This window comes from Platalea leucorodia, assembly GCF_965183815.1.
Source record: "Platalea leucorodia genome assembly, chromosome: 7".
NCBI lineage: Eukaryota > Metazoa > Chordata > Aves > Pelecaniformes > Threskiornithidae > Platalea > Platalea leucorodia.
In genome coordinates, this window is record NC_138829.1 from 65,492,259 (window position 1) to 65,564,347 (window position 72,089).

A 72,089-nucleotide genomic window follows, 5' to 3' on the forward strand; every position below is an offset into this window, starting at 1 on the left:
GTTACCGTTCTGTTATGGTTGAATATTCTTCACAGTTAACATCTGCTCAAGTTTTCCAAGCGTGGTGGTGGAAACCAACTGATTATGGAGAAGCAATCTGGGCTGCTGCGGGTCCTGGCATAAGGTCTAGTGGAGAGGAGATGTGAGAAGAAAGAAGGCTTTGGGGTCTTGTCTTTTCCTGTGGTGGTTAAATACCAAGGCTTTCAACAGCTTCAGTTCCAGCTGGGTCATTGGGATTCTGAACTGTGTACTTCAGCATAGCTTATGGATTTTAAACCTGTCACATTGTACTTTTATTATAGATATGGTTCTGCACTTGCAAGCTGTTTTCTTGATCTTTTGCCAGCAAGGCTTTTGTATCGGTCCTTAGATATACTGTAGCAGTTCCCTTTTATAATATCTATCATTAACACTTCTTTGGCATCTGTAAGAGTTTCTTCTTTGCTGGAGATTGGAGCAGTTGATTAAGCAGCCTTTTGCTGTCCACAGGCAATTTCTCAGGTTTCCACCTTGTTTCAAATCTACCTTTCTAGCAAAGGTCCTGGAAAAAGGTTGTGGCAGGGCAACTGCAGCCCTCAACTTCATGGTAATAATAAACTGTTTGAAAAATTTCAATCAGGCCAAAGCAGTGAGACAGCTTTAATGAGGATTTGTAGTGACCTTCTGTTTTATAGTAGGTGGATTCTGGCACATTGTCAATTTTAATTCTTACTGATCTTCCTGTGGCTTTTGATACCAGAGATCATAGGTTTCTCTTAAAATACCTATAGGAGATCCTGAGCCCTGTGGGCACTGTTCTGACACTGCTTCATTAGTATTTGCCTCAGTGGTGCCAGTTTGTCACTGTAAATATCTCATCTTCTGATATTGCCCCTGTGAACTGCCAAGTTCCCCAGGGCTATGAATTGGGCGGGTCCCTGGGGTTCCTCTATGTATATGTGAGCTGCAGCTTGCATCTTCAGAACTTATACGCATTATAATGGCATGCAGAAAGTGCTTGGACATATTTATTTCTTGCAGGTATTTCTGTATATATGGCAGCAGTGCTTGCCTGCCAAAGTTTAGACTGTAAAATGTTGCAAAAGTAAATGCAAACAAAATGGGGTTATGACTGCCTGTTAGCACCTTTTGATTGAATCACATTGTTTTAGTCTTGATTCAGTATCTTAAATCACAGAAATAGTCCAGGCATGGGGGTGAATTTTAATCTGTTTCTGGTTAGTCATGTAATGCTGGAGAAGTATTTCTGGATGTCAAAAGGCAGCAGAGACTGACTACTGTTACTGTTTGAGGTAGTAATGACAGTAAGGCTTGCTTTTGGAAAAAGTCTGCTAAATCCTGAGCTTTTCTGTCTAGCAGAACTTTACTGATGGGACATCTGTTAGAGGCTTCTGCCTAATTCTTAAAAAAAAAAAAAAAAGAAAAAAAATCCAAGATGTGGCACCTTTATTTTATGTATAGAATGAACTTTTTTTTAGAATTAATCCGATATACTCTTTTTTCCTTTACTCCTAGTTATTCTTCTGATGACTTGAGGTAGAGTTAATCTCATATTGAAGGTATCAGTAGTTAGATAAATAGCTGCCACGGGGCTAGATATCTTGACTGCGGGCTTCTGTCTGTGGAAAGACAGAATAAATGTGTCCCATGATTCATTTCATCCATAAGAAGGCTTGTACAGTGAGACATTTAAATCCTTGGCCTCAGCCAAGGAACCGAACCATCATAGTTTGGAGGGTGGGTGTACGTAGAGGATTATGGTCTGAACAGATGTAGGCTTGGGGAGCAAAGGCCCAGAAAGGCAAAATGTCAAGGGACTGGCCTAGTGAAGTGGTTGGGCTCACTTCTGGGGGAATCCTTTTTTGGGGTGAGGGAAGAGACTTGGGGAGAATTAGTTCCCTGAAGGGCTGCTGTGTTGCAATGCAGAGTGTCCAAAACATGGAAGGTGCTCGTATTGCTGCCACCTGCCACGGCTTCATTTCACCCCTGCCACTCAGGCAGTGGTTCCATAACACAGTGTGTCTGAGCACCTGGTTCGTTGTGGTATCCATTCAATTAAACTGTCTCTGTCCGTCTTAGTAGAAGAACTAGTTGATAATTTACCTTGTGATTCAGTGTATATATCCTCAAATTGTACTTGCCTATTTGGATCATATTTCACTTTGAAATGATTTCTAAGGTGTCTTATTCACAACCTCTGTGGATTTAGCTGTGGCAGCTAAATCTGACAGGGATTATGAATTGGAGCCCTCCACCACCACAGTTCACAGTCCAGGGTATTAAAGTGAACTGAAATCAATAGTGGTTTACATTATAATGTGCCTGGCTCTGAACTGGAAACTGAAGAATGGACACATCACCTCTTTTTGCCTCTTCAGGTTTCAGCAGAAGGTAAGGTGGCCAACACCAAGAAAGTACTTGAACTTTGCTTAATAGGACTTGGAAGAGCTCACAAGGAAATGTTCTTCTTTGATAGTTAGTTTGCTTTCTGTGTTGCTTGTTTACTTCTTCCCTCTGTGCTTCTGATTATATTTGCCACGTATTAACTTTGCATGTGTTTCTAATTTACCTAGTTTCTTCAAATTTTGTAATCTCATGCATTTTTGCCATTTATCTTAAATTGCTACCAGCTGTAAATACCACGAGTACTTTTTTTCACAGTTTTCCTAATTACAAATGAAAATGCTAACTAAAACCAAAATAACAACCCTCCTATTCCACATGAGACAGCTTCTATATTTAATATCCTGCTTCAAGTCAGTTGTTATATGGTGCTAGAGCTGTTGTGTAATTCACTGTTCTGTCTCCACCAGTGGTCATCAGTAGAAAGGACAAGGCAGCAGGCTGCTTAAATACACATCTAGAAATTGTGAAAAGATTTCAAGTTCTTTTTACTGTTTCTAGTTTTATCTAGCTGGCTTTTAATTCCTTATTGCCTAATTAAATGTAAAAGAGATGCTAGTATTAGATGCTTCACTTAAAAAAAGTTACATTCACCTAATTGAACATTATCAGATGAAAAGAATGGATTAGTCATTTAATTAGATTTGAAATAGTCTCTGTAAACCGATGGTATTTAGCAGATGCTATCCTGCTTCTTCTCTGAGTTCTTTTAAAGCTTGAAAGTCCATAAATGTTGTTCCTACATAATGACACTTTCATAATAGAAATTATTAGGAGCACGCTTGTCTTTCTAGTTCTGCCAAACAATGCTGTATTTTCTTTTTTCTAGATTCTCAGTCTCTCCCAGCTGGGTACGAGTTTTCAAAAATCCTTGTCAGTGCTGTGGTAAGAGTGGCAGTGAATTCCCTCCGAGCCCTAGGATGTGGATGCCTGAACCAATGGGTATGCTTATGCTCTGTTTTGAAGAGCTGCCTTACCTGCTCTTTTCTGTAGTTGTTTTTGATGAATCGAAGATGCTGTGACCATCAGATAGCATTGTTGAGCAGTAATGTTAGGGTCCTATTTATTTCCATGAAGCAGAAAGACAGCAGCAAACCTTATCACCCGAACTAAATATTCACAGCACAGCCCCCCCCTCCCCCAGGGGCTGCACTGGCTTTGTGTTAAATAGCATATTGATTACAAGATTACAGCATTTTGTGTATAAAAAGTGTATGGTCCTGGGCCTTTAGATTTCAATTGCCTATTTATCTCTGTGGAAAATTGTATATATTCACAGAGGAACTGCTTGGGGTGGTTCAGAACAATGTGGGGGGAAATGAGCTGGGACAAAGAAGATGATGCATGCTCTTCTGGGGACTCTGTTCTTCAGTACCTGTGCCTTAGTGCATGAACATCAGTGTAATTCACTGCGGCAGCAGAAGAGGTGTCAAGGCTTTGCCTATGTTATCGCTGATGCACAATGTGGTGTCTCCTTGTTCCTTCCTCTCCCCACCTAGCCAGTAAGGTGATGCATAAGACACAAAGCATTTCGTCATCCAAAATGCTATATATGCAGTTGTGAAACATTTCTACTCTCCTAGGTAGGGAAAGTGCCATTATTTTTCCAGTGGCTACACCCACTTCTATAGAAGGAATCAAGTGTTGGGTTAAAGTTACCTCTAACATAGTGTGTTTTATGAATGACTGGGTAAAGCAATTTCCTGTGGAACTTGGGAATGCCCAGGATGTGGAGCGTCTTGCGTGTGGATCGGCGCTGGTACAAGTAATGTACGTATGCATAATTTGCAATAGACCATGGTCCACTTCATCTTATAGTTGTAATCTAGTCCATTTGACTGGTCAATTTATGGATGAGTTAAGTATGGCTGCTTCCCGCATAGTATAATATTTCACACTGTGGTGAATTAACTTAAAATCCCATTGCTGTTCTGTAAAGTGGCCTGTCTCACTTTCTTTAAAGTGTTCTGAGGTCTGTTTAGCTGCAGCAGTATATCTACTTTAATAAAAAAATAATAATTTAATTCAATATTATGTGAGCATATTTGGTCATTCAGGGCAAGTAATAATAATGTAATTTCTCATTCTAGTTCTCAGGTTTTAACTGGTTGCTTAATTTTCACTCTATTCCTCCAAATTTTCATTAAAACTTTGAAAGGCTAACCTAATATTAAGAACTGGATGCTAGTATAAGTGTTAGAAATAGTGATGAGAAACTTGAATCTGTACAGCTGTATGCAAAACTGTGTTGCTAACGAAAAGTGGAGAATGGCAGATATTGAGAATTTCCTGGTGAACTGGATGCATTTAAAGTATTCTCTTGACACTTGTACACCATCCATGTAAAGAATATTTATTTGGTCATACAAAGGTCAAGTACAATTCAGTTGCCATGAGGAGTGCAGAATAGGCCTGTATATGCTAGAAGAAATATATATATTTTGAGACTGTTTGCACCAGGAGATGCTGATCCATTACGATCCCAGTAGGAAAGGCACTCAGACTCTGTAAAGTGTCATTTAAAATGGTACTTATAAAAGCTAACACTAAAAAGAGAACGAGAATAGTAAAATCTTACATCCCTTTAGATGCTGGGAACCCTGAACTGTGCAGCATCAAAATGGGCCTCTGATCCACGTACTCTGCTCATCATTCCTACTGTCAAACAGAAAGGATGTTCTCATGAGAACTTGTTGCTGCACTTATTAGATAAAGGCAAGGCCAGGCAGGTGGCATAATCACCGGTACCAAGTAGGAGCTGCCCACAGGCTCCTCCATTACAAATAGCGCTAAGTTTATCCTAAGTTTACCCTGCAGCCAAGGGATATGTGCAGCACATCACAGACCTGAAGGCCAGGCACAGCACAAGCCCGGGGCTGCTCAGGTTAACTGTTAGGTGGATCACTAACTCCTCGATGTATGGTGGTCTTCTGGTCAGGATCACTGCAGAGCCCATGTCCCTTTCGTTCACAACTCAAAACTGTAGTATCAAAATAGGAAAGATAAATTACTGGTCAGATGATGTCCAATGGTGCTCACCTTTTGAAAGCTCCAGTGTTAGTCTCGCACAAATGCTTGCTGTATCCCTTTGAATGAAATTTGGTATCCCAACAGTGTGTGCAACTAGTCTGCAAAATTGATTTCCAGTGTTCTGAAATCAACGCCAGGGATTATTAAAAAACAGTTACTGGTCTTGGATGCAGCTCTAGAGTTTTATATGCATTATGGTAGCAATACTTCTTCAAAGAAATGCAAGAAAGTCACCAGCTATTGATATACTAGAAAGAAAAGCTTCATTAATGTATTTTATGAGTGGGAAGAATTCAAAGAATGTCCCAATATGATCAGTCTCAATGTTACTGCATCGCCACAGCTTGAAATGTGGAGAATATAGAATTAATTGAGTCTGAACCAAGTCTTTGGACAAAGTCACAAAAAGAATTGTGCACATTAAATCCTGATGCTGACCTTACTCAGGAACTCCACCTGCTAAGTCCACACTGCCTCTTCACTGTATAACCTGAACTCCTTCCTTATGCAGAATTTCCTTTAATGCATACAGAGTGAGTTTATAAAATAAAACAGTGAGAAATGCATCTCCTAGTTATGCTCAAAATACAAAAGTCTATTTAAAGTATTTTGAAATATTTGAAATTTATAACACTACATCTTTCCAGACATCATCTGCTGACTTACAGATCAGTTACTGAGCAGTATTAGTAGCAGAATATTTTTAAATATTTCAGATTACCAATTCCAATCAGACTAATTGTGAAATATATAATTTACAAGAACATAACAGGAGTCAGCTCTGAAGTTATGAAAGTAGGGAAACTTGAATTTGCTTAACAGATACCGTACCAAAATCTTGATTGTGTTTACACCTATTACCAAAAAGGCTGATTTAAAAAAAAAAATTAGTTGAAGATGTATAATTATTGTTGTGGTTTTGGATGCATAATCCATATAATCGGGTAACTTGTGCAAAAATCAAGGCAGAGGCAAAGGAGATATTAGAAAATTTGAACCTGGGAACCATTGGAGAAGTATGACTCTTGGTTAAACTTTTGAATAACCTGCACTGATGTTTATTATGAGCGATTGTGGGGAAGCATTTTGTTTTGTCACTTAAAATAATCTGCAGGTTATATGTATGAAAATATAATAATTGTGACTACTGCACTGAGTGTCCTTCAGCTACAAACCTTAAGTCATTGTGCATACGCGCGCGCACACACACACACACACATGTATATTTGCCATATGCAGCTGTTTGGTTTGCATTCTCAAATGGGTTTTGTAGCCATGCTTGTTGCCAGATTTTACTTTGCCCGTATTGCTGTTCATCATGCTCCGTTGCCCCGTGTAACATCAAACGCAGTGTGCTATCTAGCCTGTAAATGCCAATGTGTACTCAGTGTTTTAAGGATCGAGTCTTTTGTGATAAGAACTACAGTGCCCTAAGCTGTGTCAGGTCTCAGAGTGGCAGGTAGAACAAATAGGCTGAACCGTAAGGGAAAGAGCTGTATCCTTCTGATTACACTGAATTACCTGGATTTCAAAACTTAAAGATTTGGGCTTTTTAAAATACAGTATGTTAAAACAGATGGAATCTTTTTTTCTGCTTCAAGGTGGTTAAGGATATTTTACTTTGGAAGGATTCCACAAAGTAATTATTACCCAGTTGTATTTACAGAATGCAGGAAACTCAGAGAAACTAATAATTAAAATCCTAAATGAGTGTGGTTTTGGGGCTAGTTTATTTTTCTTCTTGCCTCCTAGAAAATTCAATTGTACAAATGTCTGCTAATTAGAGTAGGGATGGTCTAGATTAGATTACCTACTCTCCTCCCCCTTTCTGGTGTATTTGGAGAGGTATGTTTCAAATTATTTACAGTCTTGAACTTGTGAGATATTCCCAAATGTTTCACTGATTTTTTTTTTTTTTTTTCCTGCTGTTGCCTTAGATTTAATGTAATTAGTTCTCTCCTTTTTATTAGGTCACTCAGGCTGATGTATATCCTGAATGAAATCTTCTTATTTTATAGTTAACTAGTAGTTATAACATACTTAACCCAATAGAATCTGATATTTCTATTGCTGTTTTACATCCCTATCTTCTGCATTTCAAAAATATGGGGTTAAATTGGTAATGATACCTTAATTATTTGTTTTGATTTTTATCAAATATGTTGCTTTGTGGCATTATACAGTATTTTAATATCCTCTTAAACTGTTGTGGGGGTTTTTTTGCCATCTGGACCATATTTTTTTAAACTTACTCTGAACTTACACCCAAGCCGTGCACAGTGCTGTTGAATCGGTTGTTTTCATGAGATGTATGAGGCTTTGATTCCTGATTTTTGTTTGGTTGGTTGGTTTTTATGAAGATTCCCTCTCTTCCTCCATTCTTCGTCAGTCTGGTCCTTCTCACTCCTTGTGGGGAGCAGGGAATAATCCTACTATTAAGACAGGGATATACAATCTATTTTTTGACCTGCCACGTTCACAGCAGTCTCCCTGCAGTTGCTAAATGTTTTGTCCTGTCGGCTCTTTTGCAGACTAGGTTATTAGGAAGTAGAATATTGATTATTTAGGATGAGATTTTCAAAGCTTGCCTAGAGGGTTGGGGTGTCCAATTAGAAATTAATGACCTAGAGGCAGCTTTGAAAATCCCACCTGTAGAGTTGAAGCTTTTAAATGAGTCTGAAGTTAAGAGTGCAGCCATAATGAGTGCACAAATGGTGTGATATTTTCCTGTGATTGGAAGGAGTGTTAAATAGCAGCTTTCTATCTTCATGTCAAATAATTAAGGAAGTTACCAGAAGTAGACTTCAGATCAGTAAACTGATCCTCTTTTCTTTAGAACAGGCTAACAGGCAGCTATTTAAAAATACTAAGGCACAGTACAGCCCTGGTAATGACAAGTTTTGTCTAGGAAGTCATGTTGTATCTATTTTGTGAAGATAGTTAATCAGAAACTTTTAAATAAGCCTAGAGCAAGAATAAAAGCATGAAATGTAGATGTAGATTTTTTTTTTCCAATTGAGTGAGTGAAAAATATTTTTTAGTTATTTTTAAGAAGTAAAAGTAATAGTGCACCAGCTATAAGAATAAAACTGAAACAAGGCTCTTGTGTGCCAAAGATTTTTTTTTTTCTTTTTTTAATGATTCCAAGGGTATGGCAGGTGAATCCATTTAGCAAGTCTAATGACTGGAAAGTGGAATGTTTTTCAAATAGCATGGATGAAACGATCTGTAGCCCATCAGCGTACAGCTGGAATGATGTCATACATGGTTATGCTTTAATTCTTCCTGCATTGCTAAAGGGGGAATGGGGTCTGTAATATCCTCAGACTGCCTTGTTGAATGCAAATCCTCAAGCTGGAAATGGAGAGTCTTCTCTTTCTCCACATGACTAATGTTAATTTCTTTAGCAGAAAAAAATTTAATATGTCTCTCTAATGGTAAATTACCATTTATTGTAAATGTGCCACATAAAGGAAGTAATAAGTCATTATTATTGACCTATTACTGTTCTTTCTGTTTTACCTTTAATTAAATAAAAATGTGCACTTTGAGTTAATATGCTTTTTGTTTGAATATTCTTTTATTAGTCCAGAACTAGTGCTGATACTCCAGCACACTGTAGTCAGTAAAACTTCCTCTTAGATTTTGCTTAAGCTGGGGGTGTAGTTTTCATCTCAGTTGTTCTCCTTTAATTGGATTCCCCCACACCATTTCTCTTTTTCTGAGACTTCTAGTCCCAATATCGTATTGTTAGGTGGTGTTTCTAGTTACTCGTTTGCTCTTCAAGCACAAAGGTGGGAGTTTTTCTGTGGGGAGACAGTGCCCTACTGACCAAATGGTAACCTGAAGTATGTTAGTGCTTAAAAGAGTGGATTATAATATAGAAAAATAAATGAGAGTAATTATAAAGGAAAGAGAAATTTGCAGGGTGTGAGTGATGTTACAGTGCAGCTGGTGGAACAGCTGAATGATTGAGGTGGTGGAGGAGTGTGTGTGCCGGGCAGCGTTAGAAAAGAGCCTCAATTCTCTCTTCTCAGGATAATTTACGCGTTTACAGAAAACTGCCATAGGGTAGAAGCTATCCCAAAATAGGCTCAGGAACTGAGATCATAATCCGGGAACCTAGAGGCAAAGTACCCTATCTATAAAACCAGCTATGCTCATTCTTTCTCATGTTTTTGGTTTGTTAGGTTTTTTGGTTGTTTTTTTTTTTTTTCACCCCCCCTTGGGTCAGTATTTCTTTCTGCATAATAGCACAGGGTTAGAAGGAGGAATCACAGGAATCACTTTGTAGCTTGATATACACCCTGGGGGAAAGGCACTTTCCTTGGAGCTGGAAAACATAGACTTGAACCTCGTTAGGTAAGGAAGGCATTGAGCCTGACCTCTTACACCCTAAGCAAAGGTATGAGTGTTGTGATAGTATATGAAGGTGAACAGTGCAATCACCACCTTGTTAACAGTCACATTTAGAAAACCTCCAAAATAAAACAGGAAACCCTGGTCAGACCTGATAAAGAATAGATGCAAAAGCCTACCCTCAGAAGAAGGTCCGGTACTCTGTGTGCTAGCACTTGTCTACATCTCTGAATAAATGTATTTGCTCTGGCATTTAAGATGCTCTGTGCATTCAGATTTTTCTCTGGACTTCAGTGCACTGGTTGTTTTGAATCCCACTCTGAAATGCCAAGCTCCTCCATGCATTGCAGACATCAGACTCTGAAATCTGAATTCCCTCCTTGGGATCAGAAGCCTAGAAGCTAAAGGTCATTGCTCGTTCTTTATGGAGCCATGTGTCTTTTATTAGACATATCTAATCCCAAGTGTGTAGGCAGAGTGCAAAGACAATATGTTACCTCATGTCTCTTTAGTGATCCTGTTGCAGTAATTGTCGCTAGGGGTGCTCCAGGGTCACCCTTGTTCAACTAAATGTTGGCAACAATACTGTAACTATAGCGGGGCCAAATCTTTGCTTTGTAGCTCTGTTAACTCTAATTAAAATACGCTGGTGTAAAAGTAACAGTGCACCAAAATTATTGTAGTATGATGGAAATGCAACCACTGAAAATTTATCTTCAGCTGATGATAACAAGCATGTTAATAAATGTTGGTCCTTTCTAAGTCAAAATTTAAAACTGAGCCCAGTCTTTGTTCTCCAACGTACATGACTAATCCCAATTAAATTTGACTCGGTACTAGCTCTCTAGCTCCTTGGCATTTGTTAAGAAAAGATATTACAAAGTTTGGAAGTCAAAGAATTGCTGCTATTACTTGAAAGAGATGCTAAAGAGCATTGCTAACTGAGGCCCATAGACCGTTATGACTGTTGAGAAGTATGGCAGGCTGTGGATGTTTCTGAAGGAGTAAGAAAACCTGTTGAACCACCTGTCATTTTGAGCTTCTCCTTGCAAGTAGATATTTTTCTGAGCTGTGAAGTCTTCTGAAGTGCCAAATCTATTTAAATTTTGCTTCCTGGTAGCCATAGTTCCCTTTGTCACCTCCTCTCCAGCCTTTCTGTTGCTTCCCCAGTCTTCCTAGACATTCTCTGCTCCTTCCTTTGCCTCTGAAACACACCTCTGACCTTGATCTCTTTTCCCAGAGTTCAGCCTCTTCTCTCCACCAGTCCCCTGGTACCCTTCGCTCTGTGCTTTTGTTCTTTCTTTCCTTCATGGCGCCCTCGCTTACCTTTATGTGAGGAATACTTCGAGGAACACAGGTAACGGAGGTCAGATAGAAATGGAATAATGCATTTTCAGATAGAAATGGAATAATGCATTTTAGCTAATTGTCTCTATCCAAGGAAAAAAACCCCATCCTTTCTGGCAGAAGTGGCATTGCCCCATAGTAAGAACTCTTGAAAAATTTCCTAGAATTCCTAAATGTTGATCTAGTCAGCTCAAACTTTTAAATTTTTGGTGACTGTATTGTTAGTCTTCAGCAATGGTCCTTAATAAGATTGAGAAAAAATAGGAAGTATAATTTCTCTTTTAATGCTCTTCGTATAAGAGTTCTGATGTACAAAATCAATACTTGCTATTCAAAGGAAAGCTATTGAACCAAATAATATTACTGGTTGGCAGGCTCAGCAGGCTGTTTCCTTTGATTACATTCTTGCTGACATAGGACTGCACTGGTGTTTAGAAAACCCAAAAAACAATTTTAAGTACTTATGCTATGAAACAATTTAAGCAATTTAGTGTTGGGATATGGTTGAAATAAACCTCAAGACCAGATGAGAATATGTTCTTGTTTGCGCTAAAAAAAAACTTGTATTAATGAGCAAATAGATTCTGTATGTTAACTGAATAACAGCTACTGTCCCACAAACCCTTTATTTTGGTTGTTCATGTTTCCTTTTTTTTTTTTTTAAAGTTTGTTCTTTGTTGAATTCTTAAGTGAAAAGTATGATACTTGGATTTTTTTTTTAAGATATCTTTTAGCCCATACTTAAGCACAGGCATTTTCGTCATTGTATCTGGAACACAGATTACTCAACAGTCTTTCTTTGTCTGTGCCAGCTCATATAATTCACATTTTTATTACCCTGATCAATTGAAACATTTTATTAAAGGTCAAAAGAAAAGAAAAATTGTAAAATTAGAAATGGAAATGGATTTGATTAACGATTGAAAGCATAAATATGGAAGCAAATGATCCAATTTATTACCTTTTTCTGTTTAATAAGTAACTTTGTCTTTGATTCTAGTTCTACATTTTACTCCAGCTGCTTTGACTATACAACTATATGTTCTTTTTCTATCTAGCCATTTATAAGCATGGGAGAATTCTGCGTTAACCTATGAATGTGTAAAATGGCTGGTAACAACGGCAGTGTACGACATAGTATTAAACTCGGTCAAATGTGTTAAGCATTCCTTTTTTGATTTGCAAATTCAATACAGTATTGAAACTGTGTGTGTGTGAGATTTTTTTTCCCTGAGACTTAAATTGTAATGCTAAGCATTTCTTACTACTGAAAGCCTATTTTGCAAACAGACTATGTATGCGTAGTGCTTAGAATAGCAGTCATTACGATTGTGTCTACACTGCAGGGCGAGTACATTCAGTAGCGCTTTGTGACACTGGTGTTGGCTGTGCATGCAGACTGTGGATACTGAGACTTCTGCTGGCAGTCAGTCAGAGCTGATCTGAGCACCCGTCACCTCCCATTGCTGTTGCTTTCTGCTGGAAGGAGATGGGATATTTGAGCAAGAAGGGAGCCAAAGTACAGTAGGTCAACAAATCTGGTGATGGGGGTGACCAGGACTGGGAAGTCTTCTGCATGTCTGAGCATACTCTAATCCTCAGTGTACACATGCTCCAGTTTGGTGGTGGTGGTATAACTGCTGGGTTCAGTGGTGGCAGAGTGTTTAATGGGTATAAGGTAGTCGAAAACAAAGCTATTTTAGCTGTTTAGTAGAGGGTGTTCTCCCTGTTAGTGCCCAGGCTCAGCAAAATACCAGGTACTTTCTTAACTTTTAAGTGTGTGAATGATCCCCTTGAAGTTCATGTCAGTTAAATGCGAGCGTATGTAACTTGCTGAGCTGTAGGCTATTTTCTTTTTCGGTTAAGGCTGTAAGGGGGCCATTGAGACCCTTTGGGAAAAGAAAGCCCTCTAAGCAGTCAGTAACCAAGGCATCAAGCAGGAGAAGGTGCTCCCTGGGCACGACATGGTGTCTGAAGTGTAACCAGGCTACATCAGATACCTGGCAGAGGGCAGGTGATGAGGGCAGTTGGGCTTAGAGAGGGAAGCTGGGCTGACAGTACAGCTGGATGCTCCCCAGGAAGCTAGCCTGGCAAGGCTTCATTCCCCATCATGACCCAGCTGAGATTATTTGGAGGGATGAGAGTCCAGCCATCCCTGTGGCAGAGGCTGTGAGAGATGTCTCTTCACAGGTCTTCAAATGTCCAGCAGACAAGTGGTTGACTATTATTATGCTCATTGTGTAAATAAGGCAGTAGTACATAAAATATCATGTAAAGAAAGTGCAGATAAGCACTTCCTGGACTCTTTAATTACACAAAACAAATTGACAGGTATAGTGACATAAAAGTTAGCCGAAGACCAAAACAGACTCAAGTCTTTTATCAGTGATCTGAGTGATGACTGTATTCAAAAGAGAAGGAAACTGAGGGTATTTTTTTTTTTCCTGGAGTAGTAGTAGTGGATTTTTGTTGTTGTTTAGGAATCATGGTACACCATTTTTAACACTATAAACTCATGTCCCTTATAGCTTGTATAAATGTATTTGTACATAGTACTTTATCTTTGAGTGTGAAGTGTTTGTTTTAGTGCCTACTGCTTCTATCTGACCCTGAGTTAACAACTTTCTCATAAGCTTTTCATTGATGATTACAGCTATGTTATCCAACACAGCCATGCCTCCAGCAGTGACTATGGCTCTGATGGTTGTCTTTGGCGGCAGTAATAGCGCCGTTTATGCTCCCAAGCCTCCGTGAGCTGTGGTCTTTCCAGCTGGTCAAGTGTTGATGGTAGAGGTGAGGTGGGGAGCACGGAGAATGTCCAGTGGGAAAGTAAAACTGATGAAAGCTGGGGATGAGTAGGACGGGAAGACAGGGCTTACAAGAGTTGTTCCAAAAGAGCTGGGAACCACTGCACTGATTTTTGGATACTGAATGGAAGATGCCTAGAACATCCACTTTAGAATACTTAGTGGCAACAAGCACTTCATATATTGAAAGCTCAGCTTGCATTGAGGTCACTTTTGAATGTTCTCTATTTGCAGAACTGTATTCACACTTCTGTAAATCAAACCTCATGCCTGAAGTCAGGATTGACAAAAAGAAAACTAAGGCATTAGTGACCATCTGGGGGCAAGAAGTCATTTGAGTGATTTATGTAGTATCCGTGGAAGGTGAAGAAGTTGTATACGCTTTCCAGGTCAGCTTATCAACTGACATATCTTTCATTTTGTATCATCCTTGTCTCTTTCAAGACATAACTCTTCCCCCCTCCCCCCAACAGCCAAAGTGGGGGTTCCTTTGGTTATAGCTCAGTTCCCTCTCCCAAAAAAATCTGCCATGTGCAATGAATGAGGCAAGAGACTTGTTAAAATATCCTTACAGTCTGTTTTGTACATATTGAGTCATTACACACAAGGGAGTGAACAGAATTGTATGGTCAGCCCTAGTCTGATATTTCTCAGGTTTGGAATTCTGGATTTTGGAAAACTCGGTTGTAACAGATCATACTGTTGTAACACAAGTTGTTTTTTGTGTGTGCAATTATACAATACTTCAAATATGTTAATATGCAGTGGTTGAGAAGATTGATGGATTCTAAATATATCAACAGGGAATTAACTGAGGGTATCTCAAGGGGTTATTTTAGAGACAAACAAGACAAGACAGTTATTTTGAGCAGCAGTCATATAATTCTTTTACATGGAACAACTCTTTGAGAGATGCCTGATTCACTAATAATTAAAATTATAAATGAGTCTTGTTTGGCCTGAGTGATTATGTTCATGCTCTAGTGACCATAGCCTCTAAGTACTAAGGCATATAATTAGACCCTTCTTTGACCTTTCAATATCATGTTGGCCATATCTAGGCTATAACAGATCCACAGCCTAGATAGTTATTTAGGGCCAGATAGTGTTTTCATGCAAAATTAATGCAAGAAGTTGCTTCAAAGCTCCTTGTTCCATGCACAGCACAAGAATAGATTATTGGAACAGCGGCTCTGGTATGATATGATGAACTGTAACTGAACTTACTGAGGATGGGCACTTTGTATGTATCATCTTCCTACCTGTCCAGCATTCTCCATGTCATTCTAGGTGATTGAACTTGTAGTTTTTTAAACAATTCTTTTTCATTCAGCAGCAAGATGTAGGTTTTAATCTGACTGTAGGAATAATTAATATATTTTACCAACAACAATCTTTTGTGTGTTTAGCTAAATATAATAGTGCTACTTTTAGAATAGCCTGACAATGGACATAATTCGCATGAAGCATCTATGTGCTTGTACCTACAAAGTAAGCATTACCTTCCTAAACTGCAAGAAGAATAGGGGGTTTTCATTCAAATGTAATTATGTAGTGTGGGACACTTTCACATATAAAATCCAATTACTAATTCCTTTCCCTGAAACTTTAGTTTGGCCATTTCCACTTCAAGCATTTTAAATTTTGACAACTTTTGTAGGATGAAGGGTCACCCTAAGGAAAATGACAAAACACAGAACACTAACAAGTCTGTCAGACACTGCTGAGAATTTCCTCAAGTTAGAAGAAGAGAGCCAAGATAAGCATTCCCTTGAAATATCCTGATGAGCCTGAACTTTCAGAAAATAGTTAATGTTCAGTGTATGAACACAGAAGTTCTTTTAGGTACCCAAGAATACAAATAATAATTTTGGAAATTATTTTGGGTACCCAAGAATACAACTAATCATTATGGAAATTATATAATCATTATGGAAATAAAGTGAAGTTATGAAATAGAAACTAGGGAGAAGTATGTATCAACTCTGCATCTTGACTGCAGCTGTTACTTCACCTTACCTACTTAGAAATGAATCAAGAAATAAAGAAACAATCCTTAATATTCCATGCAGTCTTTAGATCTGTGCATAGGAAGGCATGAGACGCACAACTTTTATATATTCATTGGTCTGATGCTAACAAGTTGACAAGATATTGGGCTAAACTGTACCCTTGTGTAGCTTTAGTACTGCTTTACAGAAAATTAATATTGCCTGTTTTTTTCCAAAGTCAGCTGTGAGAATTTCTGTAGTGCACAGTTTCCCTTTAATGCATTCGGGCAGACTTTGGAAATGAGGTCCAGCAGTAACTTTTTCTGGCAGCGCCTCCATTTTCCACATGTTCATTTAAATGATTTACATCATCTTCTACCCTGTCCCCAGCCAACGTCTGCATTCTGGACCTACTGTTGCAGTTAATGGGCCCAAGATGTATTTAGAAGCCCAGATGAGGGGTTATTGAATTTACATGCTCTGTGTATGAGGCATACGAAAGTCATATAAAATAGCCTGACTGATGTCGACATCATAAATGAGTATAATACTTTCCAATTATTGATTTTAAACTAGCCCTTTAGTAAACATGTCTTTGGTTCTGATGTTTCCGGCTCTCAACGGTGAAAGAAATTGGTGTGGTTTTTTGGGTTTTTTTTGTCCTCCGAATTTGTTTAAAGTGGGTTGCTGCTTATGCTGTCTTTACAACGGTAGATCAAGAGGTTTCTGTTTCCTTTTGTTGGTTTCATGTATAAGTCAGGAGTAAGCCACTAACTTAAGAGAGTTATACTAGCTTTGTGTAGTTATGAAATAGATGAAGATTTGGTCTGTGTGTTAAGTATCATTCAGTTTTGTTGGGTGTCATTTCCTTCATAAGTATTTATTATGAGGTCTGACTTGCTGGAAGTGGTGTGCCGGATCATGGCATGGAATTGTTTCACAAGCACTGTTCCTCTTTGCCCTGAAACGTATATAAAACGTGTACTGTGCAAATGATTGCTCTACCAACAAAAACACTTGTAGGCTAAGGTTGTGCTAAAAAGGGCTGAATAAACTGTAATTCTTCATTTATGGGGCTGAAGGTACTGGAAGGTGTAATCTGAATTTGAACTTTTTTTTAATTACCAGGGAAGACTGCTCCCAGTCATTGTTTAATGCCATCTTTCATTCTAAACCACTGCCAGGAGGTTGTGCCATCCACTGCTGAAATGGATCTAATGCTTGTATTTAAACCATGTTAGCAGCAAGAAAAGGGCGTTGGGAGGGGCGCAGTGGAGAGAGAACTCTTTATATAACTGGATCTTCTTTTCTGAAGTTCACCTTTTTTAGGAAAGAGATGATAGGGAAAGGATGGATGCATAGATGGATGGGGAAGGGCTTCCTGTCGCCCTTTTGGAAATCAGCATATGTTACTTGTGTGTGCCTGGGGAGCCATGGCGTGCTGGGAGCTGTTGGAGGGAGCAGGGTATGAGAGAGACTGGGGCCAAGTCACTCCAGAACACACTGAACCTCAGGCAGTGAGTGCCCGGGAAGTCACACAGGGTTTAGGGTCTGGCTTATCCTGTACAGGATGGATTTGACCCTCATAGGTTACTCATTCCCTTTCTGTCACCTCTCATGACTCCTGTCAGCACCCCTGACTTCTACTATGAAAGGGAGAGCTCCCGTTCATTCTTCCATTGTGCAGGGAAGAGACGCGGTTTGACCTGGTAGCCCAGGAAATTTTGAAGCCCCTCTGAGAAACAGAACATCTAATATAGGAGTCCCTAAGAAACATGAGTAAGGCGACTTAGGATATCATTTTCTAAGATTTTTTTTTTTTTACCAGTGCAGGACCTGCTTTAATTACCATGTGGGTTTTTTTACTCTGTTGTATTTTATCCAGTCATAGTGGTACTGTCATTCAATTTTTCAAAATACGAATATTCCCTTTTTATTATAAAAAGAGGATTATAAAAAGATGCTGCTCAAGTAAAGAGTGCGCACCTGCTGTGTTAAGGCCTTGCCCTCTTTGCGGTTACTTGGGAGAATGCTGTCCTAAAATAACCCCTCTTCCAAGGCAAGTATATCAAGAGCATCTCCTTTCAGTTGATTGCATTTTAACTATTGACTATGAAATCCTGATTTAAATATGAATAGATGTAGCTTTTTTTTTTTCCTGGAGTTAAATTCTTCTATTTGATTTTGGGTCTTTGCTTGTGTATTCTCATTTTGTAAGGCAGCTGTTTAGGCTTATGCAATACTAGATAATGCTGACTGAACCCCCTGTGTTTGTTTGCATTATGCTTTTGTTTTACTCTGCAGCTCCAAATGATAGGTTGCAGTAAGTATTCAATTTTCTGATGAGGCTTAAAAGAACTTTGGCTCTCCAATGCATCAGCACACGACTCCTGTTTCACCGTGATAAGAAAGTGTTTGCCTTTAGGGAAAAGGCAAACGATTGAATATGTGTGTTTTACATTACTTGAACCATGATCATTTTACTGAAACAGGCCAAGACATTAACAAGGGTTTGGCCATGAGGGAATTAAGAGTCAGGCATGTATCTTATATCCGAGTCAGATGTTGCTTTTCTTAAAAAAAAAAAAAAGGTAGTCTTGGAGTTGAATGCAGTTGGTTCTATATAAACATATATAGATAAGAGCATATATGTGTCTATTCACGTGCACAGGTGGCCTGTATGCAACATCTGTATGTAAAGTACAGCGTTATCACTGAATGCTAATAGTGATCCTCAACTAGCAAAATGTATTCAGAGAAGAAAATACCATTTTAGCATTTACATAGTGGTCAGAAGTAATGAAGAATGAGATGTGATTATACCAAGTTCAGTGACATTATTCATATAGATTCGCATATACGTCAAAGGTATGTAAAATTCATATGTACAACTGTGTTCTTTGTTATGTATTTATTGTATTATAATTCCTTGGTAATTATTTTAGCCTCCATCTAGACTTCGTGCCATTTTCAGACCTTAGATCCACTCTTCTTCAGGAGTTGCCTGGCCACCATTCCTTCCTCTAAACATTTTGGTTTTTATCTTTGAAGTCTCCCCTGAGCTGTTGAGCTGTATCCAGAAGCATCATTGCTTATGAGTCTTTGAGATTCCACGTGTCACTCTGCTCCCTGAAAGGCTGGGAAGCCACTCAGATGGTAGTACAGATGATAATCTGGGTGTTGTATCATGATCCTCTATGCTGTATCAGTACTGATGCTCATCCATCCACTTTCTTTCAAACAGTAGCTGCATTGATGTCCTCTTGTACAGTATGATGTAAGGGGCAAAGACTGGACCATTTGCTGATATTTTGTAAGAAGCGATGTTCTAAAAGATGAGAATTGTTTGCAGCGGTACTTCATAACCAAGTTGCTCCTATAGACTAAACCACGCCAATGAATAGGCCACAGAAAAAAAAATCCTGAAATCTTCCTACCAAAAATAGAATGGCACAATTCACAATGCCTTATCCTTTCAAACAATGATATGATAAAAATGAATCTTCATTAGATGCAATTCAGCCTTTCTCCTGAAGCTGGCAGGGCACTAGTGGTTTGTCATAGAATCATGTTATCATTTAGGTTGGAAAAGACCCTTAAGATCATCGAGGCCAACCGTTAACCTAACACTGCCAAGTCCACTTTAAAACTCTGGTTACCTCATTGTTTAGAGAATGATACTGCAAACTCTTGGAGGTACCGGGTTGCTGGGCCTCTGGGAGTCACCATACAGACCACTGAAGCTTGTGCCAACTCTGTGTTCCTGGGAGCCCTCGGGTTAAGCGCTGAGCCAAGCCCTGTTACTTCATGCATCCTGGTGAGACACATGGGGACAATGTGTTTCAAAAACTGAAGTGGTTGCAGTCTGCATGTTTATAGTCAGTAGTTGCGTGGCCCAGATCCTTTGGCTGTTTATGTCAGTCTGTGCTGGTACAGTGTATGTCTATTTATATCTTTCCTGTATATTTTGTTTAGTTCTAATGATAGACCTTATGAGACCACAGCTCTTACGACATTTCCTTATGTGCGCTCAGAGTTTGACACTGATCTACAAGAGAAACTGTTTAGACTCCAGCCAGGCTTTCTGGTGGTAGATTTTGGTAGTTCCTAAGGCCTGTTGTTTTCCCTGTGCTGCCAGGGTTTTCTGGGGGGGACACGGGAACTTTAGGCCTCATGGAACACGCAGCATTAACCTGTGAAATCAAGATTTTCACTGCAACATAAGCTGTCACCCAGGAAAGCAGTGTACAATGCATTTGTGAAATGTATGAAAAGAAGTGCAGGAATTCAGTTAATTAACCACATCAGTTTCTTAACGTGATCAATTTTAATTAAACTGAATTTTAATAGAGATCTGTGTAGTCTGTAGAGAGCAATTGCTAATTCTACAAAGCATGTGCTGCTTTTCACTTCAGATTTGCTCCCATCTAATTAATATGGATAGGGCATTAAGCCTTTTTGGACTCTGGTGGTTTTCATTTCATGACTATTAATGATTTTAATGAACTGGACTAATTCAGTAGTTTTCATCCTAGTGTTTCAGAGCTTTGTTCATCACAAACTTCAGGTTTATAATTGGTTTCCAGGTCTTAACAGTGGTCATTGATCAGCTTCAGCAGTTTCTTTTACAACCCAGTAGGAACACAAGAAAAGTTTTTAACCCTTTGCTAGCACAAGGGCACATCAAAACTGCCTCAGTATCCAGAGAAAGAAGATGGGATCTGTGAGTTCATTGAACATGCCAAATTGTGTCTGAATGCAACTTGTGTAGAAATGTTGCCATTTAAGACATAAGACAAATGAAAAAGCAAACGTGCAAGGTGAAACTCTGTCAATCTTAATGTATAATTATGTCACAGTTTACAATACAGAGGACCTGATTCTACACTGTTCCTCATGCTAGTTTTTTATACCAATACAGAACTACCTTAAAGCATTGCTATTATAAATGTGTATTACCTATCTGAAATATATATATATATATATATATATATAATAGAACCATAGAATGTCCTGAGTTGGAAGGGACCCACAAGGATCATCAAGTCCAATTTCTATAAAAAATGGTTGTGAAAAGCGTGGAGACTGCTTGTTCATACAGTGCCATGTGTATCCAAAACTTTGCATTAATATATCAACAGACCTTTTTAATTGTTTCTGTACCTTATGTGTTTAGATTAGAAACCCTTCATAGGTTCATCTCTCTGGCTGCACAAAGCCTGTCACAAAGTGTTCTTCTCTCAGTAGAGGCCTTTAGTGTGCTATGTATTATTACTAATAGCAAACACCTTCGTTCAGTAGGACTTAACTCTGCTGTTAAGTAAAAATGCATACATATTATTTTTGCATTTAAAAATAGTAAACATTTTCAGTGGGGTTTGAGCAAGAAACCTTGTACCTGTAAGACAAGTTTTATTGATTCCTACATAAAACATTAATGCTGGAAGTTCTCTTTCAACAAACAAGCAAAGCCCCTGTTTTTGTTTGTTCTTGTAGCTACCTGCACTGCCGTCGTGATCCTTGAGAACTTTAGGACAACCAATTCAGAGGAAGCAAATAGTATCAAGTTTCATTTTGAAGTCAGTTGGTCATCTTAGACTTGGGAAAATAAAAATTAAAAAAAGAACTTTTGGAAATTTGTTTTAGATGTAAACACTTATTTTCATTTACAAGCTACATAGAATGCTTTGCAGTTGCTACAGACAATGTGCTGAGCCATGGAAATAAGAAGCAGAAATGGAGAAGGTAAAACCTAGTTAGCTTGCTACACAGTGTCCTCAGCACTTACCTGGCTGTTTGCAGCTGGCCATCTGCAGGATACAGCCCACAGTGGGACCACTGCTCATTGGCACGAGAAGGCAACACGGTCTGGTGAACTGAGCTACCTGTGGGCATTGACTCCCTCTCAAATGAGTCAGGAAGAAGCTGTGCTCTACAAGGCTCTTGTTCAGTTGTGTACCAACCTTTTTATTTCTCTTTCTCATGGGCCATGCGCATTTGGAGTCAGTGAAGAAGAAGCATTTCACACCAGCAATTTCCTAATGTTCATATACATTTCTAGTCTTCAATTACTTGATTTCTGAGTGTTAATGGCAGCTTGGAATGATATTTGTGGTCTAAAAAAAAAAAAAAAAAAAGTGCACATCTTCTCTAGAGGCAGATCAGAGACCCCAGATGCGAACCTTCATTAAAGCATCCGGAGGCTATGAATTAAGGCTGAAAAATAATATGGTATTTTTTTTTGAATTTTCATTTGAATTCTACCAGAAGAAATAATAGCAGCTTTGATATAATACTAGGTTACTACTTGTAGGTTTGGTGCTGAATGGAACTGTATTTGCGCCACTTCACTGGTATCGGTTGGTGCTGTTTGCCCATCATCTACCACTGCACATTGGATAATTGTGTTCAAGTTCTGAATGGATAAGAGCAAGTTACAAGAGAGAAAGGCTTATGTATATTCAGAAGATTAAACAATGATCGTAACTATTCCTTCTGGTCCTGTAATCTCTGCAGGCGTTAGCATAGGATTCCCATTCCTTCAGAAAGACACCTCACTCTCTGACAGAAGGTTCTCTTTCCTGCTGCTGCCAGCTGTAATCTCTTTGGTTGTACCCGAGATGAGACGATCCTTATCCAGCTGCACTGTGGTTTGGAAATATCTCTGTTTCAGCACTGATGTGTGTGACTCTATCAGCTGCAGTAAAGATCCATCATGCTTTCCAACTGTCTGTTAATCCCACTTCAATCTTTGTCAGCGTTTGTTTTTTAGCTGCCTTCAGACTGTGTCACTTCTTAAGAATATGATAAGGATATAATGTATGGATGTGTAAGACCAAAATTCTTGGATTGTTAAACAATAGTCGTGAAAAAGATGCTAATGACTTTCATTATTCTTGGAAAAAACACTCTTGTTTTTTTGAGCTTGCTTTTTTCATTCACCTAGCATTTTTAGCACTTTTAACATTTCTAAAACAGTGCCGCCTGAGTCAGAGCTAAGAAGCAGGCTGAAATAGTAGGATCTAGTAAGTAGGGTAGTGAAAGATGGTGGATGGCATTTGACACTTAATGGCTGAATTTTTTCACTGAAAAGTGAATAGAAGCTCTTATTTTATTTACTTGCTGTTTGTGAGGTTTGAGCTTATCTGTAGTTTAGCAAGCTTCTGTTATAAAGTGCTGTGATGATTTCTTGGAGTGAAGGTAAGGCGGAGGTTTGACCATATGCTTATTACATTTCAAGAAAGAAGATTTATCCTTGGATTTCTACTCTGTCTTGAATTGATTTTGAGACCACTGGAAAAATGCATTAAAAAAATCCTTCTGGAGAAAATTAACGAAGTCGAATGCCTCTGACTCCCAGTCCCTTTCCCTCTTCTGCTCCATCTGCCCCCCAGAACAGACTCCTGGGAGGTGAGCAGTATCCTGACTTGATGATGACTTGCAGTAAGATTTACACGATAGTGTGTGTGTGTGTGTGTGTGCGTGCCCCAGGCAGGATTTATTAATTTCATATAATTTACAATGTGCTGCAATGATTCTGTAAAGTCAGGAAACATTCTATACAGAAGGATTAAAAGCTGGGTTTACAGCTGTAAGAAATACAGATATGTAACTATGGTTTTTAATCTATTAATTCCCTTTCAGTAATGAGTGTAAATGTTAATGTGCTGACATAAAATCCATTGACACCAAGACACCACTGTTAAAGATATCATATAGGTAAATTCTTGATCTTATAGTATGGCCCACAAGAATTGACCAGAAGGTGTTTCAGGAAGAGCGTAGGTAAGGAAGGATATGGACTGATTAGAACAGTTTGCCAACCAAGTTTTAACCATTATGATGGCTGTTGTCATGTCAGTAGACCAAAAAGGTGTTAAAAAAGCAGAGGCCAATTTATTCAGTTAAGTCGAAAGTGGCTTTCTCAGTTTGCAGTTTCTCCCTTTGATATAATGCAAGTGCTACTGAAGACAGTAGAAAAAAAGGAGAATAAATAAGGGGGAAATAAAGCTAAAATAACATTAACATACAACAAATGGCAATCTGTTTTATTTAAGGACATGTTTTTGTAATCAAGGGTCAGAGGGGAGGAAAAATGTAAAAAACAGCACCAGAAAGGGACAGAACTATGTTATATTGTATATCTGATACAGTCCTGAACATAGTGTTGCTGCAACACAAAAAGCAGCTGTGATTTAGAAAATGGTCACGTTTGAAATGTCTAGATCCCAGTTTTCCTTTTTCTTTCATCATTGCAGTCAGCATAGTAACAAAAAATAGCTCTCATGATGTCATAAACTTTGCTGAAGAAAGCAGTGTCTTTCTTGAATTATTTATTTTACATAAAACATTTATAAAGTGCTACCAGACAACATGTAAAAGCAGTATAATAAAATCAATAAGCATTAAAATCAGAATGAATTTGGGCACCTCATACATTCTGTGGGATTATTCTTCAACTGTGCCCTATATGTGGCTACAAAACACCTTTTCTGCCATCCTTGATCCTGTGGCCTCTCTGGGGAGGCTCTTGATATTTGAACAATGTTGCTGGACTGTCCTCCGCCAGGTCCCAACTATGGCCAAGGGAGTGCTTCCCAGCTGGGAGCTGCGTGTCATGGTTTGTGCTGGCCTTACCGCTCTCCCCCTCCCTGCCTCCAGTGCCTTTCTCATGCTGTGGAGCGCCAGTAGTCTTGCCGAAGTTGGAAGTGTAGCACAGAGTTGGCTGACTTGGCCCATGAAGCGCTGTCCCTATGGCTGAGGATCTCTCAGCTGCCCCTATAGCTGAGCTTTAGGTCCCATAAACTCCCTTGGAACAGCAGAATAAGCACTAAGGAAACGATCTATTGCAATGAACAGTGATCATTAATCTGAAGTTTGGAAAGATGATAAAATTCTCAATGTAAGAAATAAAAAGCAGCTAAGTAGTTCGAGTAATGTGGAAAGGAGATAACATGGCTTTTGTTCTTACTTAATAAATACATTTGCAGTTATCCAAGTTAATAATGTCACACAAATATTTCTATGATATTTCTATGAAATGACAGCATTACATAGAGCATATAAGCATAACATAAATGACATAATTTCGTTTAAAAGCCGACTCCGTGTATGTGTACAAGACAGAGGCACTGGACTTTGCAAATACAGTTTCGCAAGTGAAATTAGATCATTTTGTCACACACACAAAAGCTTGGCAGCATGCGCTCTGGTGTCACATATTCCATCACAAAATTTATTTGTGAAATTGCTGAGTGATAGTTTTGCTGTGAGGTGGTGCTGGGGCAGCCAAATACCTCTTTGAGAGTGCTACTTTCTCCTTCATATAGTTCTCAGGTGCGTCTCTTCAATTCATCCTCTGGTGAGATTCATGCCCTGGTGAGGTAGGTTATCATGCTACCAACTCTTACTGTGCTCAGTATTTCTCATCTGCTGTGTCATCTCTTTGTTTCAGAGTGATCTCTCTGGGTTTCCTGGATTAGTACAGTATCATTCCCCAGAGGCAGTATTGGTATTGCCTGCTGATAAGCTGTCAATAGGTTTCCCAATAATAACCTGTCAGATGCTATGTGCTCCAGTGTGATTTCTTGGCATGTAATTTGTTGGTGGGGTATAACAGGTCTCGTCTAGTTTCTAGACCATATCAGCCAACAGATGGGCCTCATACTTGTACCTCTTCTTCTTGGTAATCCTGTTGGTTCCAGATCACAATCACAATTAAGTATCTGGAAATAATTGTTTGTTTGTTTGTTTGTTTTTTAATGGAGTCTTGAGGTCAGCTGCTGAGGGAGAAAAATCTGGCAGAAAACTTACTTTGATTTGGAGCAAATCTTAGCTATTTATTTTCTCATCTCAATGAAAGAGGGGAAAATTGAACAAAGCATATCATTGAAACTTAAATGAGGAGAAAAAGACTGCTGCTTCACTACTTTTCCCACAAGAACTTGAACTTGCGTCTCAGAAAATTGACTGTAAGACCAGGCAATAGAGTTGCTTTCTTTCATATGCTGTGGGTTTTGTTTCATTTGGTTTTGTCTCAGTAAATATTTACATATTTTGTACTAGCTGAAGGAGTATCAACAGCAGAAGCTGAGGGCACATAGATGGAGGCTGTGTATGGTTTTTGGCTTGTGGAGTGAGGAGCGAAGGTTCAGATTTTCCTAAGCAGAGGAATATGTTGAATCTGGCCTTGAGTTGCTGCTACTGGACAATGCTGCTGACAACACCGCTGCCAAGTTAGAAAATTGATCTTCAAAAGTGTTTTTTCACTCTCCAAGCCTGTTTCTATGGGTTTCTCACATATTTCCTATTAGTTTTGGCCCATGTAGTCTTGGGGTGGCCCAAATTAAACCTTCTGATAAATAACTTGGATAATGTTTTCAATTTTACGTGTGTGTACTTGCTTGGGTTTTGTTGTTATGTTGGTTTTTTATAAAGGGCATTGTCTGCATGCCAGTCTGCTTCAGCAACAGGCAAAAATATGTGGTTAAAGTGATGTTTTGCCCAATTTTGCAGTTTGCAAGTGTATTAAAGACTCAACAGATAAAAATGTTTCTAATTGTACAGGAGCTATTTACTTTCAGAATTGCAACAGTCACTGGTACTGGTGAATGTGCTTTGTGCATTATAATAAGAAGCCTAATCTGCTGATTTTTCCATAGCGTGTTCTCCTGGGCTGATCAAAATGCGCTGATCTCACGACTGAACTGCTAAAGCACCTAAAAAGCCTCTAAGACTTCATAGAAAAGCTGTTCTAGTGTATGACTGCTGCACATTTTTGCACACAGGCTCACCAAACTCTGTGTGTTTTTATTTTTGCAACCTAACTACTGTATCTGTAGCAAATCAAATGAGATCTGCTTGTTTTAACAAAAAGTTGTTACACAGCAAAGCCCTTTGCATGCCTGTTGATCTAAGGTAAGAGTAAAAATGTTGGAGTGGTAGAATTCTACTTAGAGTCAGTTTTTGTCGATTTAGATACTTGTCAATAGTCAGATATGAGTATAATTGAGCCCGTTCTTCCTTTCTTTGCACAGGAAAGGCTCCTTCTCGGAGGCAGGAAGAGTTTTGTGTAAGTAAGGCAGGGTGTAGTCTTCTAGATGGGCAGTATTTTCACCAGAGCTGCTCCAGGTGTTTGCTTTCTGCCTTCAGCCTGTCCCCAGTACACATATACCTCTCTACACCATAGGCACCACCAACCCCTCCAGGTAGCTACGTGTCACGGCTCAGTAACCAGTACCCTGACAGGAAGCCTCAGTGGCTCTGTTTGGATAAAGTTCTGAGACTTCATTAGTGATCCCGTGGTTTCTGATGACTTGGGATGTTAAAGATCTGCTCTGATGCAGGAAGTTCAGTGCCTTCAGGTCTGCACTCCCGTCACAAAAATAGTAGAAGTCCTTTGACTGAAGTGTTTTGTGGCAAAGTGCTGCTTCTTTTTAAAATCTCATGCCATCCAAGTGGCAGATGTGATCTGACAATGATGGAGGATGGGTCAGTGAATATTATGTATCATGGCGAAATACAGAGTTTGGGAGTAGCAACATTAAAAGCTTCTTACCAGCTTTTCCTGTCAGTCCTTGCTAGTACTCCAAGTGGAGTCTGCCTGCATGGGACAACGGACACAAGCCTGTTTCTCCCTTCTTGAAAGGTGGTGGGTACTCCTGGTTTGTGTGAAGTACTCTGGGCTAGGTGGGACTGAAAACTGGTACCTGAGTTTGTGAAGAAAAACAAAAAGAGAGAAAAAAAAAAAAACAAAAAATAAACCAAACAAAAACAACCCCCCCCAAAAAACCCAACCCAAACCCCAGATTTCCTCATTTTTTTAAAGTAGCTCTTTTATTTTAAGGGTTTATATTTTTTTTTTCTCATTGCTCAGATACTTCTAGATTTAGCACATTATCCTGTCTTGTAAGGGTGAAAAGGGGGGGTAATTTTTAGAGCTAACTGAACATTGTGGTGAATGGAGTCAAATCCAGTTGGTGGCTGGTCAGAAGCGGTGTTCCTCAGAGCTCAGTATTGGGGCCAGTTCTATTTAATATCTTTATCAATGATCTGGACAAGGGGATCGAGTGCGCCCTCAGTAAGTTTGCAGATGACACCAAGTTGGGCAGGAGTGTTGATCTGCTGGAGGGTAGGAAGGCCCTACAGAGGGATCTGGACAGGCTGGATCGATGGGTCAAGGCCAACTGTGTGAGGTTCAACAAGGCTCAGTGCCAGGTCCTGCACTTGGGTCACAACAACCCCATGCAATGCTACAGGCTGGGGGAAGAGCGGCTGGAGAGCTGCCTGGCGGAAAAGGACCTGGGGGTGTTGGTCGACAGCCGGCTGAACATGAGCCAGCAGTGTGCCCAGGTGGCCAAGAGGGCCAATGGCATCCTGGCTTATATCAAGAATAGTGTGGCCAGCAGGACCAGGGAGGTGATGGTGCCCCTGTACTGGGCACTGGGGAGGCTGCACCTCGAGTGCTGTGTTCAGTGTTGGGCCCCTCACTACAAGAAGGACACTGAGGTGCTGGAGCGTGTCCAGAGAAGAGCAACAAAGCTGGTGAAGGGTCTAGAGCACAAGTCTTGTGAGGAGCGGCTGAGGGAGCTGGGGTTGTTTAGTCTGGAGAAGAGGAGGCTGAGGGGAGACCTTATCGCTCTCTACAACTACCTGAAAGGAGGTTGTAGCGAGATGGGGGTCGGTCTCTTCTCCCAAGAAATAAGTGATAGGACAAGAGGAAATGGCCTCAAGTTGCACGAAGGGAGGTTTACATTGGATATTAGGAAAAACTTCTTCACCAAAAGGGTTATTAAGCATGGGACCAGGCTGCCCAGGGAAGTGGTTGAGTCCCCATCCCTGGAGGTATTTAAAAGATGTGTAGACGTGGTGCTTAGGGACATGGTTTAGTGGTGGACTTGGCAGTGTTATGTTAACGGTTGGACTCGATGATCTTAAAGGTCTTTTCCAATGTAAACAATTCCATGATTCTATTAACAGCTATTTGTTATTCTAGGATATTTATTCTAAATAATGTCTTATTATTTTAGAAATTTGTTCTTTGCCAGGTTCTCTGGTTCAGTGATAGCCTGGCTGGCTGGTTGCAAGGCAAATACTTTGAAATCTACTGAAATAATAACTAGAATAATGACAAATAATTTCTAGAATCTGCAGAATTTATTGTCTGGATTTGGTTTGAGTTTTGTTGATTTATTTTTACTATTGTTATTTTTCAAATAAGCCTGTCTGTTCTCTGAAATGAATACATAGTATAGAATTATTACCCAGTTAAAAGAATCATCTGGCTATATGTTAAATATGGATAAAGTGCTAGTTAGTCAATGGAACTGCCATTCTCCTGAAAGCCCAAATCTGTTTCACGTAGTACGACTCTCTGCGGTGCATTGTTCAGTTTTGTACACAGTGCCCAGATAAACATGCAGGGATGGCTTTTCTCTAGGCAGTAGCATAGCGCTACTGTAATCTATGAACTCAGCCTGTGCATGCCTCCACATTGCTATTTGTTCATCTTACTACTGCTGAGCAAAGCGTGGGAGTGTGAAATGGGATGACAAGACAGCGTTGCTGAGCAAGGTCACCTGGAGCTCACATTTCACAGCTAAGCAGGCTACTGCTCTTGACTAAATTCCTGGTGAGTTCACTGCCTTGAAGAGTAGGTGGCCATGGCAAAGACAAGATTTGCTTGCTTGCTTACTTTTGGTAGGAGGATAAAGGTGATGCTTTGTGCCTGAGAAGAGACAGAAGCAGTGAATTCTGTCTTGGAAATCTTTTTATGCTTATTCGCAAGGTGGCAAAATTCAGTTTTGTGTGTACTGTATGGAGCCGACCATGTGACGATGATACTTTAGATTTAATTTTAGTAAGTTATGAGGAATGTGGAGATGGTAACTTTGAAAGAAGTGATCACAAGCGATTCGGTTTAAATTACATGGAAGGATGTACATAAACACCAAAGTAATTTCACAAGGGAAGAATTTGAGAAACGTATCAATTAAGGCTCAATTAAATGAACTGTACTGAAGAATTTAGGGAATTGAAAAGTGCTCTGGAACTTCAATTTAAAGAACTTCCAAAGTGCAGTGTGAAATTTGCAACCAAGGATCTAATTACAGAGCATGGGGTACAGTTACTACGGAGATAATTTAGGGCCAAAATTAAGGGATGCAACCCATAAACAACCATGTTCATTGCGTACCCCGAAACTATAATTAAGCTAATGCAGATCTGGTGGGAGAACAAATGTGCATAATTTTGCTTTGAATAAATTCATGTCGAAAACTAGCTATTGAGATTCTGGCACAGGTCTCCAAAAGAAGCATCAGGAGACAGAAGACGTAAATGAAGTTAAGGTGGAACCCAATGTGCTGTGTAAATGTGTTACCTAAAAAGAGGGTGTAAACTGAGGGTGTAAACCAGATGTGAACTGTAAACTGCCTCTGGTATTTTTCTGCACTATACTGTATTGCACAGTGTAGGTTTACCCTCAGATATGTTTGTTACAAACCTGCTGTACTTTTTCCAGGCTCCAACTGACTATAAATAGGCTTTGAATTATGTCCCAAAGCAGCAAGTGGGGTTTAATTTGCATAGCTTCTAGTACCTTAGCTGAAGGTATTCCTTATTTTCCATTTCTTGCATGGTAAAGCCTAAGAGAAAGAAAAGTCTGATTACCAATATTTTACGCATATCACCTGCAGCTGATATTTTTAAAAATGGGAAGAAAACAGGCATAGAAACACAACGTGAAAACCAATATCAAACTCGACTCTGACAGTTCACTCCTAGTGAAGGCTGTATATGCGTATGGGAGTGAACAGGGAAAGGGGGACCTGAGGTCCTGTCTTCCCTGCCATCTTCCTTGCTTCCTCTTCAGTGGTCAAGAAACTCTATAGCTCTGACTTCTGTAACACTTATCTGAAAACTTGCTTTAAATGAACAGTATTTTAAAGGTGTGTAGGTTATTTTATGTCAAAATAAGGTAAGTCAAGGAGTGTGTAGTCATACATATATTTTTTTTTAAATTTCAAAACCTGTCTAATGCTAAGCAAGAAGTAGTCCCATTATAATATGCAGGATTAGTCATTGGCTTAAATTAAGTAATTTGCTTAGTTGATGCATAGAAATATACAGAGTCCCAGTACTTAAGAAATCAGCATAATATACCCAGTGCCTTCTTCATGTTTTATATTTTGGGAAGCCAGGGGTTATATATTTTTCAAACATATTTGAAATCAAATCTAAGAAACAATATTAGCAAAGCTACTCTACAGTATATAACACTTAGGAGAGAGAGAATATTTGAAACTATTAAATTATTATCCACAGTATTACCCAAAATATTTTAGCTAGGTCTATAAGAACTTTGAAATTAGCTTCAAGGGCTGTATAGTTAAACACTTTTTAAATGCACTGCTTAATTTTTCCTCACATTGTAATTCATTGTTGGCCTTTTCCGCAATGAATTGTTGGGATTAAATAATAAATCAGCAGAAAAGACATGCCAATTTCCTCAACAGTTGACAAATTACAGTGTGGGCAAAGTACTGTATGTTTTATTTATTTTTTTTTAATCTATTTCATGAGGAAGGCTAACATTCAGATGCCCCAAAAACGTGTTGTTTTTATTTGATAATATTGCATTTAATTATGTTCCACTGTTTCTCAAGTAGCATTTGTAAACCTATTGCTAATAGTCATTACCGATAGTAAAGTAACATTTTCCTTGATTTGCAAATATTTACTTAGAAAAAATAGTATTATTTGGGAATAGAAGATTTGTAATTACAAGGTTTTTCTTTCTAGAGCTTCATTTTAATAGAAGACCTTTGTCTTGGGTGTATTTTTTCAGAATAAATAAAGCAGAACTTTAGGTTTGAATACTGTAGTTCTGAATTATTTAAATACTTGCATTCCGGTTTCCACACATTCATTATTTCCTAATGTTTTGGGATTGCAGGTGTGCAGTCAAACTGGGCACAGTATCTGCCATGTACAAATCCTGTATCTGTGTTTACAAGTGGATATTTAGCAGGCCATTCATAAGGAGCACTTGATGTGTGTGAAAACTAGCGATAAATGACCATGCAAATTAGACCGTTAATTGTGCATCACCTTGGATTTCTCAATTCTTAAACATCATTGTCTGCAATGGTTAAAACACTAAATACAATATCATTCCTCGTCAGGAACGTAGTCTCTTTTGTCTTTATCATAACAAACCTATTGTTTAAGACAAGCTTTTGTTAAGTGCTTAGAAAGTGCCAGCAGAGAGAAAATTTTCCTGACCTTGGCCATGTACTACACCCTCTGAAATTGTATTAGCTTTTATACTGCATGATGTATGAGCAGTCTTTTGAGATCTAGGAGTCTGGAATATGATGCTGAAAAATAACCATTCATGCAATCCATTCAGTATTTAAGGTTAGGCCCATCAAAATGACAGCAACATTGGAGTGTGTTGCAACATTACGGGGTTTCTTACAGCCCCGAAGCTGGGGCACAGGGAAGTTCCTGCACAGCAGCTGCTTTGTAGACGCCATCGAGACTTCTCCCTCTCTAAGAGACGCCCAGACTGCAGCAGGGGGGTTGTTGTATGAACTGCGGTGTGCCAGGCCTGTAGAAATGAGGCAAAGTAGAGAAAATGCCCCATAGTCACGGTCCTGATCTCAGCTGCTCGTTGTGCACAGGCCTGAAGCTGCTCCCCTGGCCAGCACTGTTATGAGGGTGGAGATCGCATCCTGTCACTGAAGAGGTGAAACGTTCTGGGGATGGGGATGCTGCAATGACTAAAAACCAAATGGTAACAGTACATCACCTGTGACTGAGCAAGATCTGTAACTGAACAGAGCTTATGCTTTCTAATGACTCTTGTGGGGAAGAGGTGCAGGTCCCCGGTGCCTGTGGAGGGACGAGCATGGGTGGGTGAGGAAGAAGGCTGGCAGAGAACATGGCTGAATCTTCCACCTCCCTGTCGGATTGCATAGGGAGCTGACTCTGCCCCTGCTTCTGCTTTTCAGTCAGCATACGTTTTTGCATGTATGGGTGACATAACTTTCTAAAGCTCCCTGGAAATCGAGGGAGCTCACCTTATTCAGGGCCACGGCACCGGTCCCATCCCACCGGCAGGGCACCAGGCAGCAGCCCTCATGTCCCCGCCACCCCTCGCTGGCTTAGCGCACCTGGGGAGGGACAAGGCAGTGCTTTGGGAACACTGTGCTTTTCTTGCTGCCTTTTTTTTAAAAATGATTTGATCTTCAAGTATGATCTCAGTCAAAAATGGTGTAATTTCTATATTGCTGTGTGATAAAGTCATTAGCCTACTTCTGGACAGGGAATGTTCTGGGAAGGGCGAAGGCCCTGTGGCGACCTAAATGGAGATGGGAGCTGTGGGGAAGTACTTACAGCATCTGTTTGCATGTTAAAACTGAATTTCTGTTTACTCATTTAAAACCCTCTGGAGAATATGGCTAGATATATATTCTTTTAGAAACTATACATTATTTACCTAGCTGTGACAAACATGCTCCTGATTTAAAACCAAACTGTGCTGCTTGTTTAGGTACCAAGTAAAAATACCCCCGTACGTAGGAGGAAGTATAGCTAATGAAAAGCATCCGTGGTGTTGGAGTGTGTTTGTGGGAGCGGGGCTGGTTTGCCTCTGAAGCTACCAGACTTGGTGGTAAGATGCCAGTAGATGGATACAAAGCAAGTTCTTGGGGAATGAAGATGTCTGCCATACTGGCATTAATTAAAGTATAGTTAAGGGTAGAATAGAGTGAATTAACAGCACTTTGGCTTTACATCCAAACTTTAAATGATCAGCTAAACTCTGTTGTAAGAAGCTCTAGCTCTGTTTCTCCATTATTATCAAGGTGTATGAAACTTGTCTCTTTGGATAGAAGTATATCACAACTTTTAAAAGTTAGCTTACTTACATAATCTGAAAAGTGTGATAGCACTATTCAAGCTTTTTACTATAACTTCTGTAACTAAAATCTGAAAATCTTAAGGACGCAGGTTCACAGTTCGTTGCTATTGGTAGTTGGGGTTGAGTGGGTTCCAGGCCGGGCTGATCACTTGCGTCCCCTTGCGCTTGCACAGCTTGCTGTGGTGCTCCTCTTCCAGGGAGCACTTGCCCTGGTTAAACACAGCCTCCCAGGCAGCTGAGAAGACAAAGACCTTGCTCCTTGGGGTGGGGAGGGGGAAGACCGCTTGTGCCAGCCATGCCAGCACAGCCTGAGGCTTGGGAAACCTCCTCCTCCTCCTCAGCTTCTGCCCTGGCTTGCGTGTTTGCCATCGAATTCCAGGCTTATAAAAATGTTTTATTTGTTACAGTGCAGCAGTATTTCACCTAACAGTTTCTTTTTGTTTTTCCCCAATGTTTTAAAATCAAGCTTCAGAAAACTGTTAGGGAGGGAAAAGGAAGGTTTCCTTTCTTTATGTATTTGTTTCTGTAGGCACTCTGCCTCTTGCATAGTATAAAAATATTGTTTACCTGTCTTAAGAAGGTTGTAAGGGAGAGTCTGAGAAATTGGTATTTAAATATGTATTGGAACAAAATGGTCTTGTAAGGTTCCTTTAATTTTGGTAGTAATTTACAACTACTTCTGGAATCACTATTTTGGCAATACTTTACTTCCTTCTTCTGTAAACAAAACACAGCTCATAAAAGCATCATACCAAGAAAATATAGGAATATGCAATACATACAGTACATCTTTCTCTTTTGCACCACTAGTAATACATGATGAGATACGTAATTTGTATAAACAGTCACAGATGGAGCTTCAGTTTTACTATTAGGATCTCTCATAAAGCACTAATTACTTGGCTTAAAGGAAGGCACTAGGGAAAAAATGGGCTTTGTGGATCAGAAAGATGGAATCTGAATTGAGGTTTCTGTTTCATAATTACCTACACCTTTATTTTGGCTTGGGCCATGCCATGACCCAAAAACCTCTGAAAATAAAGGTTTCAATTTACAGACTTCAAAAGCTGTATCTGACTTTCTGTTTTCGCACTGATAAACTCACATGAGGCAATAATTTAAATAACCTACCAATTTTCAGGTAGCATTTGAGTGTTCTTCTTGCTGTGAATATTACTGGACAAAAAGAGATTCTTCCCTTGCCCTTTATTTCCCAACATGCACATGTCAGAAATGAGCTCCTGACAAAAATAAAAAAAAAGACTGTCTCCCCAAAAGTGTGCATGTTAGGACAGGACCCAGGTTTGTGATCTTGAAAAGTGAACTCAAAGAAAAAGCTGTATTTACTGTGCTTTTTGAAGTCAAAAGTCTTTATAAATGTGGGTAATTTAAAACTAAGATGATGAAACTTTTGTCTCAAATTGTGCAAGTTTCTTGCTCTAATAAATTTTGTCCACTGGTGGTACTAGCAGTCTTTTCACTGTCTGAGCAAAATGATTCAGATCACCCACACAGCCTACAACTCATTGCTATGATTAAATCTTCTTAGCCAGTGGGGCCACTCTAAAACACCTCAAACATTTTGTGAATAAGTTTTACGGTAAAGCATTCTTACTTGCAGGTGGCAGAAGCAAGTTACATTTTTATTTCAAGGCTTAGTTGGGTTTTCTCTGGCTGATGAGATTTGCGTACAAAGCCTTAATGTTCCAAGAACTCAACCTGCTTCTGGTATTTGTCCTTTCATGCTTTCAATTCTTGTTTGCGTGACTGTTTTGATTAGAAAGAATACGTATGTATGTGTGCTAATAATTTTATCTAGGGATTAATAATTGCTGTGGAGATTCATTTAGGAATAATGATGATTTGAAAAACATCAATTAACCGGTCAGCGTGAGAGCATTGGCTAGCAGCATTAGATTTACAGGCCTTTGATTTCTTACATGTACTTTTGTTCTGTGCATCTACATTTTTCTGCATCTAACTCGAATTCATCTTTAATCACATTTTCTCTCATTTCTAACCCTTTGCTTTTAGAATTCCATGGTCTTGTTTTTTTTATTAAATAAAGGTTCCTTTCCAAATACAAATGTATACTGAAGAAAATTAAGATAATGCTTAGAATGAAGTGAATGTTGCAATTTTAGGGTATTTAATTAATTCTAGAACACTTGAAACAATATCCTGAAATGAATGGGGTTTGCTGATGAGTTGGTTTATATTTTATTTTTTGATACTATCCTACTTCTCCTAAGGGGAAAAAATATTTTTCGTTCTTAGTCCAACACTTGTCTCAAGAATAAGCATAATGAGCATCTGAGAGTTGACTGTGGGTGAAATGATGTGACATGACAATGACATTTTCATTAAAAAATATTTTAATGAGAACAGGAAACAGAAGGGGAGATGTAGCCTCTGATGCACTGTTAGCTACTAAAAAGTACAAATATTTACTTTGGAGTGTGGTGGTGTGTGTGTGTGTGTATATATATATATATGTGTATATATATTCTTTCTGCAAAATAATCTTTAAAGAGGTGCCTAAGTTTTTTGTAATGGGGTATAAGTAACACAGAACATAAGGGTAAAGTACGACTTTGAGTTAAGTAACATGAGCTGCTCCTGTTCTTTGTAACAAAGAAGCAGGAGTCTCTCAATAGTAGCTGTTTTTAACCATTCCGACAGCTTGTTGAAATAATATGCCATTGAGAGGAACTGGGAAATTTAATGTGCTGCATTTCAATATGGACTTGTATCACCTTTTTGTTTATAGCAGCAAAAACTATGTCATTAGAATGAAAATAAAAAATAAAAAAGTCAGAAAGAAACAGAGAACATCAGCTGATCTCTCCCAGGTGTATCCACTTAAAACCATCAATTTCTGTTATCCGTACTTTGGTTTCTTTGACTAGTACCAAAGCAATTCAGATTTAAAGTGTTGGGGAGGATAAGATACCTAAGTAATAAGACTAAATTAAAGAGAGACTTGTGTTTGGATAAGAAGTCCATTCTTTCGCTCTAGTGCATCAACCATTTTTATGAGGTGTGTTTTAATCTAAGACATAAGTACTGCAAAAGTGTACAGGGTATGCATGGCAGAATGATCATCTTCCCAAAAACGCTGAAAATAGAGACTCATTGTTACCTTTTGTGGTGAGTATATACTAATGAATGAATCACCAAATCCTTAGTGTCAGATTAAAGCATGGGTCTGCATAAGTTACTCATAAAAGGCCACGTAAGTGGAAAAGAACGAAGACTGGCCAGTGCAGTAGCAGGCAGGCGCCCTTGGGTCTCGCTGGGGCGCTGCCTCATGTAGCACCCAGCAGTTCTGGTACCCTGTTGGGGCGGGAGCAGAAAGCGTGTGCCCCGCAAAACTTGTTGCGCTATGTTATGTTAAAGTCAATGAGGCCTTACAACTGCCTGCAAAAATGTTTTTGATTTCAGAAAAACAAGCGTTCGAAGTGATATAAGGGAAGGCAAAGAGAAAAATGTCTGTTTAACCTGCTTATGACTGCTGGCTAGCGTGTATGCGCCTGAAATTTTTGTTTGAAATCAGTCAAGATGTTCTATAAACTTCTGCAATGTCATCTCAGCCAGTAAGAGCCTGAGAGGGTAATTCAAATGAGTGAATAGTTTTTGCGTATCTCAGAACACTTATACAATTAATCATTCCCTTGAAAAGTGTTTTGAATTTTTGCCAGCGCTTATATTGGTACAGAGCCAGTGCAGAAATAATTGAAGGGTCCTTATGTGTAAAAAATGTAATATATAATAGAATTTGGGAATGAGGGAAAATTCTGGGTTCATGTTGCAGTGATGTCATCCCAGAGCTCAGATCCCATGCGAGAGGGGGGCTGCAAGCTAGAACAAGACAGGAAAAAAAATCCCTCCTCCTCTTTCTCTTTTCAACTGTTACCATGATGGCTCAAACCCTTCTCTTCTTCCACAGTGTAACTGAAATCTGAAGCCATTCTTGTTCCAGTCTTTAAATGCAACAAAGAATGAGATGTGGAAGTGTCTCGTGTAGGGGGGTATTTAGACCAAAATAGTAACTGATCTTTGGTTTGGATTCTAATAACCTGAACGGGTAAGGACATCTTCCTTCATTAATATCCCTTCCACGCTCAGTAAGCAGGGATCCTGAAGCTCTAAGTATCAAAAGAACACTGGGATCTGTCCCTGACAATAACAAACCATTTAAAATAAATGAGACTTGTGTAACTCACTTCAAGCACGAAGAAAGGCAACTGAGTGAGTAAGCTATCGTTTGCTTATTTTAAAAGAAAACCCTGAGTACTGTTTATCAACAGGGGGGGACAGAGGGTATAGAAAGGTGTACCTAGTTTTTAAGGTCCTTAGTCCAGTGTTTAGAATTCTGGTGGTTTCTAATATTTTTTTTAACTCAGAAATATATTTAGATGAAAATCCATTAAGTAGACCAATTTTTGTAGCAGAAATAATGACATGTTTTCTTCAGTCTCTGACCTTACCAGTTGTGCCACAGCGAGATTTTACCTTTTTAAACAAACCAAGTATTTCTGTGCAATGAACTGGCTCCGAAGGGCTGAAATTCATAACATGTAATTGTAGTGGAAGAGTTAGAGGCAACATATTTTTGCATCTTCTTGGCAAATAAATACCAGATTTCATTAAATATACGTGGTGCAGGGGCAATGCTCCACATATGGAGGAGATGGCATTTATCCTGCAGATGCAGAAGATGCATCCTGCACCTTCCCCAGGCACTGAATTTCACTGGTTAGCAATTAAACCTGAAAACAAGAAACTATAGGACAAGATGCCATGGCGGGAGGGGGGAGAGAGTGAAATAAAAGGTTTGCTCTCTATGCTTACAGGGGAAAAAAAAAAGCTAAATATATAGAAAGGTTTATATATTAAGAAGGTTTTGTATAGTAAGTAGTGTTTGGAAAGAGTTCACAATACTGAAGAATTGGATTTTCTTGATCCTTTTCCTGTCCTTAAGTCTTGGGCTTGTGTAAGGATAATCAGTTCATTCCAACTTTGACATTTAGCTTGGCTCAAATCTTCAGCATTCAAAGGCTACATTTCAGATTTATTTGCCATTCAGGAGGCCAGTTAAAAGCACCTCTTGTTTCGGGTTGAGTTTTTGGTGATTTTCTGTTTTACTGTTGCTTTGTTTGTGAGTGTGGAGTCAATATTGTCTCTAGAGATTGTTCCACGAAGTTCTTGCAGTTGAGGGAGGGGGGCTTGTTTGTTTGTTTGTTTTTGTTTGTTTGTTTTTATGATCGATAGCTGTTTCTGCATCTTGTCTGATTAAATTAGGGTATTCTAAAATTAGTGCCTCTAGAATCAGAATATTTTAGTGGCGACATTTCCCAGTATTATGAATCAGCTGAGTTTTCATTTGCAATATGGATAGTGTAATATTGATAGTGTTGCAGTGATGATCTTCTAGCAGGCAAACAAAGCACTCCACTGGAAGTCAAATAACCTTGAAGTTTGCAGTCCTACGCACCAGAACTGCCACTGGTGTGTTCAGGTAGGAGAAGTGGTTGTACATAAGCCAGATTATTGATGCTTTCCAGCAGAAGAATTTGGTGGTTCTGTCAAAATGTTCAAAGAGGAAAGATGAAAAAAATCTTCAGTGCTACAATTTTGCTCTCATCTGAGAAGTGCAGAAGTGTACTGATTCGGACTAAGATCAGTGTGATTGACTTGGAAGCTGTCTGATTACAACTTGGATACCAATTTTAACTAAATTGGTTTAGAAACCAGTTCAGGTTTATAAACCACATCAGGCTAAATCGATTTAAGGTTCTTTTAAATTGATTTAAGAGAATACTGCACCAGGGAGTTGCACAGATTTAACTAAATCTGTTTCTAAACCACTTGAGTTAACTCAGTGCTCATACTTTATATAAATCAGCCTTTAGATGTAGAAGTTAAAAGGTCCGTATTTTATAGTTGTTGACTTTGTTCATTTGATTCATCTAGATCAATGTATAAATGTTCACTGTACACAACTATCATTAGCAGCGAGCAGCACGGAACGGGACTCATAATTTTCTTTTTTTTTTTTTTAATTGAACTAATATTTGGAAAAGGAGAGATTTGAGATGCATATAACAGTGCTTTCTGCTGAAACCTTTAGAAGGATGAAAAGACACTGGATGATAATGAAATTGTATTTTGAGCTTTTTTCCATAAAATGAAGTAGTCATTCTAGTGTGCGAAGTGCTATAATTATAAAGCAATTTGCCACCCTTAATGGGAGGACTTTTATTTCATAAAATATTAACAAAATATAATATCAGTGCAATAGGTTAGGAACAGTCTTATTTTCTCCATAAAAAGTCAATTTGTAACCACTGTAGACTGTCTTTCTCACGATGACTATATTAGGGTAACTGATCCTTTTATAGAATTATCAAAATATAAGCATTAAAATAATCACAACAGATGTCTCATTTACCTTTCTATTTAGTAATCAAATATTTTTCACTGTCTGCCTCTCTAATTCAGAGGCTGGTGTTGTTTCTGCAGATGATTGGCCAAGGGAAGTAGCATTTAATCCATGCCTAAAAAAAGTAAAAACATTTGAGACAAAACTGCATTTAAGAAGGGGTATCAGCTCGACAACATGGACCTATCTCCCAGCTTGCCTAAAAAAGCGTTTGTATTAGGCTAGCAACTAAGGAAAAATCAAACTTCTTTTTCCCCAGTGAAGCAAGAGGAAGGAAAGTGAGGGAGCATCTGTGAATACAGGATTTCGGCTCTGAACTGGGCAGCTGCAAAGCATATGTATCATATGAAGAACAAAGGACTGGAGATGGCAGAATTAAGCAAGCCTTAATGGATTCACTCTTTCATTTGCTCTCTTTGTTACTATTTTTAATTAACCAGTAGATTTCCTTTTTTTTCTTTCTTTTTCTTTTTTTTTTTTTATTTGCTGCTGTTATTGTTCCAGTGTCCACTCAAGCAAAGCACAATCAACTCCTAGGGAAGTCGTTAATCATATTAATTTTGATAGTGCTTCAAGATCAACTAAGAAATGGAACTCTCTAAATAGTTGAGACAAAGATCATGGAGGAAACCACTTGAGCAGAATGATAAACATAATTTTCTCCTAAAATAAATGAGAATTCCCCCCGTGCTCATGTTAGCTAGTGTGTTAGCTAGGTAGAAAGGTAGGGAAACGCCAGGAGACAGAACAAAATGTTCAGTTAGCAAAGGAGGATCAGAAATTAAATGTGAACCACCTCCTTCTCCAGTTTTCCAGTCTGTCTGATCAGTCACTAAAAATGAATACAACAAACCTTATTGCAATATATAATTGTTGCAATGAAGATGATAAGAGATATTTGGTCTGCTTCTGCTCTGTTCAGGATAAGAATCTGAACAAAAGCTAAAGCTTTTGTGTTTGATGAAGCTAAAGTGCCAGGAAACTGTCCTTTCATTTTAGCAAACTGTTTATGTTCATTGGCTTCAGTGCAAATGCGTCAATTTACACCACAGATAATCTGGATCCTATGTCTGGTAAAACCAGAGTGTCAAGTTCTGTCCAGTTTTTCCACTGACCCAGAACACTCAGGTGTGATAAAATCAGATGGATGTGATGTTATCTCTGGAAGCTATGAATCATTGCTCTGCTTTTTTTTAATCAATAATGACTATATATTAGTAGCATAGCCCTCTGTATTTAAAAACAAACCAATCAAACAAAACCATAGGCAATCCATGGGCTATTATTTGTATGTACTGTCAAGTTGTGTCCATGAGAGAACATTCACCAAACTTTTTTCAAATGCAGCCCCAAATCTCTTTGGCAAAATATATGTGTAAGCTTTTCTAAGTGGATTAAACCTCTGTTTTAATGATGATTGTTGTTTGTTTGCATTTAAAAAATAAAGTAAAAACAAAACAGAAAAGGAACAGCACCACAACAACCAGTTAAAATCTTTTATTTCTAACTGGATTTTAAAAGTTCGTTTTCTGAATAGCACAAAAATACCTTAAGGAAATGACATTTTTCTGATTGAGGATACAATAGAGATCATTAGTATTTTAGCCATCCCAACGCCATGAGGTCCCATCTTCGTGCCCTCTGTGCAAGCAAAGCTTCCATTGATGTTACATGGGCTCTACTGGGATGTTAGCTGGTGTTCGGAGTGAAGGATGGGATCCCAGCAGTATAGTTAGCAAATATGTTTGGTCCCTAAGAATTCAGTGTACAGTGTTAACTTGATTATTAGCTAACAAATCACTGCGAGCTGAATATTTAGTCAGTCTGCCAAAGCTGCTGGCTGGAAAATCTGTATCTAGAGAAGTCATTCACACTGGAAGCCCATCCTGCATCTATTATTAACAGGGTGGAAGCAATCTTGCTTATGTCTCTATGTATGTTCACAGCTGTCTGGCAATCAGGAGTGGTAGAAAACACAGAAGAAACATTGCCTAAACTAGTTGCTTGTGGGTTGAAAAAACAGTGTGTTGCTATTTATCCCTGTCAACAGCAGGCCCTATTAACTATTTTTAATGAATCACCACTGCTTTTACTTTTGCCATCAGCCATGACCTTCACCATTTAGAAACACATGGTCTCTCATAAACGATAGTCTATGACATATAAACTTGAGAAGGATTCTATCACGGCTCAAACTACAATATCTATCACTAAAACAAACTGCTCATTCCAGCTGAAGAGACACTCATATATATCATGGAACCAGCCTTCCATATTTTGAAATTTACTGCCCTGCATTGGTGCTTCTTTTTCTTGTTGGGTTTTTTGTTGTTTTTTTTTTTTTTTAAGGAGGCCATGCAACCTTGCTCACTTAATACTTTTGATAAACTTCTACTGACAAGGAACTTGATTAATGATGGTTAAAAGAATTGAATCAAGAGTAGGAAAGACAGGGCCAAAAAAGCAGACTGCTGGGCTGATGGAAACTAACGTCTCTACAGAAATATATGATGGGCCCTCCTTTTTGCCATGCCAAGTAATTACTCGCACAGGCCTGTTGTAATAATTCCTATTACAGCCAAAACGGAAAAGTCAGTAACTCACAGCCCTGGGACAAGGTGAAGGCAAGGCCAGAGTAGTGTGGATCAATATTTCATTTACTCACTGAGGTTAGCTTCTATCCCTGTATCAAATTCTTTTACAGAAAGCCATGAAAGAAATGAGGTTTGCTGAAAAACACCAATACAGGGCCCTCATTTCCTTGGGGGTGCTCATAGAGTACACGGAGCAACAAAACCTTTCAGCAAAACAATATGCACTCAAGGTCACTCATTACTTGCTACTGTTGGAAAATAAAGTGCCATTAGCCTGATATGAGTAATGTACATCAATCAACTGCAGACCAGCAAAAGTATTTTTTCAACATGGTATTGCAGCTGAAAATGAATGAACCATGTTAACGCTTTCTGAACAGTTTGACAACAGTGAAGAATTTTTCCTTTGGCATTATCATTTATTTCAGAGTTTCACTGCAACTCATCTCTGTACAAATCAAGCCAGAGCATCTCTGTTGTTTGCTGTGCTTTATTGTAATTGAATTAATTCTCATTAAGCAAAAGTCATTATTTTGATGGGGGCAGTTGGACGCTTTCCAAAAAGCTTCTGTCTGTGCCTTACAGGACCCTCAGTCTAAGGGCAGATAAACAGATGTAAAAAGAAATGATCTATCATGTTCCTAAAATAATTTAAAGCAATACTTGCTTAGAATATGAGATGGCATTGAGGTACACATACTTCTGCTTTGCTGCATACAGCAACTCTTGTCTTCCATAGGGAAGTTTTGAGGAAGAGGAGGACTTCAGTATATCGCTTGAGAATTGCATGTGGTATGTAAGGCTACCACTGTGCTGATCTGAAGGGCAAATGTAATGTATGCTTCTGAAATAGCTGAAGTACACTGTGGTGTATTTTTTTTTTTTTTTTGCTGCTTCCTCTCACAGACTTCCTTTAATATTTTAAATGTTGTCTTCCCTGTAGATTTGGGTTTTCCAGAGAAGCTATCGGGGGAAGGTGGTAACTGAATGTGTTCTGGAGCTATGTTACAGGAGACCTTATGAAGCACAGTCACGTAGCTACTGTGCAAAAAATAATGTTTTTTCTTGGCATCTAGGGCATCTATCAAAATGTGGGCTTTCTTGTTTGAGCTTTCTCCTTTGTAAGTATTTCCACGAGAACAGAAGAGAAAGTTCTTTTGCTTCTGTGCACTGGTAGGGATACAATTCTGCTTTTACTGACTGCTTTTCAGAAAAAGTGTTTGGTGGGTTCTTTATGGTTGCTTATATGGTTGATGATGTTTTAGATCTTTTCAAATCTTCTTGATTGTTGTCTGGTCAGAAAGTTATGTTTTGTGTTATTAAAGTTCAGAATTCTCTAATCTTACCTGCATCATTGAAAAATTGATACCATAGCCATGAAGGTCTACCTTCCCAAGAACTGCGGTGTCATCCTATTCAAAAATAAAGGCGTTACGTAGGCATAAAATAAACTGTTGCAGAGTAGGGAGAATTACTGTGTGAAGAGCACACTTTTTTTTTCTATGAGATAGTAATCTTTTCTTCCCCCCCTTTTCTCTTTTGTAACATTCTCTTTTTCTTTAGCATTTTGAAATCACTTACTAAATAAAAATGTTAAGTCTTTGTTCCAGAATCTTGTCCTGAAGACTTACTGAGGCATGCAAAAATAGTTGAAGTGTTTAGGATTTTGCGCTATTACTGTCTTTTGTAGTGGTGAAGATAAAGTAGTTTCCTTTTCTAGCACCATCTCCTGAGATCAGACACCCAAAGCAAAGCATTCTCATCCATAATGAGTGTTGAGCTACTTCTAGCACTGAACTCACTTAACCCATGCAACACTGTAATGTGTAAGTAAACAGTACCCAGAAATGATGGGCCAAGGGGAAAATGACTGATCGAAGGTCATATGCTAAGTCAGAAATGACTGTGGTCTTTCACGTCTGGCATCTTGAAAGTTTCTGTTAATTTTACGGCTGTTCAATATTGCCTAGGGACATCCAATGAATTAATTTCATGTCTCCTGCATAAATGTGTCCTCTACAGTTGTTAACAACCTGGCTAATGCTCTTAAGTTTTTTGCAGTCATGATGTTTTGTATTTTCATTTACAATTTGGAAGTACTGGCAGTTCAGCAAATATAGTCTTAATCCCAGTTCCTTGCAGACCACGCTGCTTCCATTAGAGTAAATCAGTTGAACCACTGGTAAATGTGAGTTTGATTATATTTTGGGTTGGTTTGGGTTTTTTTCTATGGATTTCTTTCTTTAAAAATGAAGATTATTGTAATTATAGTACTGCAGAACACTTGCCTCTGCTTCCTATTGTTCTTCCTATGTGCTATTTCTTTCTAATGATTTAATGTAAAATGATGTGTAGTATATGAGTCCTGAGACAGTACTGCTCCCTTCTTCGTGTCTGCAAGAAGGAAAAAGAGATGAACATTTGTAACTGCCTATGAAACGAAATAGATCAGTTTAAAGAGAGTCTTTCTTTCTAGTCACGTAGAGAGGCTCTCTTGGATTAAAAGGGTCCACTACATTTGATTTGCTCCATGGTTTAGATGTGGAGTCAACTTTGGAAAGAGGGGGTAGTACAGTCATAAAAAGTCTAATAATTCCTTAGAGAGACTCTTTGAAAGGCAAAGAGGAGAATTAGAGAACCTGTCTCCTGTACTTGTAGGATAATTAGAATCACAATTTCCTTTTTTTTTTTTTTTTTAAATCCTGTTGTTGCGATTCAGTTACTTTTCAAAATCTCATTCACTACAGGTAGTAAGCCTATAACACTGTATGGGGCTGCTCTATGCCTATGTTTCTAGAGTCCCTGAGGCCCAAGTCCTCAAAGTTATTTCAGCGACTACATATAATTTGAAATGACTCAGTGATGGTAGTAGTTCATTCTCATGAACCTTCTTTGAAACAGGGACGCATATTACCTTCATTTAATGGGAGGAAGAGGGGTGGTGAAGCATAAATAGGTTTAAAGATATTTAGGTGCCTAGTTAAACCAATAGGAAATGGGCACCCAAATACCTGTGGAAGATCCAGGTTTCACTTACTATAGGGAGGATCAGCACATAGCCATTATAAATCTCTGGAGGTTTCCTATGCTTCTACTTGCAATGAATAAATCTTCCAAGAATGTCTCAATCAGGGCAGGAGGGCCTTGTGATGGGAGGTTGAATACTTCAGTATGTTTTAAAAGAAAATTAAACCACTCCTTCCCCCCTAACTTTCACTGGTATAAAGGAATCAAAGATTTCTTTTTCTGTTCACAAACTAGCACCCTAGCTTTTGGGTTTGCTTTTTTCCCTATTTCACAAGAAAATACCCTGGTGGTTCTTGGTGTCACTGAGAACTAGGAGTCATTACTTTGTGTCGGTGAGCACTCTTGTGTAGCTTTCATAACAATAAAGTTGCGTGCGGCAGGATTACTCTTTGAACCAGAGTGTTAACTGAGAGATTGGGGTCACATCCGTCACCCAAATGTGAGGCGGTCTGCTTGCACTTATAATAAAGAACAAATGTTTGGTCTGGAGGTCAGGATTTTTGGATTCACAGTGCACTTAGTTAGATCAAGGTCTGATCCGGGGTTAAAATCAATATAGCAAATTGCAGCTAAAATGACAAAGAATATGTTTCCATCTATGTTATATTTTAGGTACAGTAGTCTTAATGTATAAGTAGGTCAATTCCATTACGATGTAATTTCATTAAGGGACCATAACTGCAACTGGAATTTGGCCACTAGATGATTTTTTTTGTCTCAAGCAACTGTACAGACATGCATCGCTCTCGGATGCTGTGCACTTGGGTAGTTCTGCTTTAGAACAATAAACCCCGTAATCATACAGTGCACTGCAAGGAAGTTTGAAGGAAATCAGTAAAAAGTGTTCGTCTGTAGGGAATGCAGTCTTTCTTTTTTTTTTTTTTTTTGAACTGTCAAAAGAATACCTGTCAAAGTAGTACAGTAAAGAAGTCGAACATTTGAAAAATACACACTTGATAGAAACTGAGACCTTCAATTTAATGCACTTGTACAGGTACATATGCAAGTAGAGTGTTTAGCAGTAGAGCCTTCAGGCTTGCTTTCAAAAGGGACATGAGACACAACATCTGATTTTTAGGAAGCTTTGCTTCACTTTCTCTAATGTGGCAAATTTGAGCATAGTTGACCATGAAAGACTTTGAAGTCTTGGAATACGGAGATGAAAGCGTCATTCAGGAGGCGGCACTTTTTCTGCGTTCATGCTGGCTAAGGTACAATGTCTGTCCCCAGGCATGGTGCATGAAGGAGTGGCAGATGAGGAGGAAGGGGGAAGTAATCTCAAAATCTTGGAAAAAGATGAAGATTGCAGGATGTCTTTTATGTAATCCTCTGTGAGGATTAATTTCATGTGCATAGAAGTCATATTGAGCTTTACAGCAGAGTGTGATGCAGCATTTGCGAAGGGTGGCTCTAGGTTCGCTGGTGGCTGGACTATAGGTTGAGTCATCTGACTCTTCTAACTGTTGAGCTAGAAGAGGCTGTGTATTTCTTGCACAAGCTGGAAAAGTTTATTGTGGGTTTCATCCCCACTGCCCATTCCCCTAAGGACGTCGCCCAGAATTGCCATACAGCACAGAGCATAATATGCTTTTCTCCACTTATAGTGCAAAGTCAGGGAAGAAATACAGCCAAAGCTGTAGCCAAGCGGAGAGCTCTGGCTCTTTCTCTCTGCTGTGGGGGCCTTAAGGAGCCCCAGCTTGCCGACCAGGATCTGCTGCATGTATGTGGAGGAAGTCTGGGAAGAGAGAAGATCATAACTGGGCAACAGCTGCTCTGGATGACTTGCTTCCCTGGTAACCTGGCAGCTCTCCAAGTCGAAATCTGAATAGGAGTTAAACTGCTCGAAGCATTAATTCCCATTATAGTCGCAAGCCTTCTCTTTCTCCTCCCTGCTCCCGCTGGAGCAATGCTCAGCAGAGGTGGAAGTATCCTACGGCCGTGCAGATTTTGGAGGGTTCATGCTGTCAGCAGAGGCAGGGAAGACGTCGCTGCACAGTGTGGTTTATCTCGAGTATCGGCTGCCTGCTGTAACAAACGGGGGGACCAGGATGTTGGCAAGCGGCTCTTCTCTCTTCCCTGGGCCCTGTCACTTGACGTGGCGTGATCTTATGAGGAGTTAAACAGTACGTGTAAAAGTTTTTGTGATTGTATTGATGTTTGGTGATTCCTGTTTACATGGAAGGCATTTCCGTGAATTTCCAGTTGTGTAAGGATCTTGGGATTACTTTCTGCTGCCTCTGGGTGACTTGGACATCCTCCCCCTGCTCTCCCCTGGTATTCTACGTGAGCAGAATTTTCTTGGCAGCTTTTCAGAACTCCCGAGCTTATTATTGGGTCCTCTTGAAGTTTAAAACACTGCTCTGAATCTAAACCCTGTTGCAAAAATGCAGTTTTATGTACCTTGGATATTTATAGACATAATGTTTTAAATCTTCCAGTTTTAATCATATTATAATTTGTGGTTTTTTAAAGTACCTTTTAAATTGTCCTGTTTCCTTCCTGCTGCCTTTTGTAACAGTTTTGTCTTGACTTTTCAGTTAGCATACAACATTAGTGACTCACACATTCCAAAATATTGCAAAGAGGAAAAAATAAAATTTCTACCTGTTGGAGAGTGAAGAGCTGTAAGTTAAGCTGGGTGCAAATTAGTATCTATTGACAAAATGCTGATGTTTGTTTATTTTGTCAAGATATATAAAAAAGCAGTATAAAATTAAACAAGAGTAATACATACAGCTACTTTGTGCTTACTAGTAAGTTGTCTCTCTATGGAGGCAGTAATGACAGCAGCCCAGACAGTTTCTGAAGGTTTTTCCTGCTCTTCTGTGCCCTCTATTTGATCATCTGCCAAGGCTTGCGAATAGTGCCAAATCAGTACAGCATCTCCATAAGTCTGCTCTTGGAAGCTAAGGAATCCAGCAGTTGAAGTGCAATGCCAGATATAAAAGAAGCAATTACAGTGGACTTCCAGGATTTTAGGCTGAATAACTTTAATATTTGTATAATAGGTATTTTGAGGCTCCTTTTACTAACTGGACTTCTGCTTTCTGTAAGCTGTATCAACAGAATCTTAATTTATGCAAATGTAATCTTGCAAAACCATGGTTTTTCCCTCTCTCTCTTTTTTTTTTTTTTAAATGTTCTGAAGTTCCATACAAACTTTGAAGCCTATTTCTGTGTATACTGGCATTGGCAACTGCAGTGCAATGTTCATCAGTGAAAGAGAACCTTTGCCGAAGGAACCATAGCAGCTATTTTGAGTATAGAAGACCACCTTCCTCTTTGCAAGTATTTCTCTTTCTTCATACTTGTGCAGAAGCCTTCTCAAGTTTTTTGTCCTTCTTACTTAGTAACAATGAAGAAAATATTTGATGTGATATCTCACAGGTTTTCATGCTTTATGCAATGAAATGAATTAGTGGGGTAATGACATTGTTTAGAGTGAAAGGAAGAAAACTTGGATTTCTTTCACTGAATTGCAGTGTGGACACATGCCAAATCTAGCTGAAGTAAAATTCATCTCACTGTGATTGACCATCCAAAATCTCTTCACCATTTATTTAATCTTCAGGAGCACAAAGAGGAGCTTTACCCAAAATGAAACTATTTTTACGTATACATTAGTGAACAGCCATACTCTCTTGGGGTCTAGAAAGCCAGAGTCCATTAGCACTGATTTAACACACTGCTTCCTTAAATTCTAGGTGAGGGGGCAGGGAAAATCTAACTAAACTTGAAACTTGATTACAGCATGACAAGATTAGGGGAATAAATGGGCAAAATCAATCTCACATTTACTGATTTTCCCTGTAAAGATTCCCTTTTTAGCTTTGTATGTATTTTCTTGTTGTCTCATAAAGAAGCAATGGCTTATTACTCACGCACATGACCCAGACCTTCCACACTGTGCCTGTTTGTTACATTCACACCACTGTGTTCAAGGGGGGAAATAATTTCTTTGAATAGCTTTAATGAGATAAAACTTTGGTCTGTTTTCTTTGCTGTTTCAGTCATTTGTACCTTGGAATACTTGGACTATCATGATAAAGGGAAAAATGGTTGAAGATTTCCACTTTTATGTGAAATTTATTGAAGTAGCTTTTGATGGTAGTGAGCTCTAACAAACACTAAAACAAACCAAAAACTCCTTTTTCTTAATTGTACGTGGATTTTTCCCCTTGTTATTTTACTGGGCAGGCTCAAGTCTTCACTACAGTAGATCAATAAAGAACTTGTTTGCATTAACAGGGCTAACTTTACACTTGATGTAGGTGCCTGGCTGTATACAGAGGTCACCTGCCCTGGAAATGCATGAGAGAAATCAGACCTTCTACCTGCTTTAGTTGAATCTAGGGACAACTTCAATACGTAAAAAATTACTCCTTTTCCCTCTGGGGACTTAGTTAATTGTAGCTACTAGAGCTATGTTATTTATAGTCTCTGTGAGGTTTGTAGGAGTAATAATAACAAAAAAATCCTAGATTTAATTTTATTCTTAAGCTCACTGCAAAAAATCAGTCTATTTGTCTTGTAAGTTTTGCTTCACAACATCACAGTCAAATTCATTTCCCAATTATTCATTCAGAAACACTTTGCAAATTCTGTCTCTTGGACTAACGGGTGGCTTCATTGCTGCATAAGCACAAATTTTCTATAGTAACATAGTGCAGGCTCATTGTAAAAGATCTCACGCTTAGGCTCAGGGGAGTTCACTGTCCTTGTTAGCTGACTTTACCTGCTGGTGAGCTTCCAAGTTGAACTGGCATCTGTTAAAGACAGGGTTACTTTCTGTCTCCTGTTTCTTCTCTTCCCTTGTTCTCCCCATCTCTCGTGAAAGATGCAGCAGAAGTGATGATTGCCTATCAAGCAGATGCAGGTTCCAGTGTATATGTGCAAGTCAGGTAAGCTGAGGAAACAATCTTCATGATATGCATGTGTCTTTAATGACATAATGACTCTTAACTTCTTTTCGCTATGGGATGGTTTATTTCATCCCTGCAAACGTTGAACAGATTATGCACCCTATACGTATGAATTACTTTGTACCCTTTCGGGGTCTTTTGGAGCGAACTGCGTAAAGGCAAAAGGACGTGTGCATTACGCAGTACAGTGCCAAAAGTCTGGGGCTCAGCCATGGGAGTGGACGGCAATCTATGGCCTGGAAATCTTGGGTCATTGTTGAACTTGTGGTGGAGAGTTAGATGTCTGATTTGGGACTGATAGCAGACACTGTACTGAGCTTTGGGGTGCTATTTGGGGTGCTAGGCACGTGCTAGGAAATGTCAAAGAGAAGGCTGCATCTAAAACCTCTCTCTCCACCACAGGCGTATGTGCCTACGCTCAGGTTTCAGCCATGCCTCTGGTGACTGTTCGTTTCAGAATTTGGAGCTGTGCTCAAGCAGAGGTGTAGGAGAGGAGGGGGAGGAACTCTGTTTAGCTTCTGAGATCTCACGAAATGAAAGCTTAAGTTCACAGGACATATTTAGTCCTCAGGATGCAGCTATTTGATTTAGGGTAGAATTGGTAGAATGAATTTTTAACATTTCATCTTTTAAGACTCCTTGAAATGCAGAAAAAAATAGTATTTTAAGGAAACTTTATACTTCTTGTATGCAAAGGAACGAGTTTCTAGCTTTGGGTTTTGCTAAAAAATAAAGTCTGCACACGTGCATACGTAGGTGCTGTCCACCAGGTGACATTTTCTAGTATCTTTTTCCTAGAGAACTAGGATATGTTGAAAAGTGAAGTAGAAGTAAAATAATTCCACTTTGCTTTGGAAAGCAACCTTTTGTAATGTGTAATCCTATGTTACCACTTCCTTGAAAAAGCTTTCTTTCACCTAAAATAAACTTTCTGAAATAACTCTCACCATTTGGGAAGCTTTCAACACATTGTAGGACAGAATTCTTTCTTTTTATATTCTTTTCTTCCAATAATGCTTTGCACCATGCTGTGACTCGACCGTTATTTTCACATGTTGTGGGAGCATCTGAAATCCCTTGCCAATCCACCTTTCTCGCCAAATCCTTGAAAGAAAATTAACAGAAAAATGGCATGTACATACAGGTATGCTACAAATACATGTATGTGGTAATTATTTTGTAACAATGGTAGGTAGCCAAACAAGACAGGCTGCAAATGGAGCTTTCTGACATAATTTCCGTGACAGATACTAATAGCAAATGCTGGCTTTACATCAGGTTTACAAGAACCTGGTGGAAGTTCAGGTGTTGCAGGGGCAGACCGATAATATTTGATGGTATAAAACAATGTTTACAAAACGATAAAAAATGTTTTTCTTTAAATTGCAAACTGGGTAGGAACTCTTCTAGGGGAAAAATATAATCAAATAAGAGGTAGGGTTTTGTATAGCAAAGAGAAATGTTGGGCTAGCCAACTGTGTAGAAATGAAAGTAGGAATGGTGTGGTGAGGATGCTTAATCCACAGTCTACATGTTGAAAAAATCTGTTGGGTTTAATCTAATTTCCGATAAATTCTAATGGATTTTTCACTTTGTGCAGTTATGTTTGTTGTTGTTTTTACTGAAGCAGTTTACATATAAGTTTGCAAAATCCTGAAACCCAGTCAAGCAATGTTTGTGAATTCAGCAGTTCATGTGAGTAATCCAAAATAAGCTTGCTAAATGCAAATGTTATGACTTTCACAGATGGATTTTTTTTTCATGAAATTTAAGTTCATATGAAGTCTTTTATTCTGTTCACAAAGCTGAATAAATCAGGTAAAGTTACAAATGTGCAGGAGAAATTTGCAGACAAATTATTACTGAATGATCAGGGTGGGTGTTCTGGGGTTTTTTTTCAGCACATTTGGTTCTTATTATTTATTTTCCGTTGCTTGTTGAATGATTACAGTGAACTGCTGAATGGGTAATTAACTGTGGTACAGCGTTACACTGATGTGACTATTCTGCTCCTAGTTCTGCAGGCAGCATGCTCAGCCCTGGCTCAGGGATCTTTGCATTCTGTGCTCCTCAGTACAGCATAAACGCTCTCAGTCTTCCCAAGCTTCTGAAATTATTCAATCCACAGAGGCTTATCACATTGCCAAGCTCATATAATCTCCTTATCACGGTCAGTCTCACACAAGTAACACCATGACTTATCCTTATGCTGTCCTGGCCAACATTAATGTATTCTTTCCAAATAAAACAGCTTCTAATTGCCTAAGCTGTGTGTGAGCTATCATCCACATGGGTACTACTGCTATTACAAGTATTTAATGGCTTTGTAAACCCATGAGTATGGAAAAAAAACTATGTAAAAGAAACTTTGGTTTATTTTACGTCATGTTTCAACAACTTGCTGCAACAGCAGTCTGCAACGGTGCTAACTGGCATTCTAATGCAACTTTCTGATTAATGCTTTTGTTTATGGTGCATGTTTAACTGCATTTTACCAAGAACAAAGCTGTACTGCCAGAGAAAGCACCTAAAATCACACAAACTATGTTGAATTCTTTTCATTAAATACTTGTTTCATCTTATCGAAAGTTTTGGTCAAAGCTGTGTTAGCAGTTTACACCTATTCAGATCAGTACATGCGGGTGGAGGGCAACGCTACTCTGGATTGTACGAATACGCAACAACCTAAGTCTTCAATATGATGTGGATTTAGGTATTCATCTGAAATTCCTTCATATTTTGGTTACTTGCAGGAAGTAGCATAACTAATGACACTTGATATAATATTGTGGAGTTAAAGCAATATTTCATTTGGAGGACACACTGTGGGAGCTTTCATGCGTGTTTTGAAGAGAATTTCCTCTTTTCTCTGCCCGCGGGTTTTGTGAGGGTGCTCCCCTGCCCCCAGGGGTGGAATGTTTGCATTGCATTTGTTTGCCCAGTACAGGTATCCTTCTAAATGAAAAGCAGAAGTGCAGATTGTTGCAAAAACCTCTTTTCAGTGCTTCTCTCTCATTTTGACAAGATGTTAGCGTTCAGAAAATTACTATCAACAGACAAATAAAAATTTCTTCCTATTTTTCTTAAAAATTTGTTGCTGAAAAACTATGCCAATATTATCCTTTTATAAATTGCAGTAACTCTCTTGGGGTCAAGCTTCTTTAACTTTCAAACAATTCTCAGATGAAGAATAATAGAAAATAAGCCAACATCGGTGGATGTGCAATAAAAAAAATGACTGTCCTCAGTCAGTTTGGGTTTCTTTGTGCTCAATTTTTATATTTGCAAATATGGCCATAAGAGAGGGAGCATATTATACTTGAAATAAATATTTTAATATTGTTTGATTGAAATAACTTGAAAAAGCTTTTATTTCAAGCAGCGGATTTTAATTTGTTTTATATGTACACTAAATATTTTCTCAGAAATTCATAGTTTTTCTGTTGAGGGGGGAAAAACTTTGATATTCTTAAGTAAAAGAGTCATAGACTATAAAAACCAAAGATATACATGACATGGTATTTCTCTGGAATGCAGTTTGTTCTCAAAGGTTTGGGATTCTCAGAGGGGATTCACACAGAGGAAAGCCTGAGACACCCAATTCCTTCACATCTATGACCTTCTCTTATAAGCAAGTAAGAACATCTCTGCTTTACCAGACTTTGGTATCTGCAGTATGATGCTGCTACGTTGGAATTACATTGTCAGAAAATCTGTCAGTACCCTAAAAATGGCAGTGGCAGGCACTGACGATCAGACTAAAGCAAAACTTTTCTGAGATATAACAAAACCAGCCATATGTGCTAAATGTGGTAGTGTAAGCAATCTTCTGGCCATTTAGCACAATACAATGAATTTTAGGAATGCATTCTGGAACCTGACTCTACCTGATGGAAAAATAATCCCTTACGCTGCCTGGGAAGGGAGAGGGCAGCAAAGCATTTTAGCAGAGCATTTTGAGGAGGCAGCAACCTTATTTCTTCAGCATATTTTATTTGCTACGGACTTGCAGTGGCGGTTTCACTCTATGGCATCTTGGTGTTATACAGCTAATATGAGATGTGACATTAAATGCAAAATAGGTAGGAAGACTTGCAACTGCTTGCAGATGGGGTATGTCTCCATGTGTAATCACACTAAGTCAGTATTACCGGGGCTTGGGCTAGCACTTCAGATCCTTTGGTGTTTTGATTTTTTTTCCCCTATTGCCAGGTGGTTTCTGCTCCCTAATTGCATTTACATGTACTGTGTTCTTGTATGACCTACCAGGCAGCCTCTACTGATGGTCAGGACTGAGTGTATTTTTCACTGTAATGCCAAGGGAATGGTTTTACACTCAGGGTATTGCCTTAGGAATAAGGCTTAAAGCTGACCAGAGCTTTAAGTCCAGAGCTATATTCTTTCTGTACTTAATTTCACTTCTGGGCAACTAAATTCTTTTTCATTTCTCACTGCAGTTTCAAAGAGTTTTTTATAAAACAATTCCTCTTCTAAGCTGCAGTAAATATGAGTAATGGGTGAAATGATATCTGTATGCTTTTGAAAGTTTATATAGTAATCAATAGAGACAGAAGGCTCTTTATAAAAACAGAAGTTAGTATTTAAAATCAACCTTTGAAATACTGCAGAATTTTTAATTACTCTTAATTCTCTTATTTTAATTACTTGTCAAATGTTACCTTAATTTTTGTCAGATAGCCTTTTTGTTATAGATTTGGGTCAGGCAGAAATACAGAGGTGTCAGAACAGAACAAAGCAGGAAGCTGGCTATGTCTCTTCCCACCCTTTTCTTGTGGGTAGGTTTTATGCACGAGGGTGAACACCTGTCATATGGCAGAACTGTAAATATTGCAGAATTTTCTCTGTTAAACCTGCATGGTTTCAAATATATTATTTTGTTGAGAAGTTCAATGGTAAGAGGACTATGTCTTTCTAATGAGACTTCCTTTTAACACCTTTGCTCATCTCCAGAAACGCTAGTCCCAAAGTAGCAGCCTTTTTTTTTTTAAATCCAGAGAAATAACAGCTTCCTGAAAGGCATGCCGCCTGCAATTAACTTTTTTTCTTTACTTTTATTTTTTTGTGGAAGAATCAAACTTTCTAACGTACTCTTGACAGCCTGAGTCATTTGATGGGGTCCTTTAAGCTAAAAGGGTCATGAAACATCACAGAAAAATGACACTTCTTCAAAAACCCCAGGCCTTATCCTTTGCTATAACTATACTTCTTTTACTTCCCAAGAAGAAACACTTTGCTTCAAAATGAAATATTTCTATCCTATAGTAATAAACTAGTGTCAAATAGGGAACATATAAAATTGCTCATCAATTCTGTTCTTTTTTAAAGTCTGCATTGGGAAAGATGATTAGTATAAGGTCCATAACAAAAATGATTTATTTTATTTTTCTGTAGCCTATTCTTTGGTCCAGTCTCTTCTTGCCAAATCAATTTTATGAGATACTACTTGGGACTTCTGTTTAAGTAATACCCATAATACCAAGAGAATTCACAAAGGTGGACTTAATAGTACAGTTATTAGGATCCACCAGATGCCAATTAAACTAATAATAATTCGTTTGATCTCAAACATCAAACCTTGCAGTAGGTCTAATGCTTACCTGTGCCACCGGTAGGAATGAAGTCTTGATCCCATTGCCGTGAGTGGGGATTGGCTGCATTGCTGTCAATGCTCAGACTCGGAGCTAATCATTATCAGCCATATTGTCTGGTTGCCTCTCAAGCATGAGAATGACAATTATAGAAGTTCTTTTATAAAAAGGGAAAGGATATAAAGAAAATCTCTATGACAACTATGGCAGCTTACCTGAGTGTGTTAATATAGATATAGAGAACTATTGATAATTGTGTAAAATAATTTTACCCTTTAAATGGAAACTAAGGAGATTAAAAGTATACTAATCTATCACGAAAAGAAAATGAAACTTCAGAAGAATTTATGACAATTCCTCTAGCTTGCTGTAGCCTTGTGGCACTTGTTACGAACATTAATCAGGAAAGGCATAATGGTGGCGATAACAATAGTCAGGTATGTGGCAAGGTAATTGAGAGAACTGTCTAATCTGATTAGAAAACTGGCAGATGTCATGAGGAACATTTGAAATGTTTATGGGCTAAGCAATGCCAAGGACCTTGACAGTAAGATGAATAGACATACTTAGTGTGGACTGGACACCAGACACTAGAGAGAGTCTAAAAGCAAGGTGGGTAAGCGGTGGTGTCTGAAACATGACTGTCGAAGAGCATCCTTTATTTAGGAAAGATAGAAATTAAAGTGATAGGTGACTTTCTGTGCTAATGAATCTGTAAAGTAATACAAAAGAATAGAATGGCTGAAACAAGGGGTTTGGAACTAAAATGGTTCAGTGTTGGTTGAACAATGACGTAATGGAAAAGAATCAGCAGTGAGCTATATACTACCAGGCTAAGTTTTGGTTGTGAGTAAAGAGCTTTGTTACGTGGTTTGACAGAGCACTGAGAGAATTGTGTTGTGGTGAAAAGGTTTAACGTCCCACATGAAAAAGGCTGAAAAACTGAGAAATTGGTGGTAGGACCCAATTTTAATTCAGTGTGAGAATGATGAGTTTCTTTATCAAGTTGTTACAGAAGAAATAAAAGGTGATACTATGCTATGGTAAGCAGTGAGTACATAATAAGCTGTTCGCAGAGAAAAGCCTTGGCTTGGTTGATCTTTTGATTAATTTCAAATTAAATAGAAATATATCTCAGACTGTTTTTGAAGAAATGACTTAAAGCAAAGTAAAGAGCTATTCAGTGGAGTCACTTGGACTGTAGAACTTAGGACCTGGAATTGCTCTTTACTTTTGGTTTAAAAGATGTTTGAAATTTGCATTTTAAGCAAGAGGGAATAAGCTTGTAAGGAAGGTTTTGAGGTCCAGTTTTGTGATGTTAAGATGGGTAACCATCTAAAAGATTATCAAGAGTAAAAATCCCACTAGAAATTAGGAAAGAAGCTGATGAACAGAGGAGGAGAGCTGTCAGGGGTAGGAAAACTGTCTAGTAAGTATGACATGACAGGTGCCAAAGTCAAGATGTCTTAGTCTTGGGAAAGAAACTGAATGTAAATCAATGGTAAATAGTTCCTTATCTATACTTTTAAAGAAAATAAAGTGGCGAGAGAAAGTAGGACTTGCATTTAATGTAAATGAGGTGTAGACTGAGAATAATCTAGTTTTGGCCAAACCACTTGGAGTTGGGTGGTGGTGGTGGGGTTGTCAAGGAAGCAACACAGTTCTTAATAAGAATAGAAAGTATGAAAATATATTCTTAGTAAAGCCAAAATAAATGAAAACTTGGAAAGCATAATATACAGATTTGGCAAGGAGAAAGTAGGAGAGAGAAAAAAAACTTGAATAACTCTTAAAAAAATGGTATGTGAAACTATAGTTCCTGTAGTTCCTTTTTATTTTTTAAAAGATCAGTAAAATTGTATATGGTGCCAAAAAACAGGAGAATAAAAGTTTTGTTTAAGAAATGTATGCATGGTGGTGAGGGAACCTAGTTCCTAGTTCCTAGGGAACTGTCTGTTGTTCTAGCTTTAATAGTAATCAGAACTTTAGAGAAGTTAAAAGAAGATATTAAGAATAAACAAACAAAAAGCTCTGGAGATAGATTCAAAATGGGATAACACACACTATATTTACCAAAGATAAATTATACCACATCTCTCTTTGATAAATTAAATTCTTCATGTAAACGATTTTTTTTGTTTAATCCTGATTTCAAGAAGCCATTCTATATGTGTCGTGTGGGAAAAGCCATGAAGGATGGGGTAGAGGGAAATAAGAGAAAAGCTGTAAGGTAGCTGAAGAATTCTACAAAAATCTGTTCTAGAAGTAGAAAATTTTGATTGGAAGTGGATTGAATGGAGTTTTTTTTAAAGGCCACCTTTGAATCATTGTTATATAATGACATTGGAATAAAAAGCAGGTACAGCATAATTGAATTACTGCACAGCCCCAAATTATGAAGTCATTAAGAAATGAACTTCGTAAAGGAAGAATTTGGTGACTGAAGATAATGGAAATGGGAAGGCATTTAATACTACAAAGGATGATGCTATGCTTTTAAAAACTAGTCATAAGGATTTCTTTTGCAAGATCTGAGCTAATCAATTGGAAATGACAACAACAAAAAGAACTTGAATATATTAGCAGATTACAGGATGAGGGTGAGCTACCACTGTGATGTGAGGTGTTGAAAAAAGCAATAGTTTGACGCCCCTGGAGAAGTATTCCCAAAAGGGGAATATAAGGTCATATATGTGACGGTGCTATGTGTCATTTAAATTACTGTATGCTGTTCTTGCCCCTGTTTGAGTAATATAGTTCCAATTGGAAGAGGTGTGGGAAAAGGCTGTAAGGATTATCGATGGAATGGAGAACCCCCCTGCTGAGAGGAGACTCAAATAGCTTGGGTTGTTTAGCCTAGCAAAGCGAAGCTGTAGAAGAACTTGCTTGCTCTTTACAAGTATGTTAAAGAAGTGAACATCAGACAAAACAGCTGCTTAAGAGAAGGGAAAATATTGGCACAAGAACAAAGTGTGTATCACCTGGTCTTAGATGCATACGTGTGGGCTGGAAGTGAGGACATCTCTAAGGACTGGAGAAGGGAGATGCCAGAAATGCTGTCTGATGGTAGAAATGGGAGAGAGATGCCAAGGTACTGTTAAGATGAAGTATGATTAATTTATAAACCAGATTATATGATGATGTGGCTTGTGATAGCAGGCAATTAATTTTGATTTAGGAGGTTCCTTCCTGCCCTGTGTTTGGGATTCATTAAATGGTCTTCCCAACTGCCTCAGAGTGCATGTTGAACGTGCTGGCATGGCACTGAGGGAACACCAACGACATCATTTTCAACTGTGTCATAAAATCAAGGGATGTACCAGTTGAGATTGTTTAAGATCCTATGGCTGTTTTCTTGAGTTCTTTCTTACTGCTTATGACCTCGCTAGTTTGCTGTTTTTATACCTACCTTCTGTTTCTTGCAGTTTTGCTGTGCTAATATAGGTCAGCATATGTGGCCAGTTCCAGCTTTCCCTATAGGGCACTGAAGGGCAAGGAAGAAACCAGACTTCCTCAGCTGAGGAGCAGGTCTGAATTCCCTGACTCAATTCCCTGCCTCTGTTCAGGTTATAGGGTTGCATCCTACAACCCTCCTAACACCTCTGGCACCGCAGGAGTGGATGTGCGAGTCAGAGGGCAATGGCTAAAGTGCTCTTGAGCTTCACCGGTGCGTGGTTCAACCCCAGCTGGCAACTAAGCACCACACAGCTGCTTGCTCACCCTCATCCCCCCCTCGGTGGGGTGGGGAAGAGAATCGGAAAAAAAAGTAAAACCCATGGGTTGAGATAAAGACAGTTTAATAGGACAGCAGAGGAAGAGAAAATAATAATAATGCTAAAAGAATATACAAAACAAGTGATGCACAATGCAATTGCTCACTACCTGCTAACCGATGCCCAGCCTGTCCCCAGGCAGTGATCGCTGCCCCCCGGCCAACTCCCCCAGTTTCTGTACTGAGCATGGCATCATAGGGTATGGAACAGCCCTTGGGCCGGTCTGGGTCAGCTGTCCTGGCTGTGCCCCCTCCCAGCTCCCTGTGCACCTGGCAGAGCATGGGAAGCTGAAAAGTCCTTCAGCAGTATAAACACTACTTAGCAACAACTAAACCATCAGTGTGTTACCAACATTATTCTCATACTAAATCCAAAACACAGCACTAGACCAGCTGCTAGGAAGAAAATTAACTCTGTCCTAGCCAAAAGCAGGACAACCGGTCAATGCAAGGTGGGGCATCCCTTTTGGGAACCACAGCCAGGCAGTTCTGTGGCTCCTTCTGAGACATGCTCAGACTCAAGTCTGGCATGAAAACTGGTCCTAACATCAAAAAGCTGCTGTGTTGCCGATTCCTTTTCGCAGTTTTCTTCTGGTAAGCCTTCAGTTTTTCTGCAATTGCTAGGTGACAGGAACCCGGCAAAGCATTAATTCACTTTGTTGTTGTGCATTAGTAAGCAGTGGCTTCATCCCTGTTCTGCAATATATATACTTTAATGAATTAAATTACATTTATACATAAACAGAAAAAAGTATGAGTGAATATATCTTACACAAATGACAACTGATATTTTTTTACTGCATTTAGTAAATTAAAAATGTATATGCTGATGGTAGGGTATTAACACAGATGCTTGAGCCTCAGAAAAAAAAAAACACAGAAATGAGGTAATGGAGAATAATCTGGGTTTTTTTGTTGTGGGGTTTTTTTTGTCTGTTTTTAGGAGGTCAAATATATGAGAATTGGATCTACAGTGGGATTTGTGAGGTAGGGTAAGAGTTAGATATTGCCTGCAAAAACCCATGCAGCTGGATTGTTTATCAACCTATCTTTGTAAGAAATCTTTAAAATAAGGAACCTATCTACCAGAAAGTCTTTTCATGTTTCTTTCTACAAAATTGTCATGAAGCTTTGACTCTAGATAAGGGAATTATAATGAAATAAAGGAAACATTGTTTAGTTGTCAAAACGAATTTGAAGTGTGACATGTGTGGGAAGAAAGAAACCACAGAAAATTGGATATTGGCTCCTTGAAATTTACGTATGTAATGTGATGACTGTGGATTGTCTAAAAGAATCCAGCCCTTCATGGTTGGTAGAATCAACTATTTTATTGACCTTTCTGTTTTTATGTTTTAAAGAGCATTAATATTAATGACACAAACAAATACTGCAAAAAAGCTCAAGAAGTATTTGTTTGTAATCAACTTGATATTCACTGTTTCTGATTTTTCAAGTTTTATTATCATGCTTGCTCAAATTTCCTAGGAAGTGAAACAGTAGCTTTGAAGTGAATGTTGGAGAGCGTCCATGAAACAAAACACTTTTTACATCATAAACAGAATATTGGGTTTACTTAGATGATTAAGATTCGCTTTTATACAAATAAGAACTAGTGATATGCCCTGTCTATGAATCAAAAATCAAATATTTTGGTGTAAGAACGACTAATGCTATTTCTCTTTATTACTGCTCAATAACCTTTACATGGCCAAAGTATGTAATGTTCAAGCAGAAAGGAACATACAGAAATACATTCTCTCTCTCTCACACGCACACATTTATATATGAGGAGAGTCAAATGATGACTGAGCATGTTTTAAAATACAGATACAAATCTAAGGCATTGTGCTCATCATCTAATAGCCAAACATTTGCATAATCAGGATCGTTGTCAACTTCACAAGAAATGTATGGAATCCTGAAGTCAGCTTTGACAGCTATAGCACAGGGAGCTACCTCCATCTTTTGTTTTTGATGTGCCTCTATAGAGAATACCAGAGTATACGATAATGAGAGTGCAAATGAGCTTCTGTAAGACAACTTATTCTCTCAATGTCATTCAATTCTGTATAAACCATCAGTATTTTTTAAGTTTCTTTTGAATTCTCTAAGGCCTTTATAAAATGGCCCAGGAATATGCATATAATATGTTTGTGTTGACAAGGCTAAGAATCTTAAGTGAGGTGGATGACGGTCTGTGTTACCACAGTGCAGTGACAGAGATGGCACTGTAAAGCCGAAGGCAACATTATCCAATGCTTGTTTTTTTGCCATTTTATGCTCAAAGATCACTCTTGAAAACTCAGAATACTTTCCTTCACAGACACTAGTCTGAAGCAAAATTTTCCAAAAGGGTTCATAGGAAAAATTTACTAATACCAACTGCTCAATATTTGGGGAGGGAGTAGGCCTGACTAGTTGGTGATCGGCAGTGTGTCACTGGTTAGAAACTGCTGGAAGCTGGTAGTGACTGAAGCAGTCATTCTCTGACGGCTGTTTGATAGTTGTGTAAACCAAGTTCATGCTTCATTCAACTCTTTAGTTGACAAATGCCCTGAATTTCAGAAACTACTGTGGTGGTTGTCACCAAATGCAATGCCTTTCACGGTAATTTTGCACAGAAATTCAAGAATGAATGAATTATAGAGACTTAGATGTTCCTTTGCTACTAACGTTGTAGTGGCCCTCCTCTCTATGACTGGGAGCGTCCATATGGATTTATAAAGACTCATGGGATTCGAGCCTTAGCTCCGTTAGGCTTATGGCAGAGTCTCTCCCTTTATGCTTCTCTGTGCAATTTTCTTTCTTGTGTTTTCTTTATGTGGGCTTACTGGCCGAAAGGAGACGCTTCCTGAGACTCCACGTGGTTGCCGGAGCAGGACCCCAAGTGAGCTGTGGGCCAGGCTGACAGAAGGCCCTGCCTCCAGGCATGCTCCGAGGGAGAAAGGTCTTCCCTCTGCTGTGCTTGCTCATGAGGGGAAATAATCTGCTGCCTCCTTAGTAATTATAGGACCCACCACACGCACACCTTCTTATACTATGAGGTGACTGAAATGTTGAAGAAAAGCTTAAATTCATTTCTTTCAACCAGCCCTATGCCTCATCTGCATGAGGAAATGTGAAACTGCAGCTATAATCCCCTCTCTCCAGGTGTGCATTCATATGAAATGAAATGATGCTATGCAAGTGCATGGCCGCTGTGGGGGAAATGCAGGGAACCAACCACACAAAAAAACCAGTGCCCTCACAGAAATAACAGAGAACTTACGCTAATAGTCTGTGAAATGTTTCAGCAGCAGCAATATTTATATTTAAACAGCAGTTTACAAAGTCAGTACAGCAAATCAAAACTCAGTGAAAGGAAGAGTTTAGTAAAATTTTATTTTTTATTGAATGCGTGATATTTTGAGACAATTAAAACTAATTTGGAACAGAATGTGCAAATTACCAGTGAGCGAAGCCTGTTCAGGAAGACCTACAGTTGCAGTTAGTCTGTGGGTGTGTTTCCCAGCACGGCCTTTCACACACCCCAGCTCTTTTTTCCCTTCCACTCCCCAGGCTCAGATGCAAGAAGTGATTGCAGCCCAGGCCGAGGCAGGCAGAGGCCCCGCTTCTGCTCTCTGTAAAAGCTAAAGTAGTTCCACGTACTTTAATGGTGCCAATCCTGATTTACTGTGGCACAACTGAGCTTGTAATCTGGCTCTGAAATAATAAATTGATGCACACTTGAGGGGAAAAAAGGTCTTGTGTAAAATCAGGAAAATGCTTTTGTTAAAGAAGGACTGTGAGATTTTTATTTTTGATTTTGGTTTGGTTTTTTTTAATCGCTGGTAAAAATTACAGTGTTTTCTCAGATCGCTTTGTCGCATCAGTAAAACAAAAAGAATATGTAGTAAATAATACTTTGGGCTTTGTGGAACTGAATGTAAACAGCGTGTTGTTCGTATCAGTGAAATGCATGCCTTTTTCAACATGTCAGGGCACTTCTGATACACTTGTGTTGGCATCATTATACTGTGGCAGGAGGAAGTCATTTATTTATTCCCTTTTGGCATCCATAGGATTTAGAGATGAGACATTGCCCTTCTGGATACATAATCCAATTCTAATGCTTTTGTTTTTTCCAGTAAAACATCAATAATTTGATATGTTTCTATTGTCTAAAGCGGTTTTGTCTTGATGAAAGACGTTTTAAGTGGGCAGTGTTTCAGAACAAAATTTCTCTTATGTAGCTTGTCATTATGTGTATAATACGTAAGTAAATCTTATCTATTAAATTAATGAGAATGTGGGGAGAAGGAAATATTTTTGATCAGCGGTAACCAAACTCTGAGAACAGGGAGGAAAAAAGATGTGCAAAAAGCTTCAAAATACAGCGCCGCATTGTTTGCAAAAAGCCTGCTGTTTCCTTTATGTCTAACTGATCCGTGCCAGAAGCCCTCTTGAATTTCTACAAGAATAGAGCTTCAGATCATCTGCATTCAGTGCCAGAGTCATGGCCCTGGAACCGATAATTGCCTCTGACAGGATTTAATTACCTTCTCCAGGACCTTTTCTCTGTTTGATTGGAGACCACCCCCTGCCTCCGATCAAATCAGACAGTAATAACACGCCGCGGCGCCGGAGCCAATCCCGAGCCCGGCCGGCGCGGTGACCTTGCCGAGCTGGAGCCGATTGGCGGTGTCGGCCTTGTCGGCGGTGGCAGGCAGCCGTCACCGGCCGGCCACCGGGAGATAAGAGAGCAACATTAATGCTAATGGAGTCTGTCAGCATGCCGGCCCCGGGTTGCAGTTGGAGCACGGCGGCGCGGGCAGGCACAAGGGCTGCGGAGCCGCCGCAGGCCCCGGGTGCCCAGGCCCGTGGCCGTCTCGGCGGGCCGGTTGCCGTTCAGCGGCAGCCCCGGCAGCCGGACGGCCGTGCGCGCTCGGCCTGACACAGTCGTTTTCAGGAGAGAGTCTCCCTGCGCTCCCCTCCCGAAACAAGTGGGGTGGATTTCCCGGGGTGAAACCCGCCGGTATTTTGTTACGTAGATGGAGAACGTCGCTACTTGGTATGCATCATGCAGCCCCTGTTTTTAATATTAACTTGACACGTGCAGTCACTATATTATTTATGGTCACTTTAATGGAGAGTCTAAGTGTACCCTTAGCTTTAAGAAAGAAAACTGCATTCCTTCAGCAGTCAGCTTTTGGAGACTTAATGCTTTCGAGGTGAGATAGCAACAGAATTTAGAGTGTGGTAGTTTTTAGCAAATATTTTCTCATTCTCAGAAATTAAGCAAAATCTTTTGCCTGCACCTCATTTAGCAGCTGGATGTCTTGAGAACATTACTGCTTTGAGAGTTTAATTGGCCGGACTTCAACCGCAAGGTGTGTGTAGCAGCCAAGAGTCAACAGATATTCCTTTGGTTTTGTTCAAAGTTATATTGATCTTGGTGCAGGTAAAGGGCTTGTCCCTGCTCCAGTGATGCCAATGGCCGAGCTCCAGGTGGAGCAGGGGTAGGTCCAGGCTTATTTCATGCTGTATTTGTTGCTTCATCTGTTTTCACCTCGAAGGGAGATGTAAATGCCATGTAGTGAGATGGAGGGAGGGGGTGATTTGATGTCATGGTAACTTCTCCAACTAACCATACAGCTGTACATAAAATCCAGCGCTGCTGGAGGCAATGCATCTCACGGCACCTCAGACAGCAGCGGAGGGATGCTGATACAGTTCTTGTCCTTGCGGTTCCACTAAGCAGAGCAGCAGGTACCCCGGTGAACGCCTTGCATCCTGGTATTGCCCCTTCCGATTTGAAAGGCCTACCAGGACAAACAGGAAAAAGGATGACGAACCGTGCTGCAAGCAGCGTTACTCAAAGAAGCAAAAGCACAGAAGGGTGGGGGGAGCATGTTCAGTTCTGCATTAGATAATCTAGCCCTTTGTGCAAATGCCCTGTCTTCATTTTGCCGGTTAGCCTGTTTTTCCCTTTTCCTAAGTTTCTGTATAACTGAGGATCCAAGATGTTTTCACGTGCTCCGAACAGGAAGTACAGGGACGTAGGGCTCTCCTGACTCAAGGCTAAGAAACTTCCACATGAATGCATTGTTTGGTGAAAATAAGTTGTGTTTCTACAAGGCAGCAGATAACCACGTCTGTGTGACTCTGGTCTGACCAAAGGCCAGTTTAGATGGGAGTTATTTCACCCTTCTGTGGATGGTCTGGCAACACAGCTGTCTTCTGAGATGAAGAGATGTTAGAAAACAAAAGGCGGAGGTGTGATTTTTTTTTTTCTTTCAAACCTCCGCTAGGATATAGCAAAGTATGCAGACTGCTTGTATAGACTCAGACACTGCACAAATGCTCTTAACCGCAGTGCAAAAGCTCTTCCCTTTTCTCAAAGCAAACTACTGAAAGATCAAATCGACAATGAACCGTTCTGAGTCCAGGTCCCTCCAGAAACACAGAGGGAAAATCCACTAACCCTGACCCTGTAAAAGTTTTAATTTCTAGCATGGACAAAACCACTCAAATTTTTCTTATTTCAAATAGTAACAGAACAAAACAGAGTGAGTGTGTGTGTGTGTGTGTGTGTGTGTGTTGGGGGAGGGTGGGTGGAATCTGAGGCAAGTAGCATTTTATTTTTTTTTCATTTGCCCAGACAGATTCCACTGTGAACATGTAATGGTTTTCACTGAGGCACTGTGTTATTTTAAGGTAAATCTGCTGACTTCAGAATGCATAATCAGTTTCATGATTGTAATAAATTATATCACAGCCATCTCTGGTGGGAAAATGGAAGGAAATGCAGAAAGCCAGAGTGCTAGGACAGCTTGCTGGTTAGGATGCTGGCCTAGAACCTGTTTCTTTGTTTCTTTTTTAAGCAAATAATTTCAAAAGCATCTAGGTCAATTAAAAGCTCATTTTGACAGCATTGTAGGCACTCAGAAGTTAAGACTCTCTGAAAGATATTTTTGAAAATGTTGCTGCAGTTCAGTTCCATAGCTGTAATTTGGGAATTGCAGCACTTCTTTCAAAGGTGATGTGTGAATAAATATATTTGAAAGAAACTGGAACAAAATAGAAGCTCTCTAAGGACCTAGGATAGACAGACAGGCTACATAGGCTGTGGTACTCAGAGCATTTATTCACTAGCAGACATAGCTTAAGCAGCTCAGGCATCTATCCCCTCTCCTGGCGGGTTGTTCCCAGCTCTTGCGTTTGTTGCCACAACTGTTTGCACAGCAGCACAGTGAACTTGATCAAGGAATAGATCCAGCTGGTAAAAGATAAAATATATGCTGACTACATGGCAACACAAACGTCTGTGCCAGCCAAAACACTGGTTGGCACGTGGGGCGGAACGAAGGCTGGGAGGCAGGAGGATGGGAACTACTTAGGCAACCTGTCGCTGAATGCAAAATCACAGTCTATTCTTATTTTCCAAGTACCTTAAATGTTAATCTAGAACAGTAAAGGTTTTCTTCCAATGCGCAAAAAGGATTGACCGTGGTCTGATGAGAAAACTTGGAGATTTTTGTCACTGATTTCTATACAAGCAAAACTGGCTCTCTGATTTATATATTAAAAAATAGAAGTAAAATAAAACAAAATTTGTTAACAATGGCAGTAGCCCATGAAAGAGATGATATAGGAGTCATACTGTCAAGTGTTATATTTTGATTTTTCTGAAGAATTTAATAGAAAACATACAGATGGAACGCTGCCTTTAAAAAAGACAGCTATAATTTGTTATAACTTTTCTCAGAAGTTTGTATTGTATGTCTGCTACAGTATTACTTTTATTAATTACCACTGCCTAATTGTGAGATAAATCATTGTTGCATTACCCTTTTATATTTGAGATACAGATACTCATACTTCAGGTTTGTCTTTCCAGGCTTCAGTGGCGGTATACTAAAGATGAATTTCATCTATTCCATGTGACACAGGTTGTTTAACAGGAAAATGTTTTTATTAGAAGAGCTGGGTTAAGGGTCCATCTGGAACCAATTGAATTCTCTAATGGCCTAACCTTCTATTTCTAGAGGGAGAGAGGAGAAAAAGCAGGGAGGAAATTCAGGCTAGCAGTGTAGTTCTGCAATGTGAATTTAAGAACTTTCCCCTCTGCTCCCTCCAGCCTCTTGTTCCTGCTCTCTTGCTGTAATTTGCCACGTCCTCAGCTTTGTACACACAGCTACTTCTATGCCTTGCTGTAAATTATACTGTTCAAATAACTGCTGTTAAAAGTCATCATCAAAAAAGGATGGGGGAAGCACTTAAATAGGACAAATGAGGGAAGAGTAAATTGTGCTATGGCAAAGGAAATGAACGTGGGCCTATGAGGGAAGACCAGGAGCTCCTCAAGCCGTTATCCCTTGAGCTGGTCATCACTAAAGCCCATATGCCATATAATTATGGACTCAGTCATAGCCTTTGATGATCAGCAGCCCTCTTTAGATGACCAAAGTATCGCTGTGTACCTCCCAGCACTGCATGCAAAGGCTTTATCAATCTATGAAGTGCTATAAAAATGGAAAGCTAGGCATTGCAGCCTGATTCAAAGCCCAGTGATGATCCCAGATGTCTTTCCGTTATTCCAAGTGGCTTTGGAGAGAACCTGTGTGTAGCATTTCCACATCAGATGGGAGGAATTCTGCCCATCATGTGCTACACATCAGGCTGAGCTGAGAAAAGAAAAAAAGAGATTTCCAGTAACGTATCTTTAAAGGACTTTTTCATATCAAAAAGACATTGAGGCAGCATTTGTCCTCATATTGTGTTGTTTATAAACCCAGAACTTACCGAGCTCCCTATTTTATAAACCTATGCTCACATTCAGGCACAATGTTAAGCCATTTCTTTCTCAAATGCAGACAGCCTGTAAGACGGGAAATGATTGCTACTTGTCCAGGACGAAAAGGGCTACAGTACATACATTAACGTGGGATTATGAACTTTTTTGGATTACATTGCTTGTTTAGTTTCAAAGCGGAGTGTAAGAGTCATTATTGATACATCACTCTATTTGTCTCTGCTGTTTTAGCAGCATAAAATAAGGTCTCTGCCCCAACCACCTTAAAATTTTGTTAGTAAGCAATACAGAAAAAAATTCTCCAAAAGGAAAATACATTCCCTTTTTGAAGTTGACCATTGAAAACATTTTATTCCTAAGTCATGTTTTATTATTAACTCACATCAGGGTGGACTGATACCAAAATGTAGAAAAAGAATATTATGTTGTTAATAGAAACAAACAGCTGTGAAGTCTGAAGCTGTGAATTTTGTGTAGCTTGTGTTCCTTAGCACCACATCCCTGGCAGAAACATTATAGGGTAGAGCATGGCTAGAGGAAATTAACGTAAAAAGTGTTGATTAGAAAATATTGGTGAATGTATTTGTGTATGTGTTTGGGGAGGAGAGAACTGTGCAGTTCACTCCTAACCCATCTGCTTAAGTGCACTGCACAGTTATTTGAAAAACCTTATAAAAATAAAAAATCCTGAGTGCAAAGAGCCTAAAAATGCATCTGTATTGAGAAACTGTAGCCAATTGATTATTCAGCTGACAAAATGGAAATTTCAAGTTGCATAGACAGCTAATTGTGGCCTGCCTATGGAATGACAGGTCTATAATTTTTAGTTTTGTGCACATTCAAAGCCAGTCACCTTGACACTTAACAGTCCATTATCTGCCGGCCACCGACCATATGATGATATTCAAAGAGTGACAGGTCTTTTCCATTACAGAATGATAAAATGCACTGCGCTTTATTTGGATAAAGCTGTCTGCACAGACAGAACAAACCAGGTGCTTATCTGATCACTGCATGCAACAATGACATTGGGACACCTTTTACTCCACAGGGCTAACCTTTTTGTTGTTGTTGTTGTTCTTTTCAAATAAAGATGAGTGAAACTGGTATCCCCAGTATTTGTTTCTAGAAGAACAGGTAAGCTGGCATTCGTATCTATGATTTCTTTCAGTATTAAACAAGATAGACTGCAGGAAGCACTGGGACCCAGGTCATGCAACTACATGATTCATAATCTAGGGAGAAATGTTTATTTTTTCGTAAAAAAGATTGTTGTGTTTTCAGCATGAATACAGAGCAAGGTCAGGAAACACGTCCCAGGATACTTGCTATCAAATAATAAAAAACAACAAAGTACCACAAATCGGGCTGAGACCTAGCATTTAATTCAAACTTAAAGAAGAGGCTGGATCCAGCCAGGGACTCTGCTGAACCTTTCCTGGATGTAGTAAATGTGTCTATGGCTCTGTCCTCTGTCCCTGGGCTGCAGCAAGAACACAAGACTGGTGACCATCTCTCTTTATAGGAAAAGCATAGCTTGAAGAGCAGCCGGTGCTTGAGCGGCATTCCCTGCCTGGGCATCTCTTCAGGGGCTTGTGTAGTCCCGGGAGGGCAGGGAAGCCGTGCTTCTGTAGCAAAAGCTCAAGCCACAGTGGACAGAGAGAGCCTCTTCCTTGTACCTCGCTGTGCAAAGAAAGCTGTACTTTCAAGCGCTACAAACAATTTGAGTACAGGAGCTTGCAGTTTTCAGGAACCTAATGGGAGATGGGCCCACGCCAAAGCCATAAACTCCGTTTTGGCCTCAGCACTAGTTTCTGTGCCAAATTCTTCTCAGTGAATTTTATTTATTTATTTCTAGATGTGATTTTTAAGTTGGGAAATCTGAATATACCTTTAGAATAACTATTTTTAAACTATTTCTGAAGTTTTAATAAGAGTCAGTATTGGTTTTCTTTGCCGGCAGGGCCTGTTTCAGCTCCCAGTGATGTTAGCGCAAAGATGCTCACCGATTCATCGTGTGCTGGAGCAAGTGCTATATGAGTAACTGTGCAGAACTTTGCAAGAGGTAGGTTCTATCAACAGTTCATTTTTAAATGATCTTAAAATTATAAAAATCCTGTGAATGACAAAATAACAAAGCAATTTTCTTGAGCATTTAGAGTTAGCAATAGTAACCTTTGCCACTGGAAAAGATGATTTGTGGATTTTCCAAATGATACAGAGCTGCCATTTCAGTGTTAAATATTATTCTTTTAGCTCCTTGCTATGATATACAATACTTTTGTGATTTTTTTTTTTTCTATAAGAAATGTACTTCATATGCAAACGTTCAGTCTCCTATGTTCTCATATGTACAGTATATTCCATGTATTTATAGCTCTGGAGAAAAGGCTAATGAAGAAAGCATACTCTGAAGAGACCAGTCATGAGACTTCATTTGTTCCCTACATGCTGCAATAATACTAATACACCTTTTACTCTGCAGAATGGCTTGTACTTGGGGAATTGTGTTTCATCCAATTTTCTTGCAAATAATGAACAAGTTCCGCCAGGTTTATTGGCACTATCTTGTGCATACTTTTTTGGTGTAAATTATTTATTCTACTAATTTAACAGCAAACAGTCCTGGATAGTGAGCTTAGTGAGGCAATTTCATACGTATTGGTTGTAGGTTAATTATTTAGGGATTGAGATATCTCTGGTAATGCCAAATAAGTACAGATCTAATCAGAGAAAGCAATTGAATGCATCTAGGTTTTCCAAATCTCAGATCATGCAACCATTATTTGATGGTCATTAAGTTTGGTGTGTTATTGCAAAAGAACACAAATGTGTTTTGAGGTAGCCCACAAGTTAACCCTTATAGTTCCTATCATTTCCCAGGCGATCGACCCTTTGGTCACTATGAGCCAGCTAACCAGAATGTTCAGATTCACATATTCTGTTATTCTGGAAATGGAGACGGTTAAGGATGTTTTTGGATATGTGTCCCATGGGATAGCTTAACGGTTTGGAGGCTGTTGAAATATGAATGCTGAAGAATCCACAGATAAATCATAT